The 72089-nt window shown below is 30.7% G+C and overlaps 6 protein-coding genes across 8 annotated transcripts; 3 read left to right on the top strand and 3 right to left on the bottom strand.

The window, feature by feature from the left end:
- Positions 1 to 15507: 15507 nt before the first annotated feature.
- LOC18103089 (transcription factor VOZ1) lies at positions 15508 to 20728 on the bottom strand. 3 transcript variants are annotated; one of them, XM_024581567.2, is made up of 5 exons: positions 20563 to 20728; positions 19431 to 19691; positions 19118 to 19267; positions 16762 to 17284; positions 15508 to 16626 (listed from the first exon to the last, which is right to left on the bottom strand). In XM_024581567.2, exons 2-5 carry the CDS (start codon positions 19656 to 19658, stop codon positions 16058 to 16060), a joined length of 1470 nt encoding a protein of 489 aa, XP_024437335.2. In that variant the 5' UTR covers positions 19659 to 19691; positions 20563 to 20728; the 3' UTR covers positions 15508 to 16057. The 3 variants fall into 3 exon arrangements, with proteins under 3 accessions (XP_024437335.2, XP_006377435.2, XP_024437336.2); XM_006377373.3 differs by lacking the exon at positions 20563 to 20728 and adding an exon at positions 20392 to 20542; XM_024581568.2 differs by lacking the exon at positions 20563 to 20728 and having other exon boundaries at positions 19376 to 19524.
- Positions 20729 to 36422: 15694 nt separating this feature from the next.
- On the bottom strand, positions 36423 to 39891 carry LOC18103088 (OPA3-like protein). Its single transcript, XM_006377372.3, has 4 exons — positions 39521 to 39891; positions 39253 to 39387; positions 38340 to 38426; positions 36423 to 36983 (listed from the first exon to the last, which is right to left on the bottom strand). The coding sequence occupies exons 1-4, from the start codon at positions 39647 to 39649 to the stop codon at positions 36828 to 36830; spliced, it is 507 nt and encodes a 168-aa protein (XP_006377434.1). The 5' UTR covers positions 39650 to 39891; the 3' UTR covers positions 36423 to 36827.
- Positions 39892 to 42919: 3028 nt separating this feature from the next.
- LOC18103087 (syntaxin-61) lies at positions 42920 to 45877 on the bottom strand. Its single transcript, XM_006377371.3, has 8 exons — positions 45751 to 45877; positions 45211 to 45290; positions 44934 to 45047; positions 44517 to 44630; positions 44056 to 44246; positions 43598 to 43688; positions 43377 to 43442; positions 42920 to 43271 (listed from the first exon to the last, which is right to left on the bottom strand). Exons 2-8 carry the CDS (start codon positions 45262 to 45264, stop codon positions 43161 to 43163), a joined length of 741 nt encoding a protein of 246 aa, XP_006377433.3. The 5' UTR covers positions 45265 to 45290; positions 45751 to 45877; the 3' UTR covers positions 42920 to 43160.
- A 5262-nt stretch (positions 45878 to 51139) lies between these two features.
- Positions 51140 to 52611, top strand: LOC18103086 (trans-resveratrol di-O-methyltransferase). Its single transcript, XM_006377370.3, has 2 exons — positions 51140 to 52019; positions 52150 to 52611. Exons 1-2 carry the CDS (start codon positions 51204 to 51206, stop codon positions 52450 to 52452), a joined length of 1119 nt encoding a protein of 372 aa, XP_006377432.2. The 5' UTR covers positions 51140 to 51203; the 3' UTR covers positions 52453 to 52611.
- Positions 52612 to 54281: 1670 nt separating this feature from the next.
- LOC18103085 (trans-resveratrol di-O-methyltransferase) lies at positions 54282 to 56066 on the top strand. The gene is made up of 2 exons (XM_006377369.3): positions 54282 to 55340; positions 55506 to 56066. Exons 1-2 carry the CDS (start codon positions 54567 to 54569, stop codon positions 55806 to 55808), a joined length of 1077 nt encoding a protein of 358 aa, XP_006377431.1. The 5' UTR covers positions 54282 to 54566; the 3' UTR covers positions 55809 to 56066.
- A 756-nt stretch (positions 56067 to 56822) lies between these two features.
- On the top strand, positions 56823 to 58071 carry LOC18103084 (uncharacterized). The gene is made up of 2 exons (XM_024581077.2): positions 56823 to 57176; positions 57252 to 58071. The coding sequence occupies exons 1-2, from the start codon at positions 57000 to 57002 to the stop codon at positions 57801 to 57803; spliced, it is 729 nt and encodes a 242-aa protein (XP_024436845.2). The 5' UTR covers positions 56823 to 56999; the 3' UTR covers positions 57804 to 58071.
- The last annotated feature ends 14018 nt before the right edge of the window (positions 58072 to 72089 follow it).

Here is a 72089-nt window from a genome sequence, read left to right as displayed (position 1 = left end):
GTGGTGCTCATGGATAAAACAGGACAAAAGTAATCTTTGATAATATGAAGTATGCTTTATGTTAAGTATGTGTGATCAATGATGATGTTATTGATGTTGGCCTAAAGATATCCATTGCTCTCTATTTTAATGATTAAAACCATTGATGTTGGAATTAATTGAATTCATGAGGTTGTGTGTTATAGGATTTATTATTATTTTTCATGCAATCTCAAATTATTGGAACTGGTGAATCTTGAAGACCTTTAGTATGGATACCCTATATATTTTTAAAATGATATTAAAAGTAGTTTTAAGGTGTTAATTGTGAATAAGTCTTTTTAAAAACTATTTGACTCTTGTAGAATTTACCTACCTTCATATATCTATGAAAATTTTGAACTCGAAATCGATCATTTTGCTTTCACACTTTAACTAGTTAGAGTCATGGATGATCATCCTAGTTGAAGAGAGCACGATTGTTCTTTCTTGTATCATTTAATTCTTTATGTAATTATTTTTCTTGTTGGATTTTATCTTTAAAAGAAAAGGCTTCACATTTGTTCTTATATCTATTTTAAATTCAAAATCCACTATAAGATAAATTATATAATTAGACACACGACAACCAACTAGGCAAGTTTTTAACCATCTAGAGAGACCATTTGACATACCAAACACCCTATAGGTGAGTTTTTAGCTTCTTTTTTAAGCGGACATGTGGCAACCAACTAGGCAGGTTTTTAACTATCTATGGAGCCCATCTAATATACCAAAGGCCTTTTATTACCGGTTTCAATTTTTGCCATCATTTTGCCATTAATGGCTAGTTTTTATCCTTCATATATATAAAAAAAGACAACTCTCACTTCATTAAACCTTGATGAAATCCAAAGCTTATAACTTTTAAGCATTATTTGATCATATTTAAGCTAATTTCTTTTGTTAATCTTTGATTATATGTTTTAATTTCTTAAGAGTTAGATAATCTCTAAAAGCTTGAATTGTTACATTATATCTTATGTTGAGTAATTAGTAAGTTGTGTGTTTAATTTTTTTGTTTTAGTGAAATCAATTGTTGAAGTATAAATGATACTTGAAACCACTTGAAATTTGGTGAGAGCTTTAGGGAGAGCTTGAGAGCAAGGTTGTTAAAATTATAATTTAACTCGTAAAATCATACAATTTTACAAGTCAACATATGTTTTTCATACAAAATCGCTTTAAAAACTCAAACACTAATAAAATCAAACTAGAATTGTTCTAACATGGTAAAATTGGTAAACTAATTTTTTTAATAATGATTTTACATTTTCATTGAAAATATAATGATGCTCCATTTCATTACAAAAAATAAGTGTATTTCATAGTAAAACTTCAATCTTCTTTTTATTTTCAAATCTCATTTTTTACATATATTCAAAAAGAAAAGAAAAAACTCTTCCTCTCTCCAAGCAAAAAATGTCTCTATCTTAAAACACACATAAACTTACACTCTCTTTCAATCTCCCACAAGCAATAAAAAAAAAAACTAAACACACATCATCATTGCCTATTAATCAAGATAGTTAAGAGAAGGAAGAAGAAAAGGAAAAAAAATAAGAGATAGAAGATTCAATTACATGTAGAGAGACAAAGGTCCAAGATTTCAACCCATTTGATCTCCCATATTCGATAATGGTGCACTACACCACTACCACAAGTAGAAAGAGAAAAGGTTGGTGTATCATGTAGAGGTTTTCAAATGCCTCTAAACCTCTCCAACATGTGGAAAAAAATGCTACCAGTCATGATGGTTCTCCTATTCGTGAAACAGACACATTGCCACTATCACTATTAACTTTCATATGTTGTAGTGACCTCCTACTCCATCATTGAAGGTTGATTTTTAAGATCCTAAACACTAACATGTTAACCCTACTTTTATGTTTGGTTTATAGTTTAATTGGACATTGTGTGAAGACTCATGAGTTACATACTTGTTTGGTTGATTTAATTGTGATTTGTGAGTGTGATTTGTGATGTTAAAATGATTTATGTTGATTAAATTGAGTGTTTGTGATGTTAGTGAAAGTTTTAGTTTGTGAATTTCTTATTTGAGTGTGTTTATGCTTTTAATGAAACTTGTTTTTGTTTTTAATGTTGAAGAAACAAACATGATATAATGAATGTGATTATGGTTGATTCTTGTAGAATAAGTTGTTAATTTTTTTTTTCTGTCTACATGTTAACTTGATTAAAAAATAATTGGTAAAAATTGGTAAATTTGAAATTAATATTTGAATGAAGTGAATGATGAGTCATTATTGATGAAGTTGAAAATTGTTAGTATTGTTTAGATTTTGTTATATGATTTTGATTTCAATGTTATGAATAATGAGAGATATTATTGAAGGTTTGATATTATTAATATTGTTTGGATTATGATGAGTTGATGAAGTTGAAATTGGAAATTGAATTGTAAAAAAATTATGTGTGGCATTTTTTATTATGTGTTTGTATAATGTTTGAATTAAAATATGCAGTGTAGTTTGATACTTCATCTATTTGCTAGAAATTCTAGTTATCTTATGCCATATATGCTTGTTTTTAATGTTCTATTCCATGTAACCTTGTTTGCATACTTACAAATTATGGCCTGACAATCTTGTTCAAATTGATTACAATTTAGTTCTAATAATCTTGTTTGAATTAATTACAGGGCTGGTTTGAATTGATCCTTGAATTGTTGAACACATGGCATTTTAAAAAATTCCTCTGACAATAGGCATTATTCGGGATGGCAACATAGTATAGACATTGATAAGAATTCAAAAAAAGTTTAGTACAAGTATTGTAAAAAATAAATATCAATTAAGACATTTTCCTTTTTAAGCATCATTTGGCTTGCATTTATAATGATGTTGAGTCATGCCAATAAGTACCAAAAATATAAAGAAGATGATTTTAGATGTTTTGGTGGAAAAAAATCAGAAAACAACTAAAAAGAAAAGGAGATCTCTTTAATATATAAAAAAGATGGTGAAGATCAAAGGAAAAAAATTATCATAAAGGAAAAAGGAAACAGAGCAGCTAGTAGGAGTGGAAGTACACAAAATATCATTAATCAACTACTAAAAAAGGATCTTAGAGAAAAAAACATGTTGACTAATGCAATTCCATTTAACTGTGTGAAAACCCTAGGTTTCTCAAGGCACTTGAATTGATTGCAAAGCATAATCCATGTTTTAAGCCTCTATTTTACCATGATATTATAAAGAAGTGTTTGAAGCACAAGGTAGACAAATAATGAACTTGCTTGAGGAGTACACGTTAGAATAGAAAAGCAGGTTGTTCAATAATGTTTAATGGATAGAAAAATAAGGAAAGACATTTTATTTGAAATTTTTTGGTTATTAGTCCCAAAGGGATATTTTTTTTTTTATCATTCAGAGATACCTCTAATTTATCTAAGACTGTTGATATGGTATCTAAGATGTTGAATGCTATTGAGGAGAGGATTAACGAGGAAAATGTTATACAATAAATCACTGATAATGCTGCAAATTATAAGGCAACATGACAATTATTGATGGGAAAGAGAAAAATGTTGCTTTAGACACCAGATGCTTTCATTAGAAATAGTAAGGAAGATGAAGGCAATAAGGCTAGTTTTTGCTTACATGACACACTAGTAGATTGATTATTTTAAGTTTATTAATTATTAGTTAATGAAAATCTATGGATATGAATAAGTTACTTAAACTATATATAAGTTTTTACTTGAACCATGTATTTTAAAGAGCTTGAGCTATGTATGGAAAAAAAAAATCATTTGTGATTTTACAATATGTTTTTACGATTCAAATTTACATTGTATTTTTTGTATCGTGTCAAAAATAAATTTTTTAACAACCTTGTTTGAGAGTGAAGGTTTAAATCTTGAGCCTTAGAAGAAGATTTGGACATAAAAGGTGAGGTCTCACCCATGATGAAGATCATAAGTGATAGTAAAAGCCTAAACTTACTAGGTGGTTATTGCTGAACTACAATAAAAATTCATGCATATCTCTTTCCTTTATTGTAGTTTATGTTTGAATTGTGATTGTGTGTTTAATTTGAGGTTATCTTAAAAGGGTTGGGTCATGTTTGATCTTGTTTTGTTGTTAAAGAGAAATGAAAGTTGAAAAAGTCAAACTTAAGTTTAAAAGAAAACCTAATTCACCCTCCTCTCAAGTGATTTAAGGTAACATTTGAGCATCTAGATCCTAGTGATTTAAGGTAACATTTGAGCATCTAGATCCTTATATGTGTAGTTTGCAAATGGAAAGAATAGAACTTAACGTTTACAAAAGTTTTTCACAAAAAGAATAAGAAAAAAACTATACATTATAGTTTATATTGAATACCCATATGATAACTCTTTATTCAAAAATATATATTGATCATCAAAGTACATATCAAATATTTCAGCAAATCCAACCAATAAAATTATATAAAATAATGTCAAAACAAAAATAACATTAATTCAGTTCCACAAAATGATAACATAAATAAGACATGATAAGAAACCACATCCACCCCTCGACATCTATCAAGGCACTCAAAATTCATATTTAGGAGACATTAGAGGTGGAAAACACTTTTCCAACATATGCAAATAGCATGGTGTCATATCTTTATCCACTCAAATTAAAGGCAATGACTCCTATTTTTAAAATAGATATTTGAACAAGAGTGAGTCTTCACATAGGAAATAATAATAGAATATGCTTCATAAACATCTAGAAGTCAAACTAAAAGAAAGAAAAAAGTATTATTAGCAGACAAAGGCTCATAACAAAATGAGAGGATAACATCTTATTTTGGAGCGGGTATAAAACACTTTCAACCTATCAGCTGGAAATTTTCTCTGCCTTTTAAAATTTGCATCCTTAACTTTATTAGCATCAATTTGTAGTCTCTAAACATGTACATTATTACTTGTACAAGCACTGAGCTCAAGACCACCATTTTTTTTCCTACTTAAAATGTGTTATAGGAGTCCACCATTTACATTTGTGCTTTACTTTTATTCTCTCTTAATGTATTTTACTCAAATTGAAATCCTCAAGCAAACTTTTAGCATTCTCGAAAATCTCATATTCAAATAACTTCTAAATGATTATCAAGAAAACTCTTGATATAATTTTTTTAGGCTTTAGAAACCAATGAAATCAATAAATTCAACATAACTCTTCTCTAAAAAAATCATTGAGGAAATATCTTTTTATATTATGAAGAGCAGCAATGCAAACAACTTCTGCAAGCATAAATATAACCTACTCATTGATTAATAGAGAAAGAAAAAATACAGGAACCTGCTAATATGAAATACCTAAGAGAACTGAAGCCATTAACATCAAGTGGCACCCGTACGACACTTAATAAAATATCACACAATAAAGTTTTTTTTAAATAAAACCCGTAAGAAGAATAATAAATAATCCCTTTTCAACCTCTCTTGGGTTTTAAAGACCCTTCATGTTTCTTTCCATTATGTGTCAAAACAAAACAAGTTCAAAATTCTATAAATGTTGTAAAACTAATTGTTTAAATGTCATTGTAAGAATTTCTTGAGATGTGGTGGCTGATAGAACATCTTTGTTGAAATACATTTTCAGTTTAAAAATGGATTATTTGTGTCATTTAAAAAATAAGTAAACTTTCACTTCAATGTCGTAATTTTTTTACTTACCTTTTAGTGATTAAGTATTATCATTAATGATTTTATTTTAAATTAAAAAAGACCAATCAAGTGAAGTAATGCATCATTAGGATTTCTTTCTTTTTGTTTAAATTGCATATTTTTCTTCACAAATTGTTGAAGATATTCCTTAGAGATCAATCTTTGTATTTTATTTTTTAAAGCATGACATTCCTCAATATCATGACCAGAGTCATGATGAAAGTAACAAAACTTATTAGGATCCCTTGTGTTCATGTCACTCTTTATAAGAGATAGGTATCACACAAAATCCTTTCTATGGATGGTGGTTAACATATCTACACGCGTAGTGTTGAATGGTGGTTAGGAGCTTAAGGAATGTTAGTCGATTATAAATGAAACCCTTGGTACTCTTTCTGGATGGCTTGTTTGGAGAATAATATCATTTGGGAGATTCTGTTTTATGGAAATAAGAGTGTTTTTGCTTGGTCATATTTGCTTCTTTGACTTAAATATGATTCTTCATTGCCTATTTTACATTGAAGATAGTTCCTTCATGAAGGGTATACAGACGTTCCTATAATGAAAAGTTATAGACTCCATTGATTAGAGCTTTAATGACAAAGGGTTTAAGTATATTCTTTATATTAAAAATTCTCTCGTTAAATATCTAGAGATATGCTCTTGTGCTTTTATCTTTTCATTATGTAATGATGAATATCTAAGTCGTGTTATTTTTAACTGGAATGCTTGTGCTAAAATAAGAGATGAGCTTAACACAAACATCATGTAAACTAAAGATAGAGCCATGATGAAGGCTATTGTACGACACTTAAGTAGATCTATAGATTTTTTTTAGGAGAATTTTACATATGACATCACTCTTTTATGTCACAAGTTCTAGGATATTTCTAACATTTTGGATGTGCTCTCTAGATCTATAAGATTATCGTAGTTGTCTAAGTTGAACTTGTTTTGACATATTCATTGAAGATGAGTGTGTAATACTTGATGACAAAGTGGAAAGTCTTTTATTTAGTGAGGATGGTGTTCGTTCTTAGAAGATCATGTAATCACTAACCTCATATCATGTTTGTCCCTAGTGATAGGGTATATTTATACATCCAGTCTTTTAATATTTATCATGTAGAAAGAGACATATCATTGTATGGAAAAATTGGTGCTTATCATTGGTTGTGGAATTGGCAATCCATTGGAGAAAAAAAGGATGCTTGTCAATTCTAACCAATGCTTTTCATATAGAAAAAAAAAACCCATTGACTAACCATGGTGGTGTGTTATGCACAAGACTATGAATATAAAATAATATTGAGGAGCGTGTGATGCTTACCATTGGTGGAGATGTAGTTAATTATGATGTGTCATACACGTCATTAGTAGAAATATTGGCCAAGAAATAACTATTGGTATAAAAAAAGTTGTGTGCATAGATGAATAAAATATTGTGTGCATGAAAACTTTATACATTGATTCCTAAGAACCTATAAAAAACATATAAAAGAGCATGTTGGGCGTAAAAACCAAGGTAAGGTGTCGGGTTAAGCTAATGATAGAAACTTCAGTCGTTGGGCCAACCTAAATAGCTGGAAAAAAATCCAATGATTTGAGCTCGCCAATTTGTGAGCCCATCTTATTAAATAATCTGCTAGCTATATTAAAGCATCCTAAAAAAATCAAATATCATTTATATGGGCAATAAATTAACGATAAAGTTAGCCAATAATCTAATATAATATGGGAGAAGAGAAAAAATAAACTAGGTTTTATTTCATTAAAGATCATGTTAAATAGAAGATTGGAGTTAGTATATTGCCATATATTCAAGTAAGTGGTTGATATTTTTACCAAACCATTACCCTTCAAAAGCTTTGAAAAATTAAAGGACATGCTTGGAATGAATGAAGTTAGGTGTGAAGGAGAGTGTCAACATACCTAGTTTGAAAAGAAGTGTTGAAAGTATAAAGCTATATTTGTTTTAGGTGTGTTTGTTTTTGTGGTTATGGTTGATGTTGAAGTTAGATACAATCCAATTATGCACAAAATTCAACTTCAAAAGTTAGTTTTCCATGTTTTTTCTAGTTTTTTTGGTGGATCTCATGCACAAACCTCAACCTCAATTACAAAAACAAACAAGCTCTTAAGGTTCTACTAGATAGATGATCTGCACTTCGCAGAGGGCTAGGCTGAATTTTTTGTAACATAAAAAATATAATGTTTAGGCACTGCTAGCGTGTTTTAAAGAAGAAAAACAATCATGACTCGAGTCATAGACCCTACTAGATTATTTAAATAAGATCATTTCATTTAATTATATGATTAAAAAACAACAACAACAATAAATAAACCCTAATGGGAGATTAAGTTGTTTGATTGATGTTCTCATTGATCTGAAAATCCTTCCATGTAAGAAAGTTACAAAACAGGCAAGGTGGAACTATATCTTTTTATGAATAGATTGCTATAGTGTTCTAAGAAAAAAAAACATATGAAACTTTTATTTTCACTAACTTGTGCATTTTTATGTATAAATTTATCTTTGGAAGCATCAGATTTTGACCTTGGAAATTGACAGAATTTCCAACAAAATAAATTTTAATTTTTAAATGTAAGAGAGTTGGATGATATTGTTGCATTAATAAGGAAAAATTCTACATATGATTGATTGTTGCTCAAACTGTTTTGTTTCTCTTGATTTACAAGAGCTACTCATATGTCCCTTCTTTAAAGGGAGATGTGTGTGTGTGTGCGCGCGCGCTTGTGTCTTCTTTGTTTTTCATGTTTTTACTAGCCTATATAAGTTGTTACTCTTTTGTTCTATACATATACTTTTCTCTTTCTAATCTATTTTGTTTCTCCTAGCAAGGTCACTACCTTTCCAACTTTGCCTGCGATCAAAGAACTTCAACCAAAGCTGTTGATTAACTATTAATAATACTCATTTTTTGTGATGTGGTTTCTTTACCTCTTGGACCTGCTATTATCTTTTGTTCATTGCATGTTTTTTTTTATCCTTGCAAAAGCAACAAGAACAATGCCTAAAGGTCATTAACAACATTTTTTGTTATAACTTTTTTATTATTATTATTTTGATGGGTCATTGAACCACTTTACTCTTTCATCATTGACAATGGTTCCTTTACATTTCGTCATCGATCCTTCTCTTACATGTTTCAACCATGCGCTTGCATATTATATCATTTTAAATCATTATAGAAGTGAGATAACCCGCTCGCGGTGTAAGCATGAGCACCTTATCTAGTGAAATATAAACATCATTTGTCTACAACAATTTCATATAAGATTAACACATGCAACACCTAAACATTAATAATAACTTTCTAACATATAAAAGAAAAATAAAACTAACTTTAACAAATAAATCTTGATATGAAACTTATAAGGTGTTATCTGATAATTTTAACCTTGTACTATGTGGGTTTTGTCATATTAAGCCTTAGACTAGTAAAAAAAAAAGCAGTTAGCTATTTTAACTTATGACATAAACGGAACAAATAACATATAAAGAGATCGAAGTTTAATAAGTCGGTTGAATGTTTTTATAGTTCGAAAATTTAATGTGAAACAAAATTAATTTACAAATTTAAGTGTGAATTTATTTTGAATTTAAAGATCTTAGAATCACTTTCATATAAAATCTAAATAAATCAATCTTAAAATTATGTTACAATTTCATAATATTTTACAAATTATATATAAAAAAAACTTTTGAGATAACATGGATCTAGCCCCCCTTCAATTTAAAAACAATCTAGTTTCCCTAGTTCTTGTTATTGATTTATAAGACCTTATTAAAATTTAATCTAATCATGTATATCTGCCTAATCATTGCAACAAAAAGAGAGAAAAAAAAGTTGTTTTGAACTCCTTCCTCTTTCAATTGAGCTAATATATAGAACTATTTTATAAAAAAATGATTTCTCATAAAAATAACACACATTATGCTTAGAAGCCTTGATCATTACTATTAAACTTGATCTGGTCTGACAAGTTGTCTTACGATTTAGCCATTTTGTCTCTTAACTAAACAGAGTGCAAAGAAACTCAACTTAGAGTTATATTGGTCGACTCAGCAGGTCAGCCCGTGATCTAATCAACCCAACCAAAACTTGGTTTGACTTAAAAAATTCAAAATGATATTATTTTGATTTTCTTAAAAAATTATTTTATTAATTTAAATAAACTCATCTAACCAATAACCTAAACCTTACACTAGGTCAACCCCAAATTAGATTCATCTAACCAATAACCTAAACCTTACACTAAGTTAGCCTCATGTTAGCTTTTGTAAATATTGCCTTTATATATATAAAAGTATATTAGTTTGTGCTCTGCTGCGGATTGAACCAATATTTTTTATATGTAAAAACAAATTAAGAGCACGAAGAATTTTTTAATAGTGTTATTAAAGCTGACCAAATAGGTTAATTTTGAAATCTCTTTACTTAACTTTTTGTCTAACTCAAGTTTTTTATTAAATCATGTGAGAGCTAGTTCAACTTAAATCTATCAATTTCATAGGTCCAATGCAATCTTAATAATCGATAAAAATACGACTTAACTTTTTAAAAAAACTTCAAGATGATAATGTTTTTATAAAAAAAAATGAGTCAATGACAAATAGGATCGACCTCGACCTCCCTATAACTCGGGTCATGGACTCTATTGGGTTTAATAAATTTTTTATAATTTTTTTAATTAATTATATGATAAAAATAAATGCTTACAAAATTAAGTACCAAACTAAAAATAAACACTTATTTGAGACAATTACCCCTAGAAATCAAACAAAAATCAATAATGCAGTCCATTTCCCAACCAATTCAATATTAAATGATAAAATTAAAAAAATAAATTAAAAATAATTAAAAGACCAAAAAAAAAATAAAAGCATATCCTAGCGGTAGGTAAACTCGTCAAACATGTGAATCAGGTAAGTCGGGCTAGTACGCCAAACTTGTGAACTGAGTTATGGACTCCACTGAGATTATATTTTTTTTTCGAAACTATTTTTTATTTAACTATATGATAACAAAAATATATGATTGCGAAATCAAACACCAACCCAATACCGAGATGAACCTCATAAAAGGCAAAACAAAACCAATTATAAAATTAAATTCTCAATTAACCCGGTATCTAAGGATGAAAAAAAAACTAATTTAAAAAAATTCAACTTACCAGACCCGCTAACCAAGTTAATCAATTAAACCTGTGAATAGGTCCATGAACTTTATAAAGTTTAAAGACATAATTTTTTTCTGAAACTATTTTTTTTAACTTTATGAAAAAAAATAGACGATAAAAAAGTCAAGTTCAATTAAAAAAACACCCCACCAAACTCGTAAATCAAGGCAACCCAAGTTACCTTAGTAAACTTGTAAACCGTGCTAACCTTATAGAAAGGAGAAATAAAAATAAATAAATTATGAAGCTAAATTCTCAACCATCTCAAAATTAAAAGATGAAATCGACAAAAACAAATTTGAAAAAAAAAATCATAACAAAAATTCAAAAACAAAAAGAAAAAAGAAAGAAAGCAAAACACTGTAGAGTACTATTGTTATTCACAGTGCAATATGTATAGGTGAACAGTAGTTTCCTTATACCCTTTAATTTTTGTTACTTTATAAAGTTTAATAACATGACTTTTCTCTAAAACTATTTTTTTAACTAAATGAGAAAAAAATAAACTATAAAAAAAGTCAAGTTCAATTAAAAAAAAACTCGTCAAACTCGTAAAACAGAGCAATCTGGGTTACCTTGACTAACTCGTAAACCACGCCAACCTTATATAAAGGAAAAATAAAAAGAAGCAAATTATGAAGTTAAATTCTCAATGATCTCAATTTTAAAAGATGAAATCAACAAAAATAGATTTGAAAAAAAATCATAACAAAAATTCAAAATATATATAAAAAAGAAAGCAAAACATTGTGGATTACTATTGTAATCCACAGTGCAATTGTGTTGGGTGAACAATGGTTTTATTATTTCATAAAGTTTAATAACAAGGTTTTTTTTCTAAAACTATTTTTTTTTAACAATATAAGAAAACAATAGACTATAAAAAAACCAAGTTTAATTAAAAAAAACCCACCAAATTCATAAGCTGGGACAACTTAGGTTACCTCGATAAACCTGCAAATCACGCTAACCTCATAGAAAGATAAAAAAAATTACAAAGTTAAATTCTCAACCATCTCAATATTAAAAAATAAAATTTAAAAAAATAATTTAAAAAAAAATCATAATAAAAAAATAAAAAGAAAAGAAAACGGAAAAAGAAACATGTATTTAATAAAAAAAATAATGTGAAGAAAAACTATAGTAATCCATCTTAATTTGTGAGGAAAAATATAGTGTTTTCCTTATATTTTAGCTTTTCTTTTCATATATATATATATATATATACACTCTAAAAGACATGGGGAAAGTACTGTAGCTTTCCCCACAAATTTGTTTTTTTTGCTTTTTTTTGTTTTACATGTTTTTTTTCTTTTTTTCCCCCAAAATTGACTTCTTCTTCTTTTTTTTGTTTTTTTAATTTTTTGTTTTTATTTTTTTTTCAAAAATATCTTTACCAATTTTTTTAAATATTGAACTAGTTGAGAATTTAACTATGTATTTAAAAAAAACATTATAGATTGCTACAATATTTCCATACATGGTTTTTTTCCTTTCTTTTTATGATTTATTTCTTTTTTTTTTAAATAGTCCTTGTCGATTTTATTTTTTTCATATTAATCTGGTTAAGAATTTAGCTTCTTAGTTTTTTTTAAAAAAAAACAAAATATTGTGGATTGCTATAGTGTTTTCCCCACATGATTTTTGTTTTGCTGCAGTGTTTCCCCATATATTTTTTTAAAAAATTATCTTTCTCGAATTTATTTTTTCAATATTGAGTTGGTTGAGAATTTAGCTTTAGCATTCCCCATATGTTTTGTTTTTCCATTTTTTTTCCTTTTTTGTTTTCTTCCCAAAAATTATCTTTTTTTTTTGTTTTTTTTTTCAGAATTGTTTTTGTCGATTTTTTTTTACTATTGAGCTGATTGAGAATTTAATTTTTTAGTTTTTTTCTTTAAAACACTGTGAATTGCTACAGTGTTTCTCCATATGGTTTTTTTAATGATTTTTTTTGTTTTTTTTCTTCGGATTTATTTTTGTCGATTTTATTTTTTTCATATTGAGCTGATTGAAAATTTAGCTTTGTAGTTCTTTAAAACACTATGAATTGCTACAGTGTTTCTCCACATGATTTTTTCCTTACTACAGTGTTTCCCTACATGTTTTTTTTTATCGATTTTTTTTAAAATTATCTTTGTCGAATTTATTTTTTTCATACTAAACTGGTTGAAAATTTAGATTTGCAGTTTTTTTCTTTAAAACACCGTTGATTGCTACAATGTTTCCCCAAATGATTTTTTTGTTATGATATTTTTCAAAATTGTCTTTATCGATTTTATTGTTTTTAATATTGAGCTAGTTGAAAATTACAACTGTAGATTTCCTCATGAAACACTATAGATTGCTACAGTTTTTTCCTGCATGGTTTTTTTTACTTTCGTTTTTTTGTGATATTTTTCAAAATTTTCTTTGTTGATTTTATTTTGTTAATATTGAGTTGGTTGAGAATTACAATTGTATATTTCCTCACAAAACACTATAGATTGTTACAATAGTTTCCTAAATGATTTTAATATTGAGCTGATTAAAAATTTAGCTTTAACTTTCCCCACATGTTTTTTTTTCTTTATTTATTTATTTTTTTGCTTTTTTTTCCCAAAATTATCTTCTTCTTCTTTTCATTTTTTTGTGTTGTTTTTTTTTTCAGAATTGTTTTTGTCGATTTTATTTTTTAAATGTTTTGCTGGTTGAGAATTTAGCTTTGTAGTTTTTTTCTTTAAAACACTGTGGATTGCTACAGTGTTTCCCCACATGATTTTTTTCTAGAATTGTCTTTGTCGATTTTATTTTTTTCATATTGAACTGGTTGAGAATTTAGCTTCGTATTTTTTTCTTTAAAACATTGTGGATTACTATAGTGTTTCCCCACATGATTTTTTTTAAAATTATCTTTATCGATTTTATTATTTTTAATATTGAACTGGTTAAGAATTACAACTTTAAATTTTCTCATGAAACGCTGTAGATTGCTATAGTGTCCCTGCTTGATTTTTTTTCCTTTCGTTTTTTATGATTTTTTTTAAAATTATCTTTGTTGATTTTATTTTTTTAATATTAAACAAGTTAAGAATTTAGCTTTGTAGTTTTTTTAAAAAAAATATTATGAATTACAATAATTTTTTTTATAATTTTTTCCACAAATCTATAATAATGCCTTTGCTCTTTATGTTGCCCCCAGCAATACTATGGCCATCTCTGTCACGGTAAGTACAATGATATTTTGGTTTTTGGCTTTTATTTGAGCAGAGAAGGCTGCCATAGCTGATTGCCACGTATGAGCTGATGGAGAGTTGGAAGAATTGTGGATGGAACGTCGTCGTTCTTCTTGTAGTAGAAGTTAGCAAGTGGAAAGAGATCCGTTAAGATAATTGGTACCGTACCGTTTGGTAGGGTCTCATTTACCCGTTGAAATTAATAAAAGCGACAAAAACAGTAGGGGTGTTAGAAACTCAATACTCCATTCTCTTTGTACAAAATCAGAAGTGGTGTTAAAAAAACTATTTGTATTATTTAGCATGATTTACCCGTTGAAATTAGATAATATAAATATTATAAAAATAAATAAATAAATAAATAAATTTTAAAAATAAATATCATAGATTTAATGGTGTATCGAAATTTTTAAAAATCGGTTAACTCGACTTAGCTCGTATAGTTTATACTCTTTTTATCTATATATTTAATAATTTATGAATTAAAATTTTATTTTTATTTTATTTAGAAATTTTTTGGCTTCAAAGTTCTTATTAGTAGGATTTTTATTGGATTTTTTTAAAGTAACAAAAAAATAACTTGTCTTTTTATTGAATAAAAAAATAAAGATAGCTAGAATTTAATATTGGTTCAAGATATAAAAATTAATCTAATATTATAGGTGTCATGGCACATCCAGTTTATAATATAAATCTACCTTTAAATGCAAACCCATGAAAATAAGTAATATAAATTCAACTCGTAGATATCTATAATACCCACACAAAAAATTAATTCAATTTGATATATTCAATCTACTCAGTACAAGAAAATAAATAAATCAAGTTTATAATTTGTAAATATCATAAATTAAATTTGATACCCCGGACCCGTAGTTATTGTAGTAAAGGTGAATAAGCTTTATTAAGAGATGTATTTCTGGGTTTTTGAAGTCTTTGAATCTGTGTTGTTTTGGTCCATGCTTAGAAAAGAGAAGATTAGGAAAACAAGATGAACAGGATCGATCATAACTCGCTGACTCTTGACTCAATTGGTATCCCAGGTCATTGAAAGCAGTCAAGTCTAGTTGGAATCGATTGAGAAAGATATCAGGTTTGAGAAAAGAAATTTGGGAAAATGAAGAGGATGAGTTGGTGACTTTAGAGATTATATTTGAGAAAGATATCAAATTTTGGTTTCAAAACAGTGTTCCTGTGTTGTTTTTAAATGGCCAAGCTTTGACTGAAATATTTTCATGATATCATGAGAGCTTCAGGACGACTGTCACAGGTAAGTGATAAAGCTTGTGCAGTTTGTGTTAATGAGTGTGCTGAAGTTGAAATAATTGTAGGCTATGAATATTTCCAGAAAAATCACTGTAATCTTGTATCACAATAGGCTGTCAGAGGAAGAAGAACACAACGTGAGAATGGGAATTGCAAACTAGATTTGTAAAATTTCGAAATAATATTTACAAATTCCTGAGAAAGAGTAGAGAGCATAACGATTTAAACAGACAATATCATATACTTGAGAGCAGGAAAGTCCTAATGAAAACGTATCTTCCATTAGCATGAAAACAGCAGCTATTAGTAGCATAGTCTTAAATCCCCCCTCCCAAAAAAAAAATGTGAAGTATATTAGTATATTAGCAATTGTTTGCATCCATCACTTGCTATTCTGGTGATTTTCCACTTTCCAGGGTGAATCAGCATATCATATCAGTTATATAAAAATGGACTGAGGAAAAACAGCCATTTTTCTTCACCTTCAATAAATTAGAATACGCTCCAGCTTCCACAACAGTGATGCAGGCAGCGCTCAAGTGAATGAACTATGCACAATTCTGTGGTGAAAAAGGTGCTTGAACTCATGTTATTGAGGTTGGAAAACTAAAGACCCATGCATCACTACTATGAAAAGTTGCCTAAGCTAATGCAACTAGACGACAAACAATGCTTGCTTCCACATCAATCATGGTTTCTTAAACTGTGTCAGATAGTAGTCTCCTAGATTCTCAACGAGATAATCATAATGCGGACCTGGCCCATAGTCATATGCTTCATTGGTTGGTGCCGCCTGGGTTGCGCCTGAATAAACATTTCTGACACCAGCCTTAGCATTCACTTTGGTCCGTCCTTTGACAGCACGCTTGTGGTCAGAGGGAAATTCAGCAGTGAGTCTCCCCATCTGCTTCTGCAGATCAACAACTGATTCATTTGCTAGTTTCCCCTTAGCACTCTTCTTTCCATCAACAGCCTTCAGTTCCAATCTATATAATGCACAAGCATCACAGTTATTGATTTCATATTCATAAAGATGCCACTCAAAATTGTTCAGTGGTTGTGGATCCATGTAATATGATCTCTTTAACCCTCCAAATTCATTCATAACTTGTTTCCTTGACTCATGCCAACCACGCCCAGTGTAATCAGGCAATGACCTTTGCTTTCTGTTCCCACTTTCAAATGCTCTGCGAGGCTTATCAAAAAAGAGCCATTCCCTAATTGTTTCACCCTTGAGAACCGAAAGATCAAATAGCTCTGTGATATTAGAAGAAAATTAATTGAACATACAAAAATTGCAAAGGATTTATCAGAAGACTTATTCTTCTTCAAATAGAAATAATAAAATAGCTACTGCTCACCAAAGACATAAAGCAACATATATTAACATACCAGGTGCATTCCATGGGGACTTCGCAGTTGCAGCTCCCTCACATTCTGGGATTCCAACATCTTTTCCTTCAACCTTTGCACTAAGGGAAGAAAATAGAAGACCGTCTTTCAGACCAATTCCTCCAGGTCTCAGAATCGGACTCAGTCCAGGTGGCCCTTCATTCAATGCTACGGCATGATGAAAGCTGCTACAATAGTCCTGATACCAGTCCAACCCTCCTTGAGCAGGCCTTGGACAATCCCAAAGGGCACATTTTGGGCCTAAGAAAGCTGAAGGCGGAGGACACATGCTTGGTAGATAGCTGGAAACAAGATGGGTAGCATCCTCACCCAAATCCATGTCATTAAAACCAGTGTAAAAGTTTTGCTCAGAATTCTGAGGTAAATCAAAATGATGGTATTCCAACTGAGCAACCCCTTCCATGTTATTAATCACCATGCTACGAACTCCTGAAGGGGAGTCTTTGCATTGATCAACAAATGGGAAGACATGCTCTTGCTGATCATGATTCACACCATATCCCTGAATCAAATAAACAAGAATCACCTGTGAGCATCCTTTTCAGTTTTAGCCACACACCAAAGTTAATGCAATTATGCAAATAAAGCAAATTAGATATGCAACATTCTCAAAACATGACAAGGTAAAACTAAGCCATTTTAAGCTCCAAGTAAAAGTATTTCAAGTCTCAAAACAAACAAACACAAGGACTACAAACACCCAAAAACTAAATCACCATGCAGTCACTAAGCAAAGAGGATAAGTTGAAAAAAAAAACATACTTTATACATCTTTTCATAGTTTGTTTACTCTTAAGCAAGACAACTGCAGAAAACATACAAAAGTAAGGAAATTTTATGATCTGAATACACCAGAAATATACCAACTTTATGCTGAGATAATATACATTTTCTACTTATAACCTATAGAGCAGGTACTTGAGATGAAATTTTATTTCAAGAAAATCGCTCAAATGTTATTAACTCAGAAGGCAAATCATCAGACAGACTCGGACTAGAAATAAGATGAAATGTAGATAGAATAAGACACAAAGAACTGCAAATAACTAGCACCCAAGAGTAGAAGGTTATTATCCATCATTAATCTTCCATTAATATCCCAAGCGAGCGTAGAGTAAGCAAGTTTTGCATTATGGCCTATAGCAGTGCATTATTGTATCCCCCAAACCTCATCCATCACCAAAACCCATTTAATACTTGTCTAAGCAATTTATTTTTTTAACTTGCACTCTGACTAGGTTCCAAGAGTCCAACGTCATCATGGGCAACCTTCGAATCAATAAGCACAAAACAACAGACAGAGTACCCTACAATAATCTTCTTCTCCACTCTCTACCAATACTATTCCAGCCCTTGAGATTTCTTGGGGAAATTAGATTCCTTGGTTTTCTTTACAGCCTCCAATAATAAATTTGGGGGAGGAGTTGGACTAAAATCAATTAACAAAGTTGTTTTGAAGTGTATAATAAATTCACTTGTTGGGTACAAATCCAAAATTAGTGGAATTGAATTAAGATAATCTTTTTTTTTTCCTTTTAGTTTAAGCGTAAAATTCTTAATTGTTCTTTCTTTTTTGTCATTTAGCGTAGGGCATAATGGACGCGCAAGTAAATATGAAAAGCAAATACTCCTTAAAAGAAGATGTGAACATTGCATGAACCCTACCATGCAATGGCCAACTCTACGTAAAATCTGAACACTGGATCAGATTTCATATTTTTGGAATAAAGCTCTAAAATTCAATTCATTACCAAATCAAGCCTTCCACCCACAAGAGTGCAGCTTAATAACATAACTGAACTGAAATCGCCAAAAACCTGACTTTCTAAACAAGTAAGGGTCAATATTTCTTCTCAAGATTCCCTATTTTAAGCTGCATGAGCACTCAAGTCTGGCTTTCAACCTTGTTTAGTGATTTGATTGATAACCATGGACAGCAAACCAATGCTGTAAATATGAAAGCGACACATGAAAAAAACTATATCCAATAAAAGGGAGAAAATAGCTGAACTTTCTACCAACACATGCTTAATTCAATTACCTTGTGACAACAAACAGCAATCGTATTCTAGATCTCCAATCTGTTTTTTCATTAGCAAAGCCTATACGGATTGTTTGTTTTTGTGGTTGAATTTGATTTTCAAACCGTGCAATAAATTGATGCTTTTTTAGGTGTTTTTCAATAGTTTTGATGTGCTGATTTCAAAAAAAAAAAAAAAACATCATTTTAATGCATCTTCAATTGAAAAGCACCTTTGAAAAGCAATCTACACCGCATTACCAAACTCACACTAAACCTCACAAAATAACCGCACAAGGTTAAAAAAAAACCTACCTCTTGAAAGTCGACATTGTTTCCAACTTGCAAGCTCTGATCATTAGGTTCCGGTTTTGGTGCTGCTAATGCACTAGTGGCATCATCTTCCTCCTCGCAAAGCTGCAGCAGCCTGCATATGTCCGTTGAGAATGACCCAAGACTACCACCCTATAATCCCACAAAGGTTGCAATTCACAATTATGATAATCATCCAGTACAATTATCATGCATTCTCATCACAAGAACTAAATACATGCCAAGTTCTCACATACATACATGGTATGTAAAGATATACATGGACTATAAATGGGATAAGATATTCAATCCTAACTTGTTGCAAAGAAGATGCTGGAGAAGGCTCATTGAGCTCAGCTTTCCATTCACGAAGCATCTGATGAACTTGCTCCTCAAGGACAGCCACATCAACCGTGCGGCTTTCTTTCCTTGCAAACTGCAGATCCAAGAACATCCCTTGAAGATCATCAACACGGTTCTTCGCCTTGTCCTTGAAAAGCTTATGAGATGCTGACTTACAATTGATCTTCGAACCCTTCCCCATCACAGTAACACTCCCTTTACTCTCCACAAAACCCTACAACCAAAATTCCACTTAAGACCAGGCACAATAGCATTTAATCAACAATGAACATAAAGCACATTTTCAAGTAAACTTAGTTTAAACCAAAATAATTCCATACTAGCCATTCAAGAAAATCCCAATTAGATTATTGTCAATAACCACCATAAACAGAGAGAAAATATTTGAATAAATTCAGTTTAAATGTCAACCAATAAAATATCCTGACAAAACATATTCGGTCGAAAAAACCACCACTAACGACTGATCATGTTTTCAAAGAATTAGTATTCTCCACCAAAATAAATAAATAAACAAATAAACAAATAAAAGGTTTAAAATATCAATGTTAAACCTCAAGAAGGAAAACCCAATTGTCCATAGAACCCTTTGAAAGCATGGGCAATAATAGAATTCATTTTTTTAAATAAAAAAAATCAAAGCAGCTGAAAAATAACACAGAATCGTAACTAAATCAGCAATTCAAGAAAATCCAACATGCCCCCATCTTTTTTCATCATTAGTTTTTGCACTTGAATTCTAAACAACATGCACACTTCTATAAATATTAAATTAGCAAATCAGTAAAAGCAAAACTAAATCACTGACACAAAACCATAACAATCCAAACACAGACAATAATTGACATAAAAATAACATAAAATCCAAGATAAAAAAAAATAAACTTTTAAATCACTGATCATCACAAACTTACTAAGAAAATCTTTCTTTCAGTTCTCACCAAGAGAGAGCAAAAAATACAAAACAGAGAGAAAGAGAGGTGTACTTATGCAATGAAAGGTGTCAAAGAAATGGGGAAAAAAAGCTCTTTATAAGTAAATATATTCCAGAAACAAAAAGCAGTAAAGATTCTTGATTTTTTTACCTTATTTTTTTGGGTACTAAATTTATTATTTTCCCATTTTCTTTGTTTTTTCTTTTTCTAGAGGGAGAGAGATTTTGTAGCAAGAGACAGTGTGTGGGCGATGGATAAGAGAGTGTGTCTCTAACAATGGTATGTTTTCGGTGCGGGTGTGAGGGAATGTATGTACATGTACGCGGCAGAAGCTCATTAGGTGGCGATTTTATACTACTTATTTGGATGTTTTGGTTTGGTTTTACCCTTATGTTTAAAGTAAATTGCAGTTTTACCCTGTGGGGTTTGACCTCCTGTGCACGTAGAGGAGATAGGTTTGGACCTTGGACATATCTGGAGTGGTTGAAGTTCTCCACTGATCATTCACCGTCTGACGTGTGTACATAATTAATATTAAACTCGATTTAACTCGAGAATCTTAGTTTCTAAGGATCGTAAATATAGAATTAAGTTTTTTTTAAATTATTTTAAATATTCATCCCATTAAATTTGGTTAACCTAATAATTCAATAAAATCTAATTAATCTATCAGATATAATTAATCTGACTAAACCTAGATAAGTTCGGTCAAATCAACTCTAATCATTTTTTAAAAAAAAAATAAAGTCGTTTGGGAATATTACACTAGAAATACCTAATAATCTTTGGTCCACTCTTTATGTATTATTTTGTTCTAGCAAAACCATAGATGAGTATTTTTGTTATACCGAGGTTATTGATCAAGCCTCTTAAGAACTCTGTCCTTATTAAATTCCTAGTGTTTATAAAATTCTTAATTGAATTTCTACATTCATGTTTATTAAGGAAAAATTCGGTATCAAATTTTAACACAATTTAAAAAATATTAAAAAAATAGCATAGTTTGAATATATTTATTATTAAAATCACGATTTTAAACTGTGATTATCAAAATAGAACTGCAATTCTGAATATCAATTATAATGGGCATAAAAACTTCATCAGCTTTTTATGTCTACCGCTCCTTTAAAAAAAAAAAAACTCTAGAACCTTAAAAGCCACAACTAGAACAACTTTCAATTGCTGAAAATCGCCTTCAATCTTCTATAAAAACACTAAAACAATCCTCCCTTCGTCTTCACAATCTTTTTATTTTTTTTTTTGTTGTAAATCATCAACCTAATTTGGGATTTACAACCTGCCCTTCATGACAATCGGTAGAACTACCACCCTACCATAGAAAAATCAAGGTAGAACAGTTGCATTTTTTGTTAGTTTATGGGTTTTATTGTTGGATTGAGGAATTTTAAGTTTTGATTTATGATTGTTTGTGTGGTGTTTGATAATTGGGTGTTTTGTTGATGTTAAAATAATTTCGGGTTTGGGTCAAGCAATCATGTGTGTTTTAATGCAATTGGTGTTATTTATGGAATCAATTAGGTTTGAATTAGAAAAATTATGGCCTAAGTTGAATTTTGGGGTTACTTGCCATATTTGAGAATATTTTTTAAACTAAGATAAAAAAAAAATTAATTGATGCAATTAGTTAGTTTTTCAATCAATTGATATTATTAATAAAGTTATAATCGAAATCATAGCAACTACAATTTGCGTTAAATTTTGGTAAAAATTATTGTAATTAGGGATTTTGTTTCAACTAAGTTAATGTAGGTTTTAATTAATGCAATTAGATACGTTTTCATTGATATTATTAAGGTCAAAATAATAGAAATTAGGATTTGTATTGAATTTTGAGACTAATAATTTTTTTATGAAATAAGTATTTTTATTTTACAAATTATATCTTTCAACTTCTTATGTTGTTTCATTAAGGTGGCACCGTTATTCATTGTACGAATAATAGTATCAATAACATTGACAAAAGTACTAAGTTCTTAAATGATACTAGAGGTATGTCATTTGAAGATATCAAACAAATTATATGTGGAAGACTTGAGTTGAATTATAATAATGTTGAAATAGATATCACCTAGAGGTGTCTTGTTAGGGAACATCTGTATCGATTACATGTGATATGAATTTTGGTAATATAATGAAATTTTTCATCCAAAATGGATTAAACATGATGGGGTTGTTTATGATTAATCGATCTAAACGTATAAGTTCCTATAATATGGAGCATAAAGACACTACTATATTTGTTTCCATATATGCTCGACCACTTAGACAAGCATCACATTCTACTGATGTTGGCACGTCTAAGACGGTGAAAGAAATGTTTATGAGAATTTATGATAAAGGTAGGATTAACACTATGTACAGTGATTAGTGTAGATATGACTTCTCTAAATCTAATGATAATAAAGATGAGGGTGTCATGAGTTTAGTTGAAATATTAGATAATAATGATAAGATAATAAGGCTTCATGTTCTAGAATTTGATTATGATACTAGAGTTAATGATATGGTTTCTAATGATTGGTCTATTTATTGTAGGAATTCAATTGGTAGTGTTAATTTGGTAGTTGGGTAAACTTTCATCACTAAATATGATTTAATGAATGTTATTAAAAAATAACACGTTGCACATTCACTTGAATATTGAGTTCAACATTCATTCAATTATATATGGAAGAGGTATGTCATTTATGCACCTAAATGTCAATGGTAGAGGCATGTCATTTAAAGATACCAAACAAGTTATATATGGAAGACTTGGGTTGAATCATAACGATGTTAAAATAGATATCACCTAAAAGTGTCTTGTTGAAAAACATCAATATTTTCCTATACCAATTACATGTGATATGGATTTTAGGAATATGATGGAATTGTTCGTCCAAAATGGATCAAATATAATGGAGTTGTATATAATTAGTTGACCTAAATATAGAAGCTCCTATAATATAGATTATGGATATGCTACTGTATTTTTACTCATATCTACTCGACCATTTAGATAAACATTGCATTTTATTGGTGTTGGTACGTTTAGGACAGTTAAAGATATGTTTATAAAAGTTTGTGATCACTTAGACAAGTAGGATTAACATTGTATACAGTGATTAACATAGGTATTACTCCTCTAAACTTAGTAATAATGAAGATAAGGGTGTTATGACTTTAGTTAAAACATCGAATGACAATGATGAGATAATGAGGTCTTTTGTTCTAGGATTTGATTATGATACAAAAGTTGATGACATGATTTATAATAATTGGTCTATTTATTCTAGAAATTTAGTTGGTAGCGTTAATTTGGTAGTTGGACAAACTTTCACCACTAAAGATAATTTAATAAATGTTGTTAAGCAATAACACATTGCACATTCACTTGAATATCAAGTTCAATGTTCAAACCATATATTTGTTTAATTACAATGTGTTCATGCACATGAATGTTAATGATACTTACAACAAGATACCATAAAAGGTTTAATTCCTTTAAAAAAAACAAAGTTGAAAGGTAAACACACATGTACCAATATATAACCTGATCCAAGATATATATATATATATGGATCAGGTTTGAAATAACTATCCAAAAACAAACTTATGCATTTAATTTAATATCTATCGAGCTCAAGTTAAATTGTCATCTTTGTTCACTTTTTTAAGTTTTTTTTCCTTTATTATCAATACAAGATGGCAATCGTGTTGGAATTTATTTTATTAAAATATGGTTAATGAACACATTTGAGGCTAAATTTAAAATGGAGTATACTCACTTTTAAGGTTAAAACTTTGTTGAAAATTGTTCTTAAACAAAAGTTCTTTTATATGAAATATTAGCATGATTAAAATAAATTATGTAAGACTAAGAAATTAATTTCAAATAACCCTAGTTGACATGTTTTAAGGATATAAAATCCTCTATCCCATATAGAAAAGAAATGAAATGTTCTTGTAGTTTATATAGTGGGAAGTTGAAGGCTCATAACTAAATCTAAGCAAAGTAGTATTTGTTTAATCCACATGCACATGCACATGCACATGCACATGCACATGCTCGGGCGTGGGCTTTGGGCCTTGGGCTTTAGGTTCTTAATCTTAGATATTAGGCATAGGTTTGGTTTGATTTTTATTTTTATTTTGTCTTAGATTATGAAATATGAATGTTTCTTTGAGAATTTTGATAAATGCTGAATTTTGTAAAGCATCCATATATCTAGAAGTTATTCATAACCAAAATGAATACAATAGTGAGAACAAAAAAAAATCTCTAAGTGTTCAAAGTCAAAAGCTACCTATTCCACCAAATTAGTATATCTCTACAAATCTTCAAGTCTTTATACTGGTCAAAAAATCTTCATTTAAGTGGAGGATTATTGGAATTTGTTTTATTAAAACATTGTTAATGAGCATATTTAAGGTCAAATTCAAAATAGGGTATATTCACTTTTAGGGTTAAAACTTTGTTGAAAATTTTTCTCTAACGAAATCTCTTTAACATGAAACATTAACATGATTAAAATAAGTTGTGGGTGAATAAAAAATTAATCTCAAAGAACTTTAGTTTGACATATTTTGTGAAACTCGAAATCTTCTATCCCACATGGAGAAGATATAGATTTTCTTGTAGTTTATATAGTGGAAAGATGAAGGGTCATAAATAAGTCTAAGCAAAGTAGTATGGATTTAACCCACACGCGCGGGCTTGAGCATGGGCTTTAGGCCTTGGGCTTTGGCTTTGGATCTCGAGCCTCAGCCTCTAGGTTCCAAGTTCGAGGTCCTAGGCATGAGTTTATAGTTTTGTCTAATCTAGCCTATGATATAATCAATTTTTTTTTAGAAGAGTTTTTTCAAATCTCTACAATTCTTTTCAGCTCAAAACAAATTTAAAGCTAAAACATTCAAGTTTAATTATGGTTTTATGACAAGTAATCAAAGTTGATAATGATGGAAATTAATTCTAGTAATTATCATAATTAATTCTTTGTTTGTTTTGGTTCCAAAATACACTATAAAAAAAAGTTGAAAGAAGAGCTTTCTGCATTGATTTTCTAGATTTTACAAACTCTTCCTCACTTTTATTTTCTACTTACTCTTTTTTTTTAGGTAAAGTTTCTTCTTTGATTTTCCTTCCAATCTAGAGCTAAGTTCAGTCTTCGTAGAAAGATATTTGAGTTACAATTTTTTTTTTTTTTTGGTTCATTGACCTTGTTTAGATGTGCATCTAAACAATGTAGTGATGTTGGAATCTTGGAAAGCTTATTGTAAACATCATTTTATACCAAGAGCAATAAAGATTTAAGAACAAATGTTAACTCTTGACAACAACAAAGCTTGATCATTTTTTTTAAAGTGCTTCAACAAATATCCTATTTTGGTTTCATTTAATCTAATACATTAGCATGCATATAAGGATTCTTTTTCAATTTCTTATGTTATTTTGGATATATGCATGGTATGCATGCTAAAATCTTCATATGATATAATTACGTGTTGTTTGCAAGTTTACACTGATGTATAATATTGTATTTTTGTAAACTAAATTGTTATGATAAACTAAATATTTTTTTTATTTTTTGGACATCAAACTATAACTACTCCGACATGAGAAAAATATTTTCCTTGTAAAATATAAAATTGTCATTGGTATTAAAAAAAAATGTAAAATGGAACGAGTTAGGAATGTTCCAAGAAACTTGAATTACTAATAAATTAAAAAAATGAAAATCATTCTCTAATTAGTCCATCTTAAAAGCTTTCATAATTTTCATACCACTGTTCTGTAATTAACAGAGGACAGGAAAAACATTTCATTAATTCCGACTAGCTATGGCATGATTTTGTTTTTTCCGCTTACAAGTTGCATATAATTCATTGTCATATAATTTATTTTTATTTTTTCCTGATTTTGTTATGGCGGCTACTACAAGTCTTTCTAATTAGAGTGTGCACGCAATTTTCTCAATGAAATCAATTTCTAAACTTCTGTTTTTTCCTGATGAACACCTCCCTCTCGGGCAAGAAGTTACACAGGCAATTTCTGTCAAATGACCTTATCAAAATCTTGGGATGTACTCCCTTATTTCAACGTTGGCAAGACAAATTTTATTTGTCAATCATGGAGGAAACCAGCCAACGACACTCACTTTTATGTATCATGAAAGGGAAAAAAAATAAAAGCCTGCCAACTCTCTCTTTGTGGAGGGTGAGAGAGAGAGATGAGTAATGAAAGAAAGGCATAAAGGGCACGTCCACTATCATCCACAGATTCCGATCGTGATTGATATAGAATCTTAAAAGGTGCTTAGTCACAGAAAGGTCGATCTATTGTAGACACTTGGCATCTTATGTCAATAAATGTGGTCGGTATCTTATCATTATCTGAAATAAGACTATAGTAATTCAGAATTTACTGGGATAAGATACCAAAACGGAGACAAATTGTAATAATTATGGCGGTGAGAGTTTCTTCATTCTCTTTGGCATGCCTGCCAACACACCAAATCCGGATAGTTCGTCGGAGAAAATTCGTGTTCTGATAATCTTTCGTGATTAAAATGAGCAGATAACAAGCCAGTGATCGGGAATGTTGATAATAGTATATCCTAGTTTGTTTACAGATTCTAGTGTCTACATGCATTTCATCAGGAAAAAGAGAAGTGATGGACAGAATTTTTCAAACCATACAAAGCTGTTGAATTTGTTTACTGAGAAGGGATAGCCCTCTCCAGATTTGGGAAGTAGAACAAATCTTCTCACTGTGGCAGTAAAACTTGGAAAAAGATTGATGACACAAGCTAAAACTTGGAAAAAGATTGATGACACAAGCCAACTTGTACCGACAAGGCATGACATTATTCTCAAAGATCCAGACAAGATAACATCCATTTCCTGCTAAAGCTTTCCAATGCCCGTTTTCAATCAGAAGAGATGGGCTTTTGGCATAATGAATTCGTATGGCTTAGCAGAGAGAGAGCGAGAGAGAGATAGATTATTAGGAAATTCTGTTACCTGCGCCAAGTACGGAATGAAATGTCAACAACATTCTTGCAAGCATTACATGTACTCAAAGGAATTTGTCTTCTTTTTAGAAATAATATAATTATGAATTTTGGCATTTGTTTTTATTGTAGTAGTGTTAAAATTATAATTTTTAGTTTTTCTTTTTTAAGAAAATAAGTTTTTCTTAAATTTTTTTCTCTTTATATTTGATATTTTTATCATTTTACACTTTATCTATTTATCAACATTATTTTTTCTTATCTTCATTTTTTGTTAATATTCATTTAGTTTTTCCTTTTTTTTTCTTTACACTTTTTTTTGGGAAAAAATATTATTTTTATTTTTTACACTTTGAAAATTTATCACTCTAAATTTGGCCTATTTATACCATTCTTTTTGTTTTTATCTTTATTATTTTGTAATTTATTTTTTAAATTTTTTCTTTACACTTTTTTTTTAAAAAAATTATTATACAAAAACTAAAGAAATGGTATTTCACTATAACATTTGCAACATTGTTAAATTCTTAAATTAAAATTAGCTCGAGATCTTATATATTTTTATTAACGCAAATGATCTTTATAATATTTTGTTATATGTAAGCATCTACTTTTTTATTCATGATTATATTTTTTACTCGATGTCAAAAAATATGTTAATAACACATATACATTAATTATTTTGTGTTAGAAGAAATAATATTTGACCTGCACATTACCATATTTAATAGTTTTATGGACGGAAATTTATGTCGGTATTTACACTAGCAATCCATCGGTACATAAGTTACCAATGGACTCACGAACGGAAATAGTCCATCGGAAAAACTCTTGTCGATAATTTATGGAATGTCAGTAAGTTCATCGATAATAAATATACTGATGGATTTATAGACGAAAAAGGCGAGTAAAAAAAACTATCCACTTTATTCCATCGGTATCTCCATCAATAAATTTAACATATCACCGACAGAAAAATCATATGTAATGCTATCGGTATTTTTATTTGTCCATCTGTAAATATAACATATCACTAATAAAATATCATCTGTAATTTCATCGGTAAGTTAACAATAGTAGTGATATTTGTAGTAATTCTTATCCAATTCTCTTTGGAATATACCGACGGAGTTATTTTGTCGGTTACCCCGTCAATACTATTTTAAAAATATCTTTTATACAAAAAATATTGATCAGAAGTAGAAAAATAATTAAAATCAAATATTTATTACAAATTTAAATTTTTGTACATTCAAATACAATAAATCTAAAATAGAGGCAGTGCTAAAAGAGGAGGAAGAGGAGGATGAGGTTTTTCATCGTCGGGACCGTGGGACCAATTAAAAGGTCCACATGAACCACTCATATATGATCTCATCTCCATTACTAATCGGTAAAGTTCTTTATATTCAGTAGTGAATGCTTCATATTTATCATTAAGATGGGTCGTCTGAACTTGTACTCGTTGGTGTAACATCACCGCGGACTCCGGAGTTTGAGTGCTCAGAATCGATTGCGAGTATCCATCAATCAAAGTACTACGGGTCATCTACAAGTTCTTGATCGTAATGCCAGAGAGTTCGTACATCCAATTTCTATTGGGTTCACCGGATGAGCTTACCTCTAATCACAAATCCGAATCGATATCCTGATAGGTCAAAGAATCATCCTCGTATCTCTCCTTCAACTGGCTATTATATATATAAATTCATTAAATTCAAGGAAATAATAACTTAAGATAAAAATGGTTGAAAACCAGTATACCGTAAAGTATTGAGCTTGGTTATGCACGAACTATTGCACCCCTTTTTGGTGGTCATCACTATGCATATGTGTTTCAACAAAAAGCTCTATCAGGCTTGACTCATCTCCAAGGACCGTAGCCTGCAAGAAAAAAAAAGTTGTCAGTTAAATATATTTATAAAAAAACAACCAATAAAAAATGGATTTAATAACAACCACTTAACCGCTTCACATGCGAAATGAACGGAATAGAGTTACCGATGTGCATGGTAATAGAACCTTGAACACGCCGATTCAGATTTTTCGCACCGAACTGTAACCATTGTGTGACACGCGCAGACATCACGTGATGAATGGATTCCACCCATACAGCCTCTGAGACGTACGATGGTCTGAAATCCATCCACATTGTCATGTCATTCCAGCCTGAAAGCTCTCTTTCTTTCGCATATTTTTTTGGTTTTTTTATGCGCCTCATACAAAAAATCATGCAACCTATATGGTACAAATTAATTATTTGTTAGTAAATGAAAAATAAAATTTTATTATTTGAAATAAAAAAAATTATCTTGAATTCGATCTTACTTATTTGCAGTGTGATTCTTCCAAACCCTCCTCGCAACATTACTATCATCTCTCTCTCATTCAAACTTTCCCTTGAAGTAAAAATTTATAAAAGAAAATTTTCAGTAATTTCAACAAATAGTCCAAATTAACATAAAAAAAATATTTAATAACCTTGAACGTTGAAAACCATGCATTGACTTGCGGTTTTCATTCAGGATATTTAGAAACCTGGCTTTATTAAAACAATGAAATTTCCAGCAAAGATTTAAAGGCCGATGTTATTATTCTCGCAACCTCAATGTTTGTAAACCTAAAATTGCATTCGTTAAATGAAAGTATTTTTTTCAAAAATTATTAAATATGTCGTTATGATAGCAAAACAAACTTACATTGAAAGATTTTTCTTCCACTAGGCCTCGTACTAGCTAGTGAATAGATTCCGTTGTAAAAGGACCCCCCTCGACATTGTGGCATCGCAATTGACGAGCTTGCGTCGTGAGTCGATGCATGTACCTCAAGTATCTGTTCTTGGTTGGCACCTAATGACTCATGGTCATCAGCACTGTTGCTAGAAGAATTAGTAGTGTGATCATGTCCTCGCGACGTGTAATAGACTTTCCTCTAGGCATTTACATAAATTAAAAAAAATTAAACCATTCCTACTTTTTCTTTAAAATTCGATAGCATCTCTTTATATGGGAGACTACCTAAAATTTTTAAACTTGCAAATACACAATATATATGCCACAAACAAGTTGATTTTATTCAATTTCTTCTAACAATTCGTATAATTCAATTTCATAGAAATTTTTTATTTTTTACGTGATTATATTTTTAATCATAAATTTACAAAAAGAAAATTCTAAATTTACTTAAATTCAAAATAATAATTAAAATTAATCCTACACAATTAATTGAAATTGAACAACAAAATTGAAAAAGAAAATAACTAATATTCAACAAAATAATGCAAAAAGTATTACAATAATAATTAAAATTCAACACAATTATTTCTAAGTGATAATATTTTTAATCCTAAATTTATAAAAATTACTCTAAATGGAATAAATACAAAATAATAATTAAAATTAATCATACACATTTAATTGAAATTGAACAAATTTGAAAAACAAATAACTAAAATTCAACAAAGTAATGCAAAAATTATTTCAATAACAACTAAAATTCAACACATTTATTAATTCATAAAATTATTAAGAACATAAAACTGAACAAAAATAATAACATTAAAAAACAAAAATAATACAAAAAAAAAAACACAAAAAAGGAGAGAAAAAGGAATGAAAAATACTTACATTAATGTTGTGCTTAATTTCGACTGATAATTTAAAAAGAAAAAAGAAAAGAGATTGTTAATAAACCTAAAAAAAAACAATAAGAAGAAAAATGAAGAAAGACAACATAACTGAGGATAAGAAGAGAATAAAATGCTCGATTGTGGCTAAGAAGATGATAGAGAAGAGAAAAGAAAGAGAGAGAAATGGTGTTGTGAAAGAAGAAGAAGAGAGAAGAAGATAAAGCCATGTCTGTTCTGATTCTGGTCTTTTAATTTAGTTTTTGCCGATGAAATTACTAATGACTTTTCATTTTGTCAGTAAAGTCAAATGAAAATTTGTGACTTTCACGAAAATATTTAGAAAGCCCTTCTAAATATTACCAATGGCTTTTCATTCTACCGGTAATGTTGTTGGGAAAACTCAACAGTCAAAAAAACATTAATTATCAACGCATTGATAAGTGAATAGTTCTTATAGTCTTTGGAATATACCAACGAACAAATTCTATTAGTATATTCGTATATAATGAACATCGTGAATAGTGCTAGGGAGAAGGGGGAACAAATCCAGTAGTCTCTAGAATATACCAACGGATACATTATGTCGGTATACCTATATGTAATGAACACCGTGAACAGTGCCAGGAAGAAGGGGAACAGTTCCCATAGTCTCTAACATATACCAATGGACACATTTCGTCAGTATACCTGTATGAAATGAACACCGTGAACAGTGCCATGGAGAAGGGGAACAATTCTCATAGTCTCTAGAATATACTGACAGATACATTTTGTCAGTATTTTCATTGGTGTAAAATAGTGTCTAATGTCAAATTGTATATGTATTCTCTATTTATCCATGTTGCAAATACTTAAATTAACTGATGCACATACATCACAATAACAACACCAGTTCACATCACAATAATAGCATAAATATTTTCTTGTCATTCAATAATAAATTAATATCATTGTCATTACATTGAAGTGAATTTTGTTCATAAATATTACACTATAGTTTATGGCATTACACATTCGGGTTGTGCAAATTAATCAGAAATGTCTTCTTCTTCGTCAATTGATTTGTCCTCATCTCCATCGCAATATTCTATGTTGATTTCATCGTTATCATCTTCATCTACTTATGTATGTCCATTGGAGCTCAAAACATCATTCAACTCCTCAGCGTTAACATCAACAAAAATATTCTCAGCAATGCAAAAATTTGAATTTTCTTCTAAGTCATTAGACGGAGCAACTTGATGTGGATCAACTAACATACCAAGTTGAAAGGTTGAAAGACATCATCTCCCATAATTAATTCATTATTTCAATCCTGAACAACCTCGACACGACCCTTGGGTTTGGTTTTCACTGCGAATAACCAATCAATTCTTGAATGATCTTTTCTAAAGAAAAAAAATGTATATGTAATAAACTTACTGGCATTGCTTGGCAAAAACAAAGACATTGTCGACATTACAGAGTCTAGCCTTTGAATTAATTTTGACTAAATCATAATGGGGATCTACTATTATTCCTTTGTTAGTGGTGTCATACCAATAGAATTTGAATAAAAATACTTTATTCTGCTCGTTATGATATTGCAATTTAATGACCCCTTCCAACTTCTCATAGTAGTCAACTCCAAACTCATTCAAAGTCAATCCCTTAACACAAACTCTATCGTTATATTTCTTTTTACCCTGCTTATATTCTTCAATATGAAACACATGCCCATTGATGAAATACCCGTTGTAGCACTTCACATTTCTTTTAAGACTCAAACTTAGTAAAGACAAGGTAACAGTAGCATTCCCTCCCAATTAAAAAACCTGGTATATGAAGTACAACCATTAACAATTAACGAGAAATATATAATGAAATTAAGTATCCTGAGAGATAAGAATAATTATATAGTATTTACATGTGTTCTGAACCACATGGAAAATTGTTCATCCTGTAATCAAAAGATTTGAAATTCAATTAGCTGTGAGTTTTAGGACAGTAAATATTAACAATATTGCATGCGAAGAATTCAACAATGTATCAGTTTATGATATTATAAGAGATAAATTGTTTGAAAATAACGACATGTTAAGAAGTTTATCGCGGTTAAATTGCACATAATTATATGCTTGTCTGAATTTTATTTTTGACAAATATCTTCCCCACACACTATTTTTTTGAACGAGTCATCCAGGATGGGAAAATATTGACAAGTTCTCATATGAAGGCACTTCCCCACCATCATCATGTCTTGGAACGCCATTGATTATTGTTTTCAATTGAGGCTTAAAATAGTACGAGATAAATATTGAGATCTCTTCAACAATATAGGCCTTGTATATATATTAAAGCCTCAACATGCGCTTGTTTTTTACTTTTCTCTTAAGGTTGAACAAAGACCTGTATGAAATTAAATGAATGTTTTGAAATATACAAAGAAAGACAATAAAATTTTAATTACGATGCATGTGTAATCCTTAACCTCTCGAATTGATACATCTATTTATATTAGACTGGGCCTCCAATTTTTGCCTTAAACGGTAAATGTATAGGTATATGCTCTATTGATTTGAAAAATGATAGAGGGAATATCATCTCAAGTTTGATGATATTCATTTCAAGCCTCTCCATATGTTTTGTTTGCAACTTGTTTGAGCATATATCTCTAAAGAAGTGATTGATCTCCATGAGTGTATCTCGTATCCTCTTTGAAAATAAATCCTATAGAGAAAACGCAAATTTTTAAGCTATTAGTAGACAAGTAACCGTGCATTCTTATTTAAGGCAAAACTAACATCGGGTTTTGTGATCCGTGACCCAACATAAACCAACTACATATTTCCATGGTGACAAAACAAAGCTATAACCAGTATGGTTTCAACGATCCATTTTTCTTTTTGATCTTTTCATCTTTTTTCTCTCTCCTCACTTTGTTTTTCATTTCTGATTTCTTCTCATATTCCTTATAGTGACAAAATGGTTTGCATTTTTTTCCTCATTTTCAATTGTTGTCTCTTTATTTTCAATCTTTTGAAAAATGAAAAATTCAAATGATTTTTCAAATAATCATGTGTCAACCCAATGATGGAATGTATTTTTGATTCCGTAAAAACCCACATCAAAATCATCAAAACAAACTATTAAGACCAATATTGAATAAAATAAATGTAAAATAACAAAAAAAACTACATGACTAGAAGAAAAAAAAGGTGCATTGTATGAATCTATAGTGTAATTGAGTGGAAGAGTACAGTGGAGTGAACAACATTTTACTTAGCTCTTTCAGTGTTTTGTTAATAAGAACCTCACTACTCTCTGTAGACATGCATGGGCACGTAAACCTGTTTTGACCGTGATCTTTTACAGGAAAACATATGTTTTGCCATCCAAGAATCTTACTTGATTATTAAACTAATTATTGGGGGTAATGATATATTTTTACAAGGTCTAATATTTGAATAAATACTAGATCATTTATTTGTGCTATATTGCGGGTCAAATTAATTTTTTTAAAAAAATTAAAAATATCCAAGTATTTGCTAATATGTTTTCAAGAAGAAAAATATTCAAATTGTGTAGAGATTGATACGATGTCACCCGATTAACTTGGCAAATCCAAAGGCAACTTGGACAACGAGAAAAAAAAACATAGTTTGATTAAAAAAAATTTAATGACATCTTTTTTAAAAAAATTATATTGAGACAACAACATATTAGATCTGTCTAGGTCATTAGACCATGATAATCTTATAAAAAATAAATCAAAAAACATATCGAAGCCCAATTATTAACCAAATCAATGTTGAAGAATGAAATTGAAAAACATCAAGTAAAAAAAGGAAAAACAAACTTGAGTGGACTCAGGTTAACCTATCAAACCTAGATCATGAGACTAATATAACCTAATAGAAAGCAAATCAAAATAAATTATGAAGCTTAATTCCTAATCAATTCAACATTCAATGATGAAATTGAAAAAAATCAATTAAAAAAAAAGACTTGAGTCAACCCTATTTAACCCACTAAACCCTTGACTTAGGTCATGAGATTAGAATAACCTTATAGAAAACAAACTAAAATGAATTATGAAATTTAATTTTCAATCAACCCATATGGTTTAGGATGAAATTGAAAAAAAAAATTCAATGACAAAAAAGATTAAAAAAAACCTAAGTCAACCAGATTAACTCGCAAAACTCGTGACTCAGGTCATAAGATTGAGATAACCTCATAGAAAACAAATCGAAACAAACTATAAAGCTCAATTCTCAATAAATCTAAAGTTAAAAGATGAAATTGAAAAATAAAATATTGTTCCAATGAACAATACTTTGTGAGAAGCGGAATAATGATCTTCTCTCTTCAATTAGTTCTTATTAATAAAATATAATTAAAAAATAAAGTAGTTGACGCATGCAACGCCCGTGCTAGCATGTGGAAGGTACCCACCCCTTTAGACGACGTGTGCAACGTTTCTAGGCGATCAAAAACTCCCTTCTTCTATGTCGTTAGAAGTGTCACATCGTCCTTTTCCTTTTAGGGCAACCTGTGTCAATATTGGCGTGGCGATGTGATGCCAACGATAATTTGTTTTTATTTTTCTCTCCTCCCATCGGTATATGCGCTAGCTATGCAAAACTTTAGAGTTGCCCTTTAAGTTATAGAGATTTTAACTTATGTCCTTATTCTTTTAATTTTTGTTCATGTCCTTTTTATAAAATTGTGATTTATTTTTAATTTTATCATTCAATCTTAATTTGTGATATATTAGTTTTTAACAATTTGGTTCTCATTCATTTCAGTTTTTTATGGATCCTTTTGTTAAATTTTTTTTTTAATTTTATCCTTGTAGTGGTTCTCTAATTTATTTTTTATTTCAATTTTGTACCTCATTCTTTTAATTATTCTTTTATTAAATTAATTTTTCTTTTCAATTTCATTATTTAATAAAAAAAATAGTTTTCCTCAAATTTATTTTTTATTTCCATGTTGATCCTCATTCTTTCAATTGCTATTTTTGTTTTGGATTATTTTATATAGGTTTTTTTTTCCAATCTCATCCTCTAATATTTGATTATTTCAATTTCACCCTTCATTTAAGAGATTTTAGTGGTCCTCTAATTTATTTTATTTTTTCCGGATTGAATTTCCTAGTTTTTCCTGGTGATATATTTTTAGTCTAATGACCTAAGTTACATGTTTGTAAAGTTAATATAAATTGAGATTGTTTTTCTTTACTTATTTTCTTATTTAATTTCATCATTTAATATTGATTTTTTTTAAATAAGCTTTTTAATCCTATGTACCAGAAATTTAACAGATTAACTCAAGTTAAATTAATCATTTTTATAAGGTTGCTTTTAAGAAAAATAATCTTGATATTTTTCAAACATCATTTTTTAAGAAAATAATAATAATAATTCAACTCCACAAGCGTACCCGGGTACATGTCTAGTTTGGCAATTAAACATGCTAATGACGGTTTTGTACAAATATGATGCAACCTTCCAACAACTATGGTTAATTGGCAAACCTCTCACTTCCAGGTTCTCTGGATACAGATATCAATCACCCGTAATGTATTCACCCCTTCTATTTGATTTTATTCCTTCAAAGAGAACCTCAATTTTGATGGTAATTGTTATGAATGAAGCAGTCGAAGTCAGAATCACTCTGAAAATATGATAGAAGGAGAAAAGAATAAAAAGGAGGAATGCTTCTCACTAGCAGGGAGCCCTTCAATGAATTAGAAATTGTGCAATTTGATGCACTGCATAATTAGACTACTATGATTTTGCTGCTTTTCCTTCTTCTGCAGCTGAATGTTTGAGCTGGAAAATACCACCAAGTCCTCGTCCCTTGGCAAGCTGCTCAATTTCTTGTAGTTTGTGCTTTAAAAGTTCCACTTCTCTTGCCAAGTCTTCATCTCTTTGCTTCATTGCCTAAAACAAAGTGAATAACAGTGTCCATGAATTGGGAATACTGGAAATAAATGCCAATTATCAATTTGATAATATGCTATGAGACGAGGCTGCAATAAAGTATTAGTTATTTGATGGTACATTTCTGCTGTCCAAGCCTTATCATTAAACATGACTGTCATAAAGAAAACAGGAAAAAGAAAAAAAAAAACACTATAAAGCCATCAAGAGGCCCTCAATTTTCATCGAAGTAAACACGAGATGGGAGGTGCCAATGAAGAGCCTGCTTCAATTTATTGTTATCAACAACAGACATGCATCGAAATATGAAGGGTTTATCATTTAAGGCCGCTACAAATTTCTTAAAACAGATCAAGAAGAGACATCAGTTTGAGAACTTGAAAGTGTGGTGATGTATATTACGATCTGGAATTTTCAATCATCATGTCTTCTCTTTAGTAGGAAATAAAATTGCATTGGAAAATGACCAATACTGAAAGTAGGGAGGAACATAGGGATTGATTCTGCTAGAAAAGTAGTGACATGTTTCTATTATTGATTATTCAAACACTATCATTTCACAATATTGCAATTTCCTTTTTTGATTGTACAAAAGATCAGTTCAACTATTCTCTAGAAAGTGGTCCACGGGTGCCCCCCCTACTGTCATTTGGGCACCACATATACTCATGGCTCACATCGTCATGAAAATGATAGCACCAACCATCAAAGTGCAAACAAACTAACCTAAAGAAACTCCTTTTCTAATTGGCAAGTCCATTGGATTGGAAATGCCAATATGTATAGGACCCTAATCTATCAAGGATCTATATCTCCCCTCTCTTCTCTCTTCTCTCTTCTCTCTTCTCTTACTATGCTTCTGTAGATTCGAGTGGGTATCTATCTTATTGACACATAAGCGTGAAACTAAATTTCTTCAAGAGTTATACCAAGCGGAAGTTGTCATCTTGTTGGGCCAGTGAAAACGTCCCAGAATCAATATTCATTAAATTCAGCTCCTCGTGCCCAGGAAAAAATTTTATATAACCCTTGCTTAGTATGCTATGATAACTGATGATAAAGAAAATACTTCATTACCAAGAGGGAAGGACATTGAAGAACAGGGGCTCCAGAACTATATAATGTCTAATGCATCCGAAGAATCTTACAACATCCGAAGAAAATACTCTCTGCACATGGCAGCAGTTGCTAAACTATTCCATGCACAACACCTAGAACTATATAATGTCTAATGACATCCGAAGAATCTTATCAAACAGCTTTTGCATAAAGTAAATAATAACCATTCCAAGGTGGACCTGAGAAACAAAATTAGCAAAGAGATTTAATGTCAGCAAACAAAGAAGATTATTTTACCTCCAATTCTTGCTTTCGCTTTTCCTCTTTTCTGGCTTCTGATTTAGCACTTCTCTGCACCTCAAAAATCACAGCAGCTCCTGCCACCTATTCATGTTGAAAAATGGAGCACCTAAGTAATTGTAAACCCAAATAATCTTCATAGTTGTCTCATAGTGAAATAAGCACGTAAAATATATCAGTCATTTTTTTTTCATGCATATTAGTACATATAGCATAGTGTCAAAGCAAAGAACTCCACCATCTCCTAAATCCAGACCAAATTTTGTCGTAATCAATTAGAGTGCATTAAATTAGTGTTACTGGTTCCCATTTCTACAATCATATTGATGGAATAAGAAATTCAGCCAGATGTAAATTGTGTACATATGTAAATATGATCACCCTCCCATCTATTTAGTCTTGCAGAAGGAGTGAAAAGCTCAGAAATCCATCAAGATTCAATTTATGCATAAGAGTTTCATTTACATTCACCAGGGATAAACAATTTTCCTTTATAACAGAATTCGACGCCACAATCTAAAACTAATAATATTTCTTATTACGTAACATTTTTCTTATGAAACCTCAAATATACAGTAACATTTCCGCATAGGCAAGTCTCTACACTTATACAGAAAATTGAATTCTTGACAATTTGACACACAGCTTTAGTCAGTTAAGTTAGCTTTGCCAACTAAAAAGACACCAAATTAGCTACACTATTCTCTCTCTTTCTGTAAATGCAAGGACAAAAACCAGCATAAGCACACAAGCCCACAATTTACACAGCACAAAAGACATTGCAAATTGTACAGGATAAGTAGAGTTTCTGGGTATCAAAAAATTCAGACATTAAGAGAAGCAAAACTAAGGGACTCAAAACAAATTCTTCAAACATCAAGAAGAGCGACTAGGGATTAAAAAACAATACCGTGAAAACGAAGACTTCCCCAATAAGATCAACAGCAGCCTGGACAGCTTTTTCTTCATTCAAGGGCCTTATCTCAACATCAGTTGCATGACCATATATTCTTCTTTGCGTTCTTGTTGTAATCCGATGATTAGCCTGGTAATTCAATTCAAACAATCACAATCAAAGTTTCAATCTTTATCGCCTCTAAAGTAAAAAACAATCTAAATCACCAAAACCCATTTGATAAAAGGAAAGATCAAGTCAAATGTATGGGTATAAAGAGTACCTGAGCAATGTTGACGATGAACTGACGAAACTTGGGGTGAAAAGCAGCCTGTTGTTTGATCCTGCTGGCCAATGGTTTACTCAATGTTTTCAAGGCTAATGTCCCTAACTTCAATAATGGCAGCACCATAATAACTCTTTTTCTTGAGTTCTTCCGAGATCTGATTCTGCAATCTTCTTTAACTTTTATTACAAGAACACGGATTGATCTCTGTCTTTGGTCTTCTTTTAGAACCGTAGGTTATATAATAGAGAATTTCTTGGCGAAGACGATAAAATGGCTGCCGACGTTGCTGTTGCGAAACAGCAAGTTCAGAAGGAGGAGAAAAGTCATTTCTGAATTATTATTTATTTCTTTAGGTCCGCTTATGAGAAATTATTATTATTTCTTTATTTTAAAAATTCTCGTGCTTCGGCTTTGACAAAACTCTTTTTCTTTTTTTTTTTTTCTAAAGTAAAACTCGAAGGTTGCTAATTTTAAGAAGTTGACTTGGTGTGGATCTGCACTAGCCCGAGAAACTGATTTTTTTTTTCCGTAAAAAATTATTCATACAGCTAAAAACATTTGGTGTTTTTACTGTTTATAAAAATATTATTTATCTTTTTATATTTTATTGCAGGTTAAAATAATATAATTTTTTAAAATTTTCAATATGATCCACCAGCTAATTTTTTATATAATTGAGCTGTTTTAAAACTAAATTAGAACCTAAATGCATGTTTTTTTTTAAGAAAGAGTTAAATTAAAATAAAAAAAATTGAAGTAAAAAATATAGATAACATAGATGGCGGATTGAAATTTTAGTCAAATATTCATTTGAGTCCCTCATATTTTTTAGCTATTAGCTAATGAGTCCTTTGAATTTTATAAAATTCAATTTTGGTACTAATCTTTATTTTACTCATTGTTCAGTTTTTTTTTTTGTTATAAGAGAAAAAAGAGGTTGTCAGATTCCAGTTTAGAGAAAGAAAGTGTCTATTGGTGAGGAATCTGGCAACCAAAATAGTCATTTTTTATATCAAATGGTTTCATATGATGAAGAAAGTTAAGATTATATGTGTGTTTTTTTTACCTTGAAAACACATAAAAAATCAAATATGAGTTCAAGAATTTTTTATATTTTTTTTGGGTGGATTTTAAGTTTTATAGTGGTTTTTTTATGTTTTTTGTGGTCGTGAATTGATTTAACAAGATTTATATGGTGTTTCCTAAGTATTTTGGGCAAAAAATAGGTTGAAAATGGGTTTTTGGGTAAAAAAATAAAGAATCCTGTTTTTTCAGCCACCACAATGGCTGGATTTTGGGAATGAACAAACAACTCTTCGTCTACTGACGTAGTATCCCATTAAACTTAAAAAAAGCAGGTCGTTGTTTGATTGAGCCAAACGCTAGGTATGACCTAATTCTTTTTTTTTTTTAATAAAATAATACATTAGTTGATGTTTGTTTTTCAAATAGATTTTGGGTTTATGTTTTAATTAGTTTGTGATGATTTTTAATGATATTGGGTATGTTTAGCTTTTAAAGAGATATATATGATTCATCTGTTATTTTTTTTAATTTTATATAGATTAAATTTTTTAAAATATTGATTTTTTATAAGATTTTTCATTTGTGCAACCTTATATTTTTCTATTTTTATTCAATAAATACTTTTTGTGTGTCAGTTTCTATTATAAATTTTATATATTTTTCTATTACAAATTTATTTTGATGCAGAAATTCATTAAACACATCGTGTTGTGATGTTAAATATTTTGATTTTCATTTATCGCTTAAGTTTTTTTTACAGAATCTCAGCATTATATTGGTATTTTTTTTTTTGCGATTGTATATTTTTTTATCATGTATTTAAATAAAAAAAATTTGAAAAAAAATTATAATCTCATTGGAGTCCATAATCTGGTTTACAGGTTTTGTGTGTTAGCCTTGATTATCCGATTTATAGGTTTGATGAGTTCACTCACTAGCCGGATATGCATTTTCAGTTTTTGGTTTGTTAATTGTTTTAAATAGTTTTTCTCAATTTTATCCTTAAATATTGGATTGGTCGGGAAATAAACTACGATTTATTTATTTATTGCTTTCTTTAAAGTTATCACTATCTCAAATAAGTTTTTTTTAGGTTAGTGCTAAATTTTGTGACCACATATTTTTATCATATAATTAAAAGAATATATTTTATAAAAAAGAAAATTATTAAACTCAATATATTCCGTAACACGATTTACTTGGGGACTAAGATCTATCTAATCTGTCATTGTCTTAATAGTTTTTGTGAAAAAAATTATTTTCTTGAAGTTTTGTTAAAAGTTAAGCCATGTTTTTACAAGGCATGATGATTGTATCTTGATCCATAAAATCAATCAATTTAATTTCAGCAAACTCTTGCGCAATTTAGTTTGAAACTCGAGTTAGGCAAAAAGTTAGTTTTGAGATTTCAAGATTGACCCATTAAGTCAGGTTTAATAATACAGTCAAAAAATTATTCACGCTCTTAACATTTTTTTATATATTTTTTAAAAAATTTGTCCGTCCCGCAGCGGAGCATGAGCCAATGGATTAGTAATACACCTATGTTGCAAATGCATTAAAAAATCAAATATTTTTTAAGAATATTTTTATAAAATATTTTATAAGAAAATAAAAGATTTCAAAAATATTTTAAGAATATTTTTTAAAAAATCAAATCTCTTTTTAAAAATATTTCGACAATACTAGATCATCAAGATTCTTGAAAACAATTTAGAAATTAAAAAGACTTTTTAAAAAAAAAACTTAAACTTTTGAAGATATTTAAAGAATTAAGAAAATCTCATCCATTAAAATTTCTGAAAGTGTTTAAGAAATTTAAAAGCAATTTTTTAGAGAAGAATATAATTTTTTAAAATGATAAGAGATAAAAATATCAAAATTGCTAAAACATTAAATTCTTAACATGTTTTTGAACAAAATCAAAATAAAAGTCTTAGCAATTATTATTTTTTTTGGGAAAAATAAGAATTTTAAGAAATAAAAAAAATAATTCGAAGTTCAAAGAATTGTATACTTCTCTTAAAATTTTCAATGTTCTTGATTTAAGTGGATTAACTTACTCTTACCTATTTTTGGTTTAGTTGTATAATTGAGTCATTAGCACGGATGAAACATGGAAAGTGTTTGAAGACACCAAGGCACGGATGCAATCTTGTAAAAATCAAGTCAGAAACAGATTTTGTCCAAAATATTTAATAAAAGAGAGGAAATATATATATGTAAAATAAGAATGAGTGAAAATAATAGATATTAAGATAAGGGGATGCTAAATAGAAGAAATGATCAAAATTACAGGCGAAATTAGAAAAATCTAACTTCATGCAGGCAAAGTTTCTAACAGAGACCATCAGAACAAAAATCACATGCAATGAAGGTGAGAATTATATGAAACTGTGATATATGTAATTTATAACTCAGAATTGCTCAAAACCAAATCCCAACAAGTCTAAAGCGGTTAAAAACTCCCAACACCTCAGGTTCTTAGTTTCTGATAGCATTTCAGGCCCCCATCTTCTTATGTGTTCCTCTGTCACCCTTATGCTTGCTCCCATAGATGACATCTGTATCTTATGTACGGACATTTTCAGATTGGTTTTTCCATATATTAGGTCAGAAAGACCAGAACAAATAAGATGATGAACAAAACTACCAAAAACAATATCATCATAAGTTGCCCCTTTGCACTGGCCTTCTTCATGACCATGGCAACTTTTTTCTGCAAGTGAAAAAAAGAAAGAAAAAGAAAAAGAAATGGTGATATCATATCATTTAAAAGAGTAGAAAAGTAGTATTTGATACATAGCCACTGAAAGAAAATCACCTGAACAAAGTCAAGTCGATTCGATGTACTGTCCATTTCCATACCCAAATCATCTATGATCTTTTCCTGAAGCACCAAGGACAAATTAAGTCCCAAAATTAAGCAATATCAAACTCGACTAGATTAGTCAGTTTCAAAGTTAATACAACCCTTGTGCAAGCTTCTGGCAGAGGGGTTGGGGTAAAATAAATGCAAGGAACATCAACCTACAAGATCCTAACCTGTGCAAGGAGCTCTTCATGTATGGTAAGGCCAACACCTCCAAGTCTCCCGATGGTTATACTGAGCTCATCCAACTCCTCATCCTGTTGCCTGCATCCACCATACAATACAAAGGCAAAATGAGCAAAGAATGATTAAACAATATATGAAAATCTCAAAGACGTATCCTGAAGTTAAGCTAAACCAATCCAACCCTAATACTTTCAACCATGCTGCAGCTAACTCAATAAATTGTCTACTCTAGGCTCTAGCTGTGGAAGCACCCCCTAACTTAATGAAAGAAAATATTGCATTACAGGAACTACCACTACTCGCCATTAGATTGAATACACAAATATCCAAATATAAAAAATAACTCATATAAGGAAATATCTGTATGTGTAAACATCTATTGAAGCATTGCACACTAACAACAAATTCATCTCAAAGAATAAGGTAGGGAGTTAAAACACTTTACTTTATAAGAAGCAATTGTCTATCTGATTCTGATTGTATAAAATCATCATTATCTTGAGTATACTGGTTGGATTTGTCAGCCTGTTGAGAATTAGGCATCCTCATTAATTCTCTGCGCATCCCACTCACACTAGCAGTTCCACTAATATTCACCTCTCTTCCGGCTACTACTGCTTTCTTCACATTGCCCACCTAATAAAGCAACACAATCCATTGGGGTACACATAAATGAAAAATTACAGCTTACAGCTTACTATCTATTACACTTCCAAATATTCATTACAAAACCTAAATGACATGTATAAGATAAACAATTCAGTTATTAAGATAATCACGATACTGGGAGAAAGTTTGTCATAGACATTTTTACAAATAAAAATGGGGAATACATTCACATTGCAGAAACCTTTCAGTTATAATAAAGTGATATCCTGAAAAAGAAACCTGCTATTGACATGGTACCTGATTGCGAGCAGTGCTGGTCCATCTCCTCCGTTTTTCGAGCTCTGCTTCATCAATGCCATACCAAGAAGGATCTCTACCTGCTACAGAAATTGCTTTGTCCAATTCATCCACCTTCCTATCAAGAAGAAAGCTTCATCAGTTGCATACAGGAATCGTATTCAACTAAATACAAAAACTCATGCGAAACACGTAGCTAACTTAGCTGCTTGGAAGATTAATGATCAATTTTTTTATTGGGAATTTATTTTATTGTTAATGAAATTCTTCTGTAGGTATAAGGAACAATCAGAGAAATACGTGTCTTAGCTCATGATTCTTGCCAAACTCATCTAGCCAAACTCTCTACACCGCAAATTAAACAGCTAAAATCTTCAACAGAAACAGCTCCGAGTATAAAACTATAAATCATAATACCTGCCACTCAATGCTCTCACAAGCAGCAAGCAGGTCCTTTGTAAGATGCACTTGGTCTCCCATATCACAAGAAATCCGTTCCCATTGGTGAAAAGAAGATTGCAACTTGTCAATCTAACATAGGGGAGCCCCAAAAATATTACGACAACAGACTTAGTCTAATTATAAATGTAAACCCCAAACAATCACAACAACAAACGGAATATCGAATTCAGACACTCATGAACCTAACAAAACAACCCATCAACCTCAAAATCTTAAAACAAGAAAAACTTACAGATTCTTGAATCTCCTCTTTCACAATATAAAACGGGTCTTGCGCTGATGACATGTTAAAAACAATAACTATAACTCAACCTACATTAATACAACAAAGCTAAATCAGCAAAATGTATACTAACTGAACTAACTTTACTTTCTTTATAAGGAGCTTTCAGCAATGATCAAATTACGTCACTAATTTTTTTTAAATAATATAATCATCGTAAATAACCAATTTGATAAAAACCGAGAAACGAAATCGAAAATGAAAGGCAATTCAAATCTTAAACAGACTCAAAACTGCAAAGCAAATGTTACTCAAATTAACGGGTTTTAATTAATAAATGCAGATCTAAATGCTTTTAAGCAGTTCGAAGAATATGATTAACAAAGAAATGGATTGACACTAAAAAAATAGAGACCCCGAAATTATTTATTCATTAACAGAAAAATCTAAAAAATATATAAGAAAATCCAAGAAAAATACAACAATCCATCCTTTGAATGATTCGATTGCATTAAATGAAAAGATAATTCAAATGAAATGAAATCTAACTTCAGAGATCGAACTGTTTTCCCAGGTACGGATTTTGGGACGACAAGGAGAGTTCCTGGCTCAAGGAAAGTTTCTACACTTGGTTTTTTGTTTTGTTTTTGTGGTGTTTATTGGGTTGTTAAAGAAGTATTGGGCTTTCGCACTGAAAATGAAAACAAGATTGTTAGCCCACATATTATAATGGCCCAATGGGCCTGTTTGTATCCATAAGACCATTTTTGTTTTTTCTCTTATGATACTTCTTCTCGAGGATTTATTTACTACCCTCCCATGTCTTTCACATATTATAATGGCCCAATGGGCCTGCTTGGGGTTACTGAAGGAGCGAGAGTAGTTCCTTGAGATGTTGACTTTTCCTAGGTTAACGAACGAGGAAAAAATAAGAATAAAAAAACAAATGATAAAATCAGCTGACCATAAAAGACAGCACCTGTGATCAGTGGCGGAGCCACAATGGGGATTAAGGGGGCAATTGCCCCCTTAATCTTTTTTTAAAAAAATATTTTTTATATTAAAATTTTAATATAATAATTTAATAAGTTTAATATTTTTTATTATTTACTAATTGATCCAAACTTTTTATTTTGAATTATTATTCCTACCTCTCTTTCTTCTATAAAATTTCTCTTCAAGTCCTAAACTATTAATTAATTAAGTAACCTTTCATACTTTATATTTTAGGTGAGTTTCCTTTATTTTTTCTATTTATTTTATTGTTTAATTTTAGTTTTATTCTTTAATAATTAGTTATTAAAAATGTTAGAATTTATGATAATTTATAGATTTGTTAAATTAATATGTGTATGGATAATATTATATGCATATGAATATGAATTGAAATGAGTTTTGATGAATTAATATGTATTTTGTTATGAATTTCATATGAAAAATGATGGTGATCAACTTACTAGTGATTAAAAATGAAGTACTGAATAACTCAAAAAATTAGAGACACAATAAAAAAAATTAAAAATATATATTAATATTTGTATTTAACCCATTTGTATAAAACAACAAGGTAATAAAGAATTGTTGCCAATAATTTACTAGTCTCTGAAAGATTTAGAAATAGATGAATGAAAGTTTAATTGTATATATTAAGAAAGAATATCTTTAATGAAATTAAAAAAGAAGTCATTATGAAACAGTTTTAAAATATGAAAACTCGAAATGAAGATTTATTTACTACCCTCCCATGTCTTTCACATATTATAATGGCCCAATGGGCCTGCTTGGGGTTACTGAAGGAGCGAGAGTAGTTCCTTGAGATGTTGACTTTTCCTAGGTTAACGAACGAGGAAAAAATAAGAATAAAAAAACAAATGATAAAATCAGCTGACCATAAAAGACAGCACCTGTGATTCCAAAATAAACAACCCCAAATAGTAATCAGCAATGGAAAAGAAAAACAAAGACAAAGTCAAGATCGTCTAAAAAATAGACGACAAAAAAGTCAACAAAATACTATGGAAACACAGAGAAAGCTCAACACATTCGGAGGAAGAAAAAACGAGTTTTTGAGGCTGTAGAAACCTTAGACCAGGCCACAATCATGGAGAAGGAGACCATATGTATAAACCTAAACCCATACAGCCCTGTACGAATGGCTGCAAAGCAAGGAGCATGTGATAAAAAGAGTAGGTAATGCAAATATAATTAGAAAAGGTCAATACAGAAGCAACCAAGAACAAAACAAAGAGCAAAAACATATTGTAAAGAAGAATATCGAGCTGGAAATATAGAAGACAATGCAAAAGGGTGGTGGGTCGGTAAAAGCAGACATAGGGGAAAATAGGTTGTAAGAAGACAAGGGAAAAGGCATTCCTTAAAAAAATAGTAACAAAGCCACATGATGCTAAAGGCAATGGACAAACCTGTAACAAAAATTAGACAGGAATCAAGATCTTAGACTGATGGGAAACTCATAAATCATTAACTAAAAAAAGCACCAACCAAAAGAGGAGGGGAAGAACAAGCTGCGCAAGAAGAAGCAGGAGGAATCTTACATCAAGATGGAAACTTGTTTCAACCTCATTAAGTAATTGTTTGAGGTAAAATAAAGGACTGTATACTTTGATACCCAATGATCCCAAAGAAACAAGTTACAGAGCAAAAACAATTCTCTCCTAGCTTGAGCTGTTGTGAGTAATAGTGTTCATCACAAGAAAATATAGACAACCAACATTGATGGCAGCTTTTCAGTGAAGATTTGTTGTGTTTTGATCGAATAAACTACAAATGGAGGGGATCTTTACTTTCAAACAAATGTTTGGTTGAAGAATTGCCCCTAAAAAATCCAATGCTTCATTTGGCTAGCTATTTAGAATAAACTCAACAAAAAGAGTTTCTTATTTCATCGCTGTTTAGTACTGGAGACTGAAGCAACTTGCAATTTTTGTGGTATAGCTATTCAGAACACTGACCATCTTTTCATTCATTGCAATTTTGTTTGGAATATTTGGATGAGAATTCTATCATGGTGGGGGAATTAGTGGATGCTTTAGTAGGTGTTTGGATGACATGTTATATCAATTGTCTGCGTTAGTTGCTTAAAACTTTTAAAAAAAACTTGGAAGCTTTTATTTTTTTGCACAACCTAGAGTATATGGCTATATGGCTAGTCCGCAATAATATTGTTTTTCAAGATGGTACTACAAATCTTGGTTCATATTTTAGCTTAATCCTTTACCATTTTATTTACTGGCTGAAGTCTTATAATCTAATCTTTTAATCAATGCAGATCACATTAAATTTTTAAATAAACCAATGTAGAACTTACTAATATTGTTTTTTATTTGTTTTGTCTGTTTTCCTTTTTCATATCTCAATGTAAGCTTTCTTGTTTTTTTTTTTATATATATAACTACTGTCTAAATAGTCATGTTTTTAATAAAATTGATGATTACGGAGAACATTATAAGGGTTTGGTTGGCTTGTTCTTCTTGGAGTAGAGAACATTATTATTTAAAAAATAGAGAAAGCTTTATGTTAAAACATTGTGCAAGAATATGTTTCAGGGATGGATATTTTTATTGGAGACATGGAAACCATTTAGAGACATTGAGAATTCAATGAGCATGCCATATTTCCTTTCCTTTTCTTTTACCAAATAACCACGAAAAATGTGGCATGCTTATTGCTCGATGAAAGGAAAGATCGATTACGCGTAAGAGCTGGCCAGAAATCGTGTACAAAATCAAAATCATTTACTGTTTATACGTAGAATTAACAATGTTAACCATCAGTGTCTATTTTTTCTTTATGTACGTACTCCATCTCTTTAAGAAAAAAAAAAACACGTTTATAATGTTTTCAATAGACTAAAATTAACATTTACAAAGTAAGAAAATCATAATTTTAAATTAAAAAAATAACACAAAATCTAAAATAAATTAAAAACCTAACATAAAAAATAACAAAATTAACTCAAATAACACCATCTGACCAACCTAATTTGAGGATGTTCTACAACTCGATTGATTACAACTATTCCTATAAAATTAAAAGTTATGAATTTTTTTCATCAGCCTCTTCATTTAGTGCTTAGACTTAATAGTTTAGAAACTAACGATGAGTCTGCAAAGCCTACAAATAACAAATCCATAACTCATTGCGCAGGTCTATAATACTTTATGCCTATCTAATGTGGTTATGGTTGCTTTTTAAAGTAATTTTTACTCAGAAATGTATCAAAATAATATATTTTTTATTTTTTAAAAATTATTTTAACATCAGCACATCAAAATGATCTGAAAACACCAAAAAAATATTAATTTAAAGCCAAGAAAAAAAATAAAATTTTCAAATTTCGCTTTTAAAATACAAAAACAAACAGGTTCACGCGTGGTCTAAGTTAGCTTTCGGTCACCACTTTATTACCCCCTTTTCTATTAATTACTAATAATAAACCACTAATCTATCACACAAACTTGTTTAAAAGTAGAATAATGCTAAAGAAAAAGCGAAAACACACAATCTATGCATAGTGACTAGTGTTTCTTTAAATTCTCTTGGAAAATAAAAAGAAAAGAAAAGAGAGAGCAATGTACCTTAGACAACAGAAAATTAATAACCTAATGTTCAAGTCTTAACTACTTGAATTGGCCCATTTGAATATTTAGTGCTTCTGTAATTTGCTTGATTAATATTAAACGCAAGAGTTTACCTAAATAGAAAAGGAACATAATATTTTTTATAAATAAATGTTGCTTGAGTCCTTGTTTTACTTACGGAGGAAGAAAGACAAATTCAAAGTACACGATCGATAGGAAACCCATGCACCCATCACATCGTAGAAGCATATATTTTCAAAGTTTTTTTTTTTTGCTCGCATGTTTCGGAAAGGTATTCTTCTTACGAAATGACTGGGATTCAAGAAAGCAACGGTCAAGTTGGCCCTAAAACCATGCAGGAAAAGACCCGAAATCAGTCGGTGGAGACATAGACACGCTTGTGTATGAAAGTGTGCATAAATAGTCAGACATGAATTTGATAAAATATGCAGTGGCAAGTTTGTGTAAGAAATGGTTTATTGATTGATATTAATTTTTTTTTTGATCAACAAGTAAGAAATGGCTACAAAAAACGACAGGAGTATGTTATATATTTCATATATCAATGGTTATAAAATAATATAAATGAAGACCCATTTAAAAGTTTCAATTATTAGATTAAAATGATTTTTTAATATAGTATCAGAGTCTTGATAACTAAACAGTTACGAGTTTGAATTATAATATTTTTATTTATTTGATAAAAATTAAATATAAAATAGTGTGTATATATATAAGTTTAAAGTTCAAAGAATTTTTATTTAAAAAAATATGTTAAAAAATAATATAAATTAGATATTTTATTTTATTTAACAATTTAAATTATTAAATATTTAAATGGTAGTTTGATATTAATATCTTGGTTGACATTAATTGTGACTTCGATGTAGTCAGATGTTCTGTTGAAGCATGACCATCATAACGTTGTTTTTCAAGCTACCAAGCAGGTCCCAAGCAACTACAATTGAAAAGGACAGGAATGGAATAGCTAGGTTCCCCGTTTGAAAGTTACAACGACGACACATTTGAAGTCATGAGTCATGACAAGCATCAAAGTTGCCTGTGTATGCTTGCTTTGAGACATTTCATTTTTCAAAGGTCTTTGGCTGTAATTCTTTGTTCTTTATAATTTTAGTTTCTCTTGACTTGTGATTCAAAACCTGATCATCTAGGAACGAAGACTCACTATTATATCCAATGACAAGGACATTCTTTCCGTGTAGGTTCATCCTGTGTAGGTGACCAAGTTATTGACTCTACTTTTTTCAACTTTGTACGTGTAGTCAAGTAAATGATGTGGGCTAGCTGATCACCTTAAATAGGGTGATCAGATTTCCCGTTGCTATCAAGATTCTTACCACCATACAGAGGAAAGGAGAATTCTTCCACCTCGAAGGCATAATGGTGCAAGACACATTTGTTAGGAGTGAAGGGATTTGCGATGTTATTGATCCCATTCAAGAGCGGAAAGCAACTGAGTTGTTTCAAGCTCAAACTCATTTGTATGGCCAAATGTTCAATTACTTAAATTCCATGTCACTAGTGTGTGCAGCTCAGCTGGGCATACCAGACATAATCCACAACCATGGCAGGCCCATCACTCTACCTGAATTGGTTTCAGCACTTCACATTCCACCAAACAAAAGTAGTTGCATATACCGGCTCATGCGCATGTTGGTGCACTCAGGCTTCTTTGCCACCACAAAAGCTGTTATTGGTCAAGGAGGAGGAGAAGAAGCCTATGTTCTGACACCACCTTCCCAGCTACTTGTCAAAGATAACACCAATTGCTTGTCACCGTTTATGTCATTGATTAATCCAGCATTTGTGACACCATGGCATTCCTTGGGAGATTGGTTTCGAGGGAGTGAGCCAACTGCATTTCAGCAGGCATATGGAATGGCGTTTTGGGAGTACAATAACCAAAATCCTGAACTCAATGGCCTTTTTAATGCAGCAATGGCCTGTGATTCTCAGATGATGAACTTGGTTATTAGAGACTGTAAGCCAATTTTTGAGGGGTTGGATTCAATGGTTGACGTAGGAGGAGGTACTGGATCACTTGCCAGGATCATATCCGAGACATTCCCTCATATGAATTGCACAGTACTTGAGATTCCACAAGTCATTGCCAACTTGGAAGGCACTGAGAACTTGAAATATGTTGGAGGAGATATGTTTCAGCATATCCCTTCTGCAGATGCCGTCTTACTTAAGGTATATGCTGCTCTCTGCACTCAAACACTACTCTTCCATCTATGAATTTGATTATTGGATCATGTTTATTATATTGCATAAACATTTAAATGTAGCCAACGTTCTTAGTCGGCTCTTCAATTTTTGGCAGTTAATTTTTCATGGTTGGAGTGATGAGGATTGCGTGAAGATACTGAAGAAATGCAAAGAAGCTATTTCAAGCAAAGAAAAGGGAGGAAAGGTGATTATCGTAGACGTGGTGATAAATGAGAAGAAAGATGAGCATGAATTAACCGAAACAAAGCTCCTTTTTGACATGCTGATGATGGTTGTGGCTGCTGGAAAAGAGAGAAGTGTCGAAGAATGGGAAAGGCTGTTCTTGGAGGCTGGTTTCAGTCACTACAAGATTACATCCTTATTTGGTCTCAGGTCCCTAATTGAAGTTTATCCTTAGGCCGAAGAAACTATGTATTGTAAACTATATAGCTAGTATGATTGCTGAATAAATTTATGTATCCTGCTTGAGAAGTTGTTGTGATGGCACAAGTCCAAGCACCAACCTTCTATGTTGATTTATTAAGCATTAATTCAAAGATTAATCGTATCACTCAAACTTGAGCTTGCAAGGCTTGTTCATGGTATTAAGAATTATGTATGACTCTGGCATTAAATTATAATGACCCACCTAAATCTTCAAGGGAAATGATTTTAACAGTAACACTGTCCTGTTAATGAATAGCGGAGGAATTCAGTGTAAAAATATGTTATTGGAAAATATTTTTAAATTTTTTATTGAAGTAAAATATTTCATTGAAAAATTGATCTATGTTGTAGTCCATATTTAAACTTAATTTATTTATTAAAAATATTTTTAGTTTATAAAGTTTTATATAATATTTTATAAATAATAATTCCCTTATAATATCATAAAATTAATTCAACAATCATCTCTGTCTCACCAACACATCTTCTTTTATTATTACCATGACCACCTCACAACCATTCTCTTCCCTCATCACAGCCATATCACCGCACCTCATCCTCCTATACCACTATAATCACTCCGCAGCCACCTCACCACCTCCACCACAGTAATCATTTTATCACTATTTTTTTTCACTAACACCACAATAATCACTTCACTATTTTCTCTATCATTATCGACATATTATAACTATCATTGTTGTTATTTATTATTATTATTTTTATTATTATTATCACCATCACCATAACTATTATCGGTCGCATCATCGTAATTTTTTTAAATAAAAAAACATAATAAAGAATATATTGTCGTTTATAGAAAAATATACTGGTATTTAGCAGTCTCGTATGTCACAAATATTAAGATGCTGTTATGTCAGAGGAAAAGGCCAGCATTGTGTCCGTTGCTTCTCTTTATTGTATTCTGACTAACCCCATGACAGAAACTTTTACCATTAAAAACACAGTTAGCTAAAGATTTTTGTCTTTAGTCCTGATCTGGTTATGGCTAAAGAGAACAAAATAGACCTATCCAATGGCCTTGAACTTATCATGAAAGTTCAAAGAGGGGATGCAACAATATTGAGTAGATGAACATTAGACTTAACGGGGTGGTGAAATGAGTGAAATTCAAGTTTCTTTTTAGATCTGCAACGAAACTGAGTGCAGGCCAGTTTCCTATTTGGAGATTACAAAGAATTATCCTCATAATACAAAACCTCATCGAGAATTTTGGGACTCAACTCAATGCTAGTCAACCTAGTGCAACTCTGAATATATTTTCCACCGAACATCTGTAATTTTGTCTCCTCGGTTACTTGGTCCAGGACTAATCCTTTGTTGCATCTCAGAAGATATCATCATCAATGCGAAATGGGACTCCACACCACACGCCCCACGCTACAAGTAACGTTTGCAGTCAAATTCTGCAGCTCGAAGAAATCAACAAGATCATGGAAACTCCCATATTTGAATAAAGAAACGTTCTCGACCAATTCTTCATGTATAACTAGTAACACGAAAGTTGGTGAAAAACATGGCTTGTTGAATGATTCTTCCTTGTTTTTTATTCTTGCTTGCGTCTTGATAGAAGCCAAGTTATCAAATAAAACCTGTTTAATTGAAGCCTAAATTGTGGACTTTGCAAAACACGGTTTATACGGGAACTAAGAATTGTGGTCTTGTTACGTCTATCACAAGTGATTCTTCCTGAGAAGATTTTATTAAACATCCTTTATATATTTAGAATGATAAAAATACTAGATCAAGGGAACAAGAAATTAACTTCATGATTTCAGTCTTTGATCTGGTCAGTCAAGAGCCATTTCTTAAGCTCAACCTACCCTTTGTTTTCTACTTTTTCCTTTTTCTACGCCTATTTTTTTAAACTACCTAGCAATATCCAACTGTCAAGTTAGTTTAGCGGTCTTAATTGTTCAAGTAGTAGTTTCTGACACAATGAAATTTCCTCGTTAGCCTATCATCCACGTGATGCACAGTGCAAGAGTACTCAAGACTGCATTATAAGAACCAACCGCGTCAGAATGTTTTGAGAGCAAATAAGGTAGAGACCTGCAAACAAAGATGGATGTAGATCAAGGGAATGGAGTCAGTGAGCTGTTTAAGGCTCAATGTCACCTTTATAAACATATCTACTACTTCATAGAATCAATGTCACTAAAATGTGCTGTTCAGCTTAGCATACCTGATGTGATCCAAAAAAATAACCAGCCCATTACCCTTCAACAGTTGGTTTCAGCCCTAAATTTTCCTGAATCAAAAGCAAATTTCCTGCAGCGCCTTATGCGCGTACTGGTGCATTCCGGTTTCTTTGATACAATCAAAATCCATGATAACCAAGAAGAAGTCGAAGAAGGTTATGTTCTCACATCTTCTTCTAAGCTCCTGCTCAAAGATAGCCCCACCAGCCTGTCCCCAGTTGTTCTCACAATGCTAGATCCTGTGTTGATGAATCCATGGTTTTCTCTAGGCGAGTGGATCCAAGGGAAGGAGCGCACACCATTTGAAACTTACCATGGAATGAGCTTTGGGGAATATGGGAAGAGAAACTTCAAATTTATCAACAACTTGAATGAAGGAATGACTAGTGATTCCAAATTGGTGAGTTTGGTTGTTAAAGAGCATAAGGAAATTTTCGAGTCAGTGGATTCATTGGTTGATGTAGGGGGTGGCACCGGAACTCTTGCTAGGAGCATAGCTGATGCATACCCCCATATGAAATGCACAGTCTTGGACCTCCCACAAGTTGTTGCCAACTTGCCAGAAAGTGAAAACTTGAAATTTGTTGGAGGTGACATGTTCAAGTCCATCCCTTCTGCAGATGCAATTATCATCAAGGTATAATAAATGCCAGTTTTTTCTATGTCATTATTTGGTTCTCATTAATTGAGAATATTGAAGCTTGAAAATATTCTGATAGTATAAAGTTTTTGAACGACAAGTGGGGAAATTAAAAACGTTCTCATCTCTTCAGTTTTCTTCATGAAATTGAACTCTTTGCAGTCTGTTTTGCTTAACTGGAGTGATGAGGACTGCATAAAGATATTGAAGCGATGCAGAGAAGCAATCCCATGCGAAGATGATGGAGGAAAGCTTGTGCTCGTAGAAATGGTGATTAACGACCAGAAAGATGAACAGGAACTGACCAAAACAAGGCTCTTTGTTGACATGGAAATGATGCTCTTATGCAACGGAAGGGGAAGAAATGAGATAGAATGGAAGAAACTCTTCCTGGAGGCTGGCTTTAGTCACTACAAAATCACAGCCACTTCTGGGTTAAATTCTATTATTGAGGTGTATCCTTGAGTAGTAGTATCGAACTCGGGATGTTATTTATTTTCTCCTTTTCTACATGAATGTGTTCTAGTTTGTGTAATTTTAGCTCTGAGATGCCATGATCTCTGTGGCCTAGGAACTTTATATCTCTGGGTTCCTACTTAATATTTACAGCACGATACAATAAGGCATCCAAGATAACTTTGATAAGGCTATGTGTTACTGTCTCATTCTCAATTATTGTCACATAAACCGGAAAGCAGTGGCTAAACAGCTTTTATTTTCTTATTTGGTAAATGTTTTGTCTCATCATCTTGTCTAGCTTAAGACAATGGGACCTTTTGACGTTGCGTGTCTACAGAAATACCTACTTCTTAATCAAATTACCGCAGTTTCCTTATCTTACAAGTCACAGAATTGGAAGAGGAATGAGAAAAAATTAACAAAATTCGTTGCTGCTTATGACTTACCAAAAATACGTGACTCCATTACAGCTAACTCACTTTCATCACTCACTCGTTAAATAATTAATTCTGAGAAAGTATAGTTTAACCGATCAACTTAATTCTAAATTTATTTTCTAGAAATCACCGGTTTGAGTTTCATAAATTTCAGGACCACTAGCTAGAAATTTACATGATCATTAATTTTAGAGTCCGTAGAATTAGTCAAGATACACAAGATGACCCAGACACCCACATTAAAAAAAAAAACTAAAAATATTCTTATTAATGCCAAGATGAATTATTCCGCCAAATTCTGCATGACTGGAAAAACGAAGATTAATTAAAGATACTGAAGAAATGATGGAGAGAAACTATGTCTAGTAGAGATGAGGGAGGGAAGTTGACCACCATTAACTTAGAGATAAATGATAAGAAACAGATGTAGATGACTAATTAAAAAATATGGCTGTGATTCTATTTTATTAAAAGATAATTAGAAAAACAAGAAAGTGTAGCTTAATCCATTTTCTTGGAGGCCGGTTTAATTGTCCAAGACTCCAAGGCATATTGGATATCCTCTTGGCAGTTACTCTTCAACAAATAGCATTTCTTTAAGCATTCTCCAACTCGTGACGCCAATGATCTGTCTACTTGGCCATGTGAGTGGGAAATAAAAGATAGAACGTTCTCATATGAAACAACATCAATAAAAGCTAGATGGATCTTTAAATTTAAACTTATATTTAAATGGAGTGGTTCAGAAATTCAAACAAGAATGTTAAGCATAGATTTCCATAAGGAGTACCTTGATTTGGTCTTAGTCCCCTGTGGGCTTCTGATCATGTTTGCCTATCATCTGTTCCTTCTTTACAGATACCACAAACATCCTGGCACTACTATCTTTGACCTAGAGAACGAGGACAAGAAACTTTGGGTTCAAAGAGTTCTGCAGGTCAGAGTCTCTCCCTCTTGTTTCCTTCCTTGAACCAAAATTAGTTTATTTCTTATTGTTCTTTGGTGTATGCAGGGTGCTGAAAGTGATATTAACAGAGCTGTAAATGTGATTTCGAGCGACACAAACATAGCGACTTTCTTAGCCACCGTCTCTTTGACTCTCAGTTCTCTTATTGGAATTTGGCTTGGAAGTAGTTCTAATAATAATATCCTTGAAAGCAAGAGAATTTATGGTGACACAAGGCCATTCACCATTTTCATCAAGAACGTATGCCTCCTCGTTTCTTTTCTTATTGCTTTTTCATGTTTTGTTCAAGCAGCAAAGAATTTGGTTCATGCAAATTATTTACTGAGCTCCCCAGACAAGAAAAGGGCAGCGAAGAAAATTGAGTTTGCGGTTAAGAAAGGAGGTGAACTTTCCTTTTTCGGGCTCAGAGCTCTTTACTTTGCTCTTAACATGCTCCTTTGGTTTTTCGGCCCAATACCCATGTTTGTTGCCTCTATTGTTATGGTGATAGTCCTGTATTACCATGACATTCATACAGTTTTATTGCATGATCTCTACTGTGAGCTACATTGTCAGAAGGCTAGGGCACAAGGCGCCAGTGGCAGCTTTAGCTATTGAGAAAGGTCACAAGTACAGGGTTTTTAGTTTAGAGTCCGAATGTTCATCCATCCCAATTGAATTGCCATAGAATCGACTTCAAGTACTGCATCAAGTACTGCAATTTGTTCATTTATATTTATCGGAACTTCAGGATCATCAATTTTGTCTACCTCATATCTTCGTTTCATCTGTATTTTCTATCTTGTTTCGTTGGTTTGGTTCCATGTAAAGCCCACCTCCAGTTTGCATATACTTCATTGGTGAATCTTTATTTTCTTGGCTTTAACAGTTGTCTTGCGTTGTTGAGCCATGTGCGCATACAAGGTTCTTATGTAGTTATCGTGCATTGGTGCTTGTTGCTATTGTTTCCTTATAAGATGATGTTTGTTTTCGTGACTGGGCTTGTGTTTTTTTTTTAAAAAATTATTTTGTTTTAAATTATTTTTTAATATTTTTAAATCGTTTTGATATTATAATTAGACATTCAATATATAAATATTATTGGAAAATTTATTTAAAATATAGTTAATGGGTATATACGAGATCAAATTAGAAGTGAAGTACATTTATCTTTTGAGTTAAAAAATTTGTTGTAATTTAATATTTAGCATATGTTTTTTTTAACAAGGTATATGAATTAAACAAATTGTAGATAAATAAAAAATTAATCTAAAAATACCTTTAATTAACATGTTTTGAAAAAACTTAAAACCCTGTAAAAATTCATATCCCATATAAAAAAGAAATAAACTTTCCTAATGGTTTATTTATTAAAAAAATAAAAAGTTAAAATTACATCCAAACGAAATCTAAATTTTTAGAAGACAGAGGACACCCACTCATGCTGATGCTCGTGCTTAAATTTGGTGTAAAATATTTTGTGCAAGTTTATATATATAGCATGCATGCTAGCTTAATTTTGTATGATTGCAAGTTTACTATATTTTTATTATATTATATGATTATAAACTAAATAAATATGCTCACTTATCTAGTTTTCTAGTAAATTTTTGGACAACAAATATAAGTATGTTCATTCATTTATTATCACACATTCATATTAGGATTATTCTATCTATACATGGGGACATAAACCATTATTGTTAAACTCGACTAAGTAAGAAGGGCCTAAGAAATTTGAAACTTAGATCTTAACCACAACCGAGTTTTTAGTTGAACCGGATATAATATTAACTTAACAAAACTCATTTTACCTAACTGGATTTTTAATGATCCGATAAACCTAGTTAAATATGATACAAACCTAATTAAGTAAATCATCAAGAAAATAAATAATAAAATGTAATTGATTCGGGATGATCTAATGACTCATGAGTTAATTTAATAACTTGATGATTCAATTCTTTTTTTCAAGTAAATTCTTGGATCGAATCTAGCAACTATGACATAAATCATCCCTAACAAAATTAATCATCTTGGAAAGTCCTTCACAAAAATTAATTAATGTTGTGCTACAGTTTTTTATTCTAGGTAAAAAACTTGGTTTTTTTATCAAGCAAGCCAAGACACAAAGTACTCTTATTTTCAACCTAATTATTCTTCACAAAACATTTCAAGAAATAAAATTGATTGAATTATATCGAGGTAATTTTTATATAATTTAATATAAAATTTATGTTAAATAAAAAATTAAATCAGAATGACCCTTTAATAAAATTGAGTTAAAAGTAAACGAACCCCAGCATAGCAGGGAACTACGGTAGATAATTAATTGCATAATTTTTTTAGGGAATAATGGAGTTATAATCGTCTTAACGTTTCCTCTCTCTCTGTCTCTATGGTCATTACTTTTGTAGCAAGGAGTTCAATTATTTTTTGAAGTATTAATTTTAAGCCAAATCATAAATAAATAAATAAATAAATCGCCATTAATTTGGCATCATCGAACTTCGAGATGGATTTCATGTATACGGTTTGCGGTGGCAAAAACGTGCCGAAGACATATTATTAGTTCCAATTTCTATCACGCCAAGCAATGTTTTAAATTCGAAAGTCTTTTGCTGCTGGCAGCAGGCAGCAGGCAGCAGGCAGCAGGCAGCAGGCAGTCGTCAATTTTTTTTTCCATGATTCTATTATGTACGCAAACCGCATTTCTATCCACCAACTTGCCTAATTTTGTTCCTTGAAAGTCATTTTTAGAAATTGGAAACAAAGACAAAGGACTTCAATTTCCCATCTTGCCATGTAAACCGAGTATGTTTGGTACGCGATTGAAACCGTATTTTTTTAAAAAATTAAAAAATTAATTTTTTTTAATATATTTTTAAATAAAAAATATTTTATATAATTTCAAAGAAATAGCTAGAATTGTATGATTAGGCCTGCACCCATGATTATTTTTTTAATGGGTCATTAGTAGGATCCAATCCTCACCACATTATTATAATAGAATAAATTGGAGTCACTAAGATTATTCTAATCTTATTTTACTAGATGAAATTAGTTGATACTTGCAGGCTGATCATGACAAGGATGTTGACCGTACATATCTAATTGTGATTGCATCCAACACATCAGCAGCAACTTTCTTAGCTTCATCCAGCTCTAAAAGCCGCGGATATTAATTTTTAATAAAAAAAAATATACTAATGTTAAGGATATATTTTATTATACCATGTTTTTAATTTAAAAATATAAAAATGTTATTTGTATTTAATAAAATAAATTTAAAAATAATTGAATCAATCAACCGTGAAAACTACCTCATAGAAATATTTCTAAATTATGCTAAATAAATTATACGGATTTATAAGTTTTCACAATAGAAAGATTTAAGTGACAAATTTATATAAATAGTACATAACAATGAATTTTACAAAAAAATATTCTTTTTTTTTTTAAATAATGAATAATACATTAAATTTTCAACAGAAAACCATCAAAATTCCAATTAAATCAAATCAACAGTGTAATTTGTCAATACAGGTTTAAGTTTTACATTAAGTGTCTTTTCATGATCATCTCGTATATTCATTAAATTTTGAAGTTTTGCTCTTAATTTGATACTTTGGGCTTGTTTGATATATTATGATGGTGATGACCCTCCATTACCTCGGCACCAATTCGACTCCGTTGAATTAGCATAGGCCTCTGGGGAGCAAGGAGGTCATCGGGTCACACACATTCGAGACGCATTGCACATTATATGATTCTGTTCATTAAATTGTTCGAAAGAAAATTTAGATACATTGTAAATGGCTGAGAAAGATGGAGAATAGCTAGAGATGCAGTTTGATCTGCAGCCACACCCCTCCAGATGGGAGGTTTAATCTCATTTTGTTTCTGCCGGAATGGCCAAGATATCTTGGATTTATTCAAAAAAGAATGAAAAATATTCAATTGCATCTTGTTGTCGATCGATCTCACCCGCCTCGGAAATCTTGGCCGAATAACGCCCGAAACATATCTACCATCTTGAATGTATTCCATTCCGAAGGGAAAAACATAAATTATAAAGCCAGATTGACATTTGGTGTGCTTTTTTAATATGATTTTAGCATCCGAACTAATTCTTATGTGTATTTTCTCCCTTACAAGAACCACCACTAATTATCTTGTGTATTTGGTTTACTTTTTTTTATATATAATTATAAAACATAACTTGTTTAGAAGGTGTTTGGAAATTTGGTAATGGTTATTTTTCAAAGTATTTTTTATTCAGAAATACATCAAAATAATATAATTTTTTAAAAAATTATTTTTGATATTAACACATAAAACGATCTAAAAATATATAAAAAATTAATTTTAAATAAAAAAAAATTATTTTTTTAAAAAATACTGTTTGAAAAGCAATTCCAAACAGCTATAATATTGTTTACAAAAGAATAATACATCAACGTTCAATCACACAAAAAGTTGGATTTGATTAATTTATAAAACTTGAATTTAAAAAAAATGGAAAATTTATTTCTTATTAAAAGTGCATTAATAAAGGTAGATTTGAATTTATGTACTCACTGATCTATTTGTAAGCTACAAGTCCATTAGTTAATTGTGTCCTATCCTTTAAATTGATGTGTTTTGTATTGGGTTTAACGACGAATTTTTATTTTATTTAAAAAGTACACTAAAATATTTTTTTTAATTTTGATAATATTACTTCAAATCATAAAAAAAATATATTATAAGATTAAAATTTAAAAAGATTATGAAGTTAAATATATTTTAAAATTTATTTATGATCAACTTATCAAAACAATTAATTAAAAAAATAAAATAAAAAATTATTTTAAAAAAAATATTGACATATTGCAGCCTAAAGTCTACCAGCAAATTGCAGCCTGATATCATGATATATGTGGACAGAAAATTCCCACCAACTCAAGATTTGGGGAGGAGGAAAATATAAGTAAATCTTGATCCTGTACAGCGCCCATTTATCAAAGGATTTGACTTTTGAGCGCAACTATTTGGTTCCATTCTGCCACCCCTTCTTGAGTTCCTCAGCCGTAGATGGTCCCTGTGTTAAGATAAGACGCTCCGCTGTAATGAAAAGATGGGCCCATCAAGAAAAGTTGCCTCCGAAGATTCGTCTATGGAGTCACTAGTGGGCCTCAATAAATAGCGAGTCATCTCAGCTTTATTCCTTGTTTGTTTGGCCTGTTAACTCACCACAGTGCACACCTCCATTTGCCTTCTAGCATCGGAAAATTACAAATTACATTTATTTCCCTATAGTTTAATCTATTTTACAATTGATAATAATAATTTTTTAAAAGATAAGAAATGAATGTAAAAACAACTAAATTATAGAATAATTTGGGTAATTTCTCCATTTGTTTAAGTAGAATTATTAAGAAAATAAAAAAGAAGAAGATATTAAACCACGCCTATATGTAGAATTTAAACTAAGAAAATAGTAGAATTAAGATTTAGAAAATTAATCAAAAGAACTAGTTAATCACAGTTGAGTTAATATTATCCATGCAAATTAAAAATAAACGGATAGATAAATATAATCTTTCTTTTATTTATTTATTTAGGAGGTCTTTTAGAGCTAAATTAGACAATGGAGTTCAGTCATCTCTATTTTATCTTTAGAACTTTGTTCCAACGGTCTTCAAATCCATGATTAAGAAGAAACAATACCCTTCAAATCCAGGCTCAGGAATCCCAAATTTAACAATTCAGCAATCCTTAAACAAAGAAAAACTGTCACATTGCCCTTGAACAATATTGCAACACCTCTTAAGGGTTCGTGAGATTAGTCGAGGTGCGCACAAACTGACCCGCATATCCAAATTAATAAAAAAAAAATTGCAACACCTCACATAGTTGATTTTACATTGCCACTGAAGAAAGTGTTTTTAACTATGTAGTTTAACAAATATTATATGCCATGATAAAAGAAGAGATACTAAACAAGAATAAAACGATTTCTTATATGTATTCAAATAAAAAATAATAATTTTTTTAGGCAATCCATAAGCAATTGAATATGCGAGGCTAATGAGGAATATGGAAGATATTTTTTTATTTTTGTAAGAGCTTACTTTGTATTGTAATGGTTATTGTTTTTTAAAGTGTTTTTAATTTAGAAATGTCTCGAAATTTTTTTAAAAAATTATTTTTGATATTAGCACATTAAACTGATCAAAAATACCAAAAAATAATTTAAAATAAAATATAAAATAAAATTTATATAAAAAACACTTTTAAAACAAAAGATATCTTTAATGCACCTTGTGGTTATTGTGTTCATTGTTGAACATTTGTATTAAAAATAAAGAGGAAAATGAGTGATTATTGCCTATGAGAGACCTTACTAGCAACAATCATATAGTTTTTTAGATCGTTCACAACTACATGATCAGGTAAACGTAGCCTTATATAAGTAACTGACAGTTTCTGAATCAGACAAAAAGAGTCTTGTTCCTTTTAGCAATCTTGCATATGGGTCCTATCCACCACTAATCTCCTACCATGTGCCCCGTATATTGGGTTAGGAGCACAGTCCCTCAACCAAATCATATTGGGAGCATACTTCAAGGATATCTAATATTCACATAAAACACGCACTACTATACACTATAGTACACTCTTTATAAATTAGGTACAATACGATACTACCCTTGCCTAGATAATTAACAAATAGTTCCTTTTGTTTTTTCCATGGTCATCAGACCAGTTAGGTTCTGAATTGGTTTAGGGTTTGGTCACTAGATCATTAATTCAATTAATAGGTCACTAGATTAATTTAGGTCAATTATTTTGTCTAAAATGATGTTATTTCAATTTGTTATTTTTTTTAATTCTTTGAAGTTGACCCGACTAAATTTGGCAAAGTTAGTAGGTGACATATCAACAAGTCCGTTCATCTCGGTTTGATCAAGTCAATGTCTAAAATAGTTCGAACTAAAACCAATATCATAATGCATTTTTAATAGTGCATGGGGTCGTCGAGTCACTAAGTTGACTCAACTGACCGAGTTAGGTTTAATAACTATGTTTTTCGCACTACAAAATATAAAACTAAATTTCACTTGTCCCATCGATATTATAATTTAATTTTAATGTCCCGACCACAATTATAAGACTTTGTCTAGCGGACCATAATTTCACTTGTCCCATTGATATCACAATGGCTTAAACTAGGTCAGTAAAAAATCCTTGTCATTTTTTTTTTATCAAAACAAGTCTGTGCAAGCTGCTAAACCTAACGTTCTTAAGTTCAACTATGTGTTGTGGTCATGTACATATTAGTCTGACGAGCTACCAGACCCAATGACTTTTGGTTCAGCTACGCCCTAAGCCCAAATAGATGTAGGTCTGACAATCTGCCAGACCCAATATTCTTGGATCTAGTTACGTGCTGAGCCCGAACAAACATGGCCTTTGCAAGCTGTTAGATCCAACATCTCTGGGTTCAGCTACACATTGAGCCCAAACAGACTTGGATCTAACGAGCTAGCATACTCAATGTCTCTAAGTTCAGTTATGCTCAGAGTCTAAACAAACATGAGTCTAATAAGCTGTTATAACCATCACCTATAGGCTAGTTATTATGCCAAGTTCAAGTGAGCATAGGCTCGATAATCATTATAGGCTCTATGATTAGGCCCCGGGCTTTCTTTATTTATTCTTATGACTTTTAACAAAAAAATATTCATGTCAAAAATAATCATCTCTCTACACCCTTAAATGTATAAAAGTTTTCTAAGGGTCTACCATATTTCCATCAACAATAATATTGTGTAAGGGATATTGGTCCCTCATTAATATTATATAGAGATATTTATCTCTTTTTAATGTTGTATAAATAATATTTATCTCTTATTAATATTATCAGGAGGAAATGACACTTCAAACCCTCCATTCAAGCAACATGACAAGGTTCAAGGGCTAAATATATCCCTTGAACCACCCAGGTAAAGGGTTTACAATTTCTATTCTCTAAGTATTTGTACTTTAATTCTCAAAGCATTTATCATACAAAAACAAGGACAAACACTTTTGTTCTTAGAATTTAAAGCTTATTCTCTCTTTTATTACAATCTCTTACTAAAAGTCAATAACTTTATCTTCAGAAGGTCTCTAAACCCCCCACAAAATGGACTGTTTTATAGGTTTTAGGCCTTTTACCACCAACCATCTACTTCATGAGTTCTGAAGAAGGGAATATTGACGTAAACGTCCAACCACTTAAGAACTTTATTCCTAAGCATATTAGATTTTGAAACATCATAAAAAAAACGTCTTGTTCCATTATTCCAATACAATAGATTGACATCGATGTTTGAATGTGAAGCTTTGTAAGTTTCAATCACAATCTTAAAATTATGATGCTTTCAAGTCACTAATGAGATATAGACAAAAAAAAATGTCCAAGACATTCTTGAGTTGCTTCGATAGTTCGATTTAGATATGTAATGAATAGTTTTTTATTATTATATGTTTATAAACATATCTTACTTTTAATAAAAAAATTCTAGAAAAGTAATATATAAAGTTGAGAATCTATTATCTACCACAAAACTTTTTTTTGGTTAGAATCCAGACTCAACTATCCAATTTAATATAATATGAGAGTGAGGCCTAACAACTCAATAAAAAATCCAAGAACTCAATCCAATTGACAAATTCTAAAAGATGGGTTGTAAGTGAAAGGAAGATTAGTGAACACATCCCACATTCAATAAATGAACTCTAAAAAAATAATATATAAAGTTAAGAATGAGTCACCCATCATAAAACTAATATCTTTTTTTTTTTTTGGAATTCAAGCTCAACTATCTAATTTAATACGGTATTGAAGTTTCAATGAGACCTAATAGTCCACCAAAGATCTTAGAGTCCAAACCACTTGATATAACCTAAAAGATAGGTTGTAAGTGAAGGCGAGTGAAAGTGAACAAATCTCACATTAAGTAAATTATAACACAAACTCCACTATTATAGGTTTTTCTATCCTGACCATACTCTTCAGCATGAAAAACATATTCATTGATGAAATACTTGTTATGACACTTGACATTTCTTTCAAGACCTAAACATAGTAATTCAAACTACCAATATCAATCTCTCTTATTTGATAAACCTTATACAAGATTATAACCATTAACAATTAAAGAGAAATGTGTAATGCAATTAAATATTATGAGTTAAAAATTATTAAGTAGTGCTTACATATTCTGAACCACGTGGAAAATTATTCATCTTGTAATTGAGAAATTTGAGATTTAGTTATTTGTGAATTTTAAGATGGTAAAATTAAATAATGTTGCCTATGAGAAATTCCTCAATCTATTAGTTTATGAGAGTATAAAAGAATTTTTTTTAAAAAAATAACAACATGTTAATATTGTATTTACTGAATAAAAGGTCTCAATTCATCGCAATTAAATAACATATAATTATCTGCATGTTTTAATTCAATTTCTATCAAGTATATTTTCCTTATTGTATTTTTTTATACAGGTCATTAAGGATGGAAAAATATTGACAAATTCTCACTCGAAGGCACTTCCCCACCGTCATCATATCTTGGAACACAGTTGATTCTTGTTCTCAAGTGAGGTTCAAAATAGTACTAAATAAATGTTTAGATCTCTTTAACAATATAAACCTCACATATCGAAGTCTCAACATGTGTTTTATTTTTAACTTTTTCCTTAAGGTTGAATAAGTATTGGCATAGAATTAAATGAATTTTTTAAATTAATAAAAAAATAAAGAGAATCCAAATTTAATTAGAATGCATATATAATCCCTAACCCCTCAAATGGATACATCCATTTATATTGGACAGGGCCTTTAACTTTTTTTCTCAAACAATAAATTTATGGGTAGATATTCCATTGTGTTGAAGAAGGATGAAGGGAATATCATCTCAAGTTCGTAGACTATCTAGACAATATTCATTTCAGTTTTCTCCATGTGTTAGATATGCAACTTGTTATAGCATATATCTCTAAAAAAATGATTGATCTTTATGAGTGCATCTCATATCTGTTTTGACAATAAATCATAGTAAACAAATGGTATAAATGTTTGCATAAACATGTGGTAGTCATGATTCTGTATACCATACAATCTGCATCCTTCAAATTTACTAATCCAGATATATTCAAAACATATTCATCAAGAAAACGCAGATTCTTAAGCTATTAGTAAACAAGTACCTATGCATTATTGTCTAAGATGAAGCTAGCGTTAGGCTTTGCACCCTGTAGCCCATCATAAACCAACTCTATATTCTTATGGTGAAAAAACAAAGGTGCATTCATTATAGCCTTTATGTTGTCATTTGTCTTCCCTTTCACGTATATCACTATTTTTAAACATATTCTTTTCGATATGCAAAACATCCAGATTATGTGGAAGGAGATTAGTCTTCCAATAAGAAAGCTCCTAAAAAAATACTCCACTTTACCTAATTATAAATCACACCAAAATAAAAAAAAATAAAAAAAACTTTTGCTTACCGAATTGAAAACCAAACGTAATGCTCTCATACTGCGATACTACATCATACAATTCTTTACCCAACAATACTAGCAGTGCAATATCCATTTCAACGCTACCTACAAAAAAGTCCTTTATGTTTTTTATATACTTTAGCAAGAAACTCTGAAGGTAATAAAAAAAAAGGAACTTTTACCACTATTTGTTAAGGTGAAAGCTTTGTTATTTTCTATATAGTATAGACATGCTAATTTTCCATATTTGATCTAACCAAAAACAATCTCGTACGCATGAAAGTCATTGATAGTCCACATCAAAGCTACCTTCTTCTGAAAATTCAATTTGCTTGAGACATCATATATCAAAGTCCTGAATAACCACAATTGATTCATCTCATCAATTAATGATCGAAGACAAACATCTATATTTCTACATAGACTATTAGCATCAAGTATGATCATAGATAAGAACATGAAGTCGGCCTCATACACATCTCCGATAGCAAGTTGTAAACTTTGAGTATCACCAGCCAACAAGAATATGGTGTAACAAATGACCCGAATGTATTGAATCTGCCTATACATAACCTAACACATATGTTATGTCATTCCATTAAAAACTGAAGATGCATCATACTAAATTGATTCCAGGCTTCACCATTAAAAGGGTGCATCATGACTTCATCCACTGCATTATGTGAATGATGTCATATCATGTGCTCAATAATCTTTAGAGATTTGAATAACCTTTGCAATCTAAGAGTGATTGAGAAGTATCTTAATTTTCTATATGTGACAAGAGTCCTTTCCTTACCAGTATTAGATTTATACCGAGCATGCCCACAAGTTCTACACTCGGTCAAATTTGTATTTTCAATGTAGTACAACATGTAGAAGTTTGGACACATGTTAATTTTCTAGTATCTTGGACCAAAGGGTTTCATCATTGATTTAACAACATAGAAGTTCTTTTTCAGTCTATTCCTTTTGAGTAAACTGTTTCTCATTTATTCGATGATTATATTGTAACCAACCTTACTCAGCCCGTGATCTAACTTGATGGTGAACACTTGTGCAATGACCAATAATTTACTATTATTTTCACTCATCCTATAATGGTTCATCAAAATCTTTCAAAAGTTAAAAAAAACTTGTTATGTATGCATTTGGTTCTTCATTTACAATTGAACATTCACTTGCATAACTATAATTTATTCTTATTACATCCATAATCATACTCCTATAACAATTATTATTATCATCTATACATTCATGCATGTTGCTAAAACTAGAAGTTGACCCAACCATCTTTTCTACCATGGTCTCGTCAGGAACATATGGTTCTCCATGTGCATATCAACAAATGTATTTTTCCAACAATGTTTTTGTAGAATATGCATCGTAACAACATCTGGATTGAAAAACTTTCAATTTTACACCTCTTACATAGACATCTAATACCGCCTCTACTAATATTTTTATTAGATAATACATAATTAATAACAAGAATAGGTAAATTTTGGTAACTTTATGGAATTAAAAATGCGTGTGGATTGACGTAGAGATGGATCCACAATCTCAGACGGAGCTTAGCTTCAGGTGTACCAGAGAGTAAAGTGTCAGTACCTGTAGAATGATTAGTATGAATTGATCGAGTAGAATGTAAAGGTAACGGGGTAAGAACACAAGAAAGGTGATTTGAAGTACTAAGAACCTGAGATGATAAACTATCAGAATCATTAGAAAAGAGATCTATACGAATAAGATCAGATTTGGTCAAACTATGAGTAGATATACACACAAAAAACAACATGACGAGATCTAGAAATTAACAGAGATCTTGATAAAATAAGTCACGTTATGACAGAACATTGGAGACACATAAAGTTTCTGAGTTATTGGATCAAAACACTTGTGTAAGACAACATGACGAGATACATAAAGTTTCTGAGTTATTGGATCAAAACACTTGTGAAAGACAACATGACGAGATACATAAAGTTTCTGAGTTATTGGATCAAAACAACGATACTTTTTTTAATCTTTAAAAAAGACACAAATAGCAGATTGAGAGGACAACTTGTTGTGTTCTACATGAGGACAAAAAACAAAACAAGTACAACCAAAAACTCTAAAAAAAGAATAATCAGGGGCATAACTATACAACTTTTTGAAATGAAAAAAACCTGAAATATGAAAAAATAAAATTATATTAATCAAACCTAAAGTAGTAAGGATAACTTCACCTCAAAACACACCAAGAACATAAGCAAACAACAAAAGAACAAGCAGTTTTAAGAATGTGCCTATGGTTTTTTGAGCAACGCCATTTTGCTCTAGAGTATCTATACACGAAGTTTGGTGAATAGTTCCACCTAGAGCAAACAACTTGCAAAATTTATTAGAGGTGTATTCTCCACCCAAATCATACCTAAAACATTTGATAACAGCAAAATATTGAGTTTTGATAAGAGCACAAAAGACTGTATATATCTTAAAGAATTCAGAATGATGTTTGAATAAATAAATCCAACAATAACGAGTATGTGTATCAATAAAAGAAACATAATATCAAGACATTCTTTTGTAGCAATAGAAAAAGGTCCTCATACATCGTAATGAATCAAATTAAATAGAGATGAAGAAACATAAATACTTATTTTAAAAGGTAAAGTAGAAAATTTAACCAATTTACATCCACTACAATAAGAAATATCACAAGTTTGCAAATTTTCTAAAGCTCATGTAGATGCCAAAAATCTCAAAGGAGAAGAAGAAACATAACATGGATAAGAATATCATAAATGAAAACTAGAGGAATAAAAACTCAAACAAAAAAAGACAAATCAGCACTAGTAGCAACAACAACTAACACTTTTGACTCATTTAAAATATATAATCCCCTCTTCCTACAACCTGTCCCAATCAGTTTCTAAGACTGTAGATCTTGTACATAACAAAAAAAAGAGGAAAATATGACTAAATAATTACTAGAATCACATAACTAACCAACAGAAGTAAGATTCAATATGAGTTTCGAAATAAGATAGATATTAGAGAGAGATAAATGAGGTATGACAATAGAACCAATACCTATTAAAGGTATAGGATTGCCATCAATAGACATGACATGACTAGAAGATGAAGGAGACACAAATGCAAAAGATAAAGAATCTGGAGACATATGATGTTAAGCACCAAAATCCAAGACACATTCAGAATGTAACCTACTTGAAGAACTATAAGGCAACTAACTTATGAAAGAAGAAGCAGAAATAACTTGTGGCTGTAAAGAGAGAAACTTTTGAAATTTCCCAGTCAGAGTACTATGATTAGTGAAAGGACATGATGAAACTACTGTTACAGCATTAGACTGTGGTGGTTTGTAATCTTGAGATGGTCTATAAGCATTAGATTGTGATTGGTTGTCAGGCTTTTAAGCTTGAGATTGCTATTGTGATTTATTTTGCCATCTCAACTTAAGACACTGAGTCTTCTAATGACCTTTTTGCTTACAAAAACTACACTCATCGAAGACAACCCTTGTGTAAGGCTTATTCTAATTATTAAATAGTGGCTTAGAAGGTAGTGCTAGTACAGAAGGATTAGAAGTAAAAATAATTCCTTTTTCATAATAAGATTGAAAACATATTTCTTCAGCCAATAGCTCATTGACAACTGAGTCAATAAAAGAAAGTGAAGAACGATACAGAATTGAACCTCTAAGTCCTTCAAAATCACTACGAAGTGCTGTTAAAAATTGTAACAATTATTGTTGCTCTCTACTAGCAATATAGGCACCATATGCTTTTAATTTGTGTCGATTCTGTAAGAGCCAATTGATCTTATAGATCTGTCATAGTACAATAAAACTCCTGAATACCCATATTCTTCTTATGAAGAGCTCTTATGTCATTCTCCAATTGATACTACTTTACAAAATTTGTTTAAGTGAATAATCTTTTTGCATATGATCTCAAACTTCCTTTATTGTCTCATACTTCGCTAATTGTATACTTATGAAATGTTCAACAAAATTGTTAATCCAAATAATAATTTTAGCATTGTTTGCTTCCCAGACATCTATCAAAGCATCATAACCCTCATTAGTATTCCTAAGTTTCACAGAAGTTCTACTAACATATCCTCACATCTTACTCTTCATAAAATTTCTCATCATATAACTACAATTCAAGTAATTCTTTCCATCCAACCTCAAAGTCACCGACTGAAGCAAATTGTCTATTTTAGTAGCCATAATCAACAAATAAAGAAAACTAGAAAGCAAAAGAAAGGAAAGCAAAAAATCAGATTGTAGAAACTGAACGAATACCTTCTCGAAATTGTATGGTCACTTAAAAAAAGAATCCAAAAATCC

The sequence above is a fragment of the Populus trichocarpa genome, chromosome 11, assembly GCF_000002775.5.
Source record: "Populus trichocarpa isolate Nisqually-1 chromosome 11, P.trichocarpa_v4.1, whole genome shotgun sequence".
In the NCBI taxonomy this organism is placed as follows: domain Eukaryota; kingdom Viridiplantae; phylum Streptophyta; class Magnoliopsida; order Malpighiales; family Salicaceae; genus Populus; species Populus trichocarpa.
Note: the sequence above shows the minus strand (reverse complement) of the source record. Positions and strands in the feature narration are given on the sequence as shown.

Excerpts from the sequence above, each read along its gene's own strand:
- LOC18103089 (XM_024581567.2), bottom strand. The coding sequence starts at position 19,658 with ATGGGGAAGGGTTCGAAGATCAATTGTAAGTCAGCATCTCATAAGCTT. Across the intron at positions 19,268-19,430 it reads CAGCATCTTCTTTGCAACAA|GGTGGTAGTCTTGGGTCATT; the intron begins GTTAGGATTGAA and ends GTGGGATTATAG. Across the intron at positions 16,627-16,761 it reads GTCCCCATGGAATGCACCTG|AGCTATTTGATCTTTCGGTT; the intron begins GTATGTTAATAT and ends CTAATATCACAG.
- LOC18103088 (XM_006377372.3), bottom strand. The coding sequence starts at position 39,649 with ATGGTGCTGCCATTATTGAAGTTAGGGACATTAGCCTTGAAAACATTG. Across the intron at positions 39,388-39,520 it reads TCATCGTCAACATTGCTCAG|GCTAATCATCGGATTACAAC; the intron begins GTACTCTTTATA and ends TTGAATTACCAG. Across the intron at positions 36,984-38,339 it reads AGCGAAAGCAAGAATTGGAG|GCAATGAAGCAAAGAGATGA; the intron begins GTAAAATAATCT and ends ACTTTGTTTTAG.
- LOC18103087 (XM_006377371.3), bottom strand. The coding sequence starts at position 45,264 with ATGTCATCAGCGCAAGACCCGTTTTATATTGTGAAAGAGGAGATTCAA. Across the intron at positions 44,247-44,516 it reads CCAGCACTGCTCGCAATCAG|GTGGGCAATGTGAAGAAAGC; the intron begins GTACCATGTCAA and ends TTGCTTTATTAG. Across the intron at positions 43,443-43,597 it reads ATGAAGAGCTCCTTGCACAG|GAAAAGATCATAGATGATTT; the intron begins GTTAGGATCTTG and ends TTGGTGCTTCAG.
- LOC18103086 (XM_006377370.3), top strand. The coding sequence starts at position 51,204 with ATGGTGCAAGACACATTTGTTAGGAGTGAAGGGATTTGCGATGTTATT. Across the intron at positions 52,020-52,149 it reads CAGATGCCGTCTTACTTAAG|TTAATTTTTCATGGTTGGAG; the intron begins GTATATGCTGCT and ends AATTTTTGGCAG.
- LOC18103085 (XM_006377369.3), top strand. The coding sequence starts at position 54,567 with ATGGATGTAGATCAAGGGAATGGAGTCAGTGAGCTGTTTAAGGCTCAA. Across the intron at positions 55,341-55,505 it reads CAGATGCAATTATCATCAAG|TCTGTTTTGCTTAACTGGAG; the intron begins GTATAATAAATG and ends AACTCTTTGCAG.
- LOC18103084 (XM_024581077.2), top strand. The coding sequence starts at position 57,000 with ATGTTAAGCATAGATTTCCATAAGGAGTACCTTGATTTGGTCTTAGTC. Across the intron at positions 57,177-57,251 it reads GGGTTCAAAGAGTTCTGCAG|GGTGCTGAAAGTGATATTAA; the intron begins GTCAGAGTCTCT and ends TGGTGTATGCAG.